The sequence below is a fragment of the Procambarus clarkii genome, unplaced genomic scaffold, assembly GCF_040958095.1.
Source record: "Procambarus clarkii isolate CNS0578487 unplaced genomic scaffold, FALCON_Pclarkii_2.0 HiC_scaffold_122, whole genome shotgun sequence".
Classification (NCBI taxonomy): Eukaryota; Metazoa; Arthropoda; class Malacostraca; order Decapoda; family Cambaridae; genus Procambarus; species Procambarus clarkii.
Window position 1 is genome coordinate 113,443 of NW_027189155.1, and position 72,089 is coordinate 185,531.

General features: G+C 18.0%; 1 protein-coding gene across 1 annotated transcript; it reads left to right on the plus strand.

The window, feature by feature from the left end:
- Positions 1 to 6,857: 6,857 nt before the first annotated feature.
- On the plus strand, positions 6,858 to 53,677 carry LOC138360806 (reticulocyte-binding protein homolog 1-like; the record flags this gene model as incomplete). Its single annotated transcript, XM_069320344.1, has 13 exons — positions 6,858 to 7,768; positions 7,904 to 8,068; positions 8,509 to 9,021; positions 9,520 to 10,368; positions 12,213 to 12,293; positions 12,551 to 12,703; positions 21,882 to 22,235; positions 22,485 to 22,652; positions 25,744 to 25,851; positions 26,797 to 26,982; positions 51,242 to 52,072; positions 52,208 to 52,372; positions 52,812 to 53,677. Coding segments are annotated over 13 exons (5,350 nt in total), but the record flags the coding sequence as incomplete, so codon positions are not given.
- Between the last annotated feature and the right edge of the window lie 18,412 nt (positions 53,678 to 72,089).

Consider the following 72,089-nt stretch of genomic DNA (forward strand, 5'->3'; position numbering starts at 1 on the left):
TAACTATATAATGATTTGATAAACTATAACTATATAATGATTTGATAAACTATAACTATATAATGATTTTCTATATAATAATTTAACTATAACTATATAATCATTTATTAAACTATTTATATATAATAATTTGTTAAACTATCACTATATAATAATTTGTTAAACTATCACTATATAATAATTTGTTAAACTATCACTATATAATAATTTGTTAAACTATTTCTATATAATAATTTGTTAAACTATTTCTATATAATAATTTATTAAACTTACAATAAATAAGACTACTTTAAAGTAGTCTTATTTATTATTTATATTTCATTATCATCATCTGTCCATTTTTTTATTTGTTCTATTTTTTTATTTTTATAATCATTATATTTATTAATAATTTCTATATCATTTTCATTAATATTAAAATTTATATTAAAAAAAGATTTTTTAAAATATTGTTCATATATTGAAATAAAAAAAATTCTGTCTTCAATATTTTTTAAATTATCACAATATAATATTATTTTAGAAATTTTTGTATTAATATTATATTTTTCATTATCAATAATTCTAATTATTTGATTTATTATTTTATCTTCTTCCATTTTTATTTTCCTTTTTATTATTGTTTTTGTTAGTGTTATAATAACTATAATATACTGATTTTAAAATGTCAACTTATTTTTATAAAAAATTTATTATTTTATTTATAAAAAAATTAGTATTTCAATATGCTTGTTACACTTTACTTTTTTATATTATTAACAATATTTATATTTTTAGTTTATCAAATTTTTTATATTATTAGTTTATCAATTTTTATATATTATTAGTTTATTTTATATTCAATACTTTATTATTAATCATTTATATTAAGAATATTGAAAAACTTTTATTTATAAATGAAATAGTTAATAATTTTTATTAAAAAATATTGAAAAACTTTTATTTATAAATGAAATAGTTAGTTATTTTCATTAAAAAATATTGAAAAAACTTTTATTTATAAATGAAATAGTTAGTTATTTTCATTAAAAAATATTGAAAAACTTTTATTTATAAATGAAATAGTTAGTTATTTTTATTAAAAAATATTGAAAAACTTTTATTTATAAATGAAATAGTTAATAATTTTATTAAAAAATATTGAAAAACTTTTATTTATAAATGAAATAGTTAGTTATTTTCATTAAAAAATATTGAAAAAACTTTTATTTATAAATAAAATAGTTAGTTATTTTCATTAAAAAATATTGAAAAACTTTGATTTAAAAATGAAATAGTTAGTTATTTTCATTAAAAATATTGAAAAACTTTGATTTATAAAAGAAATAGTTAGTTATTTTCATTAAAAAATATTGAAAAACTTTGATTTAAAAATGAAATATTTAATAATTTTTATTAAAAAAATTTAATTTTTAATTAAATAGTTAATCATTTTCATTAAAAATATTGAAAAACTTTTATTTATAAATGAAATAGTTAATCATTTTTATTAAAAAATATTGAAAAACTTTGATTTAAAAATAAAATAAATACTATTTATTGATTAAAAAATAGTTAAAATTACATATAAAAAGCATAAAAGTAAATAGTGAAAAACAAAAAATGGGGATGAAAAATGCGCTGGGGTACTTCTATACATATACCTCATATATATATGTGATTTTTTTGATTTTTTACTATGTTATATTAAGTGTTTTACTATGTTATATTAAGTGTTTTACTATGTTATAATAAGTGTTTTACTATGTTATAATTAAGTGTTTTACTATGTTATAATTAAGTGTTTTACTATGTTATAATTAAGTGTTTTACTATGTTATATTAAGTGTTTTACTATGTTATAATTAAGTGTTTTACTGTGTTATAATTAAGTGTTTTACTATGTTATATTAAGTGTTTTACTATGTTATATTAAGTGTTTTACTATGTTATAATTAAGTGTTTTACTATATTATAATTAAGTGTTTTACTATGTTATAATTAAGTGTTTTACTATATTATAATTAAGTGTTTTACTATATTATAATTAAGTGTTTTATTGTGTTATAATTAAGTGTTTTACTATATTATAATTAAGTGTTTTACTATGTTATATTAATTGTTTTACTATATTATAATTAAGTGTTTTACTATATTATAATTAAGTGTTTTACTATATTGATTTTTAAATAATATAGTATATAATAGTTAATATAATAATATAATAAAAAGGTAATTTAATATGATTAAAAAATATAATAAATTAGATAAAAAAGTATATTTATATAATTTAGATTATAAAGAATTTATAAAAAAACATTGTAATGATAATATGTTAATATATTGTGATCCACCTTATCTAAATAGTTTTAAATATATAGATAACAATAATTTTATAAAAATTATGTATAATTTAAAAGAATTATCTAATAATAAAAATAATTTTGTAATTAGTAATTATTATAATGACTTAATTAAAGAATATTACAATAATAGTAATATATTTATTTTTGAAATAAAAATTAAAAATGATACTATAAAAAAAGAATGTATTATTTATTAAATATTATTTAAAAAGTAGTTGACAAAAAAATAATAGTATTATATACTATATATAGTTGTACAAGAAATCCTTTTTAATTATTGTTTTGTTGATTTGTTTGTTTTGTTAGTTTTGTTAGTTGTAAAATAAAAAAAGACATACTATATAGTATGTCTTTTTTATTTATTATATAAATGTTTTATTATATAAAGATATTGTATTTTTTAATAAATTATAATTTAATTCTATTGTTTTATTTTTATTTTCATTTATTGTAAAATAAATATTAGTATAAATACTATTTATATCATCTTTAATTTTATTTCTTTTTTGTACTGTTATAATTTCTTCTTTATTTTCATTAATACAAAAATTATTATTTTTAATTATATTATTGTATAATATAAATTTTTCTATTAAATTGTTTAATTCTTGTATTTTATTATTTATATCATCAATATTAAAATTACCATCTAAAGTTGATTTTCTTTTTTTAATTTTTTTTATATTAAATTTATTTAGATATTTTCTAGTAGTGTTTAAATTTCTATTTATTATTTCTGATATTTCTTTAACAGATTTTTTTTCTACTATATATAAATTGTGTAAAAATTCTTTTGTTATTAAAGTTTTATTCATTTTTTAATTCTTTTATAAAATTATTTAATTCTTCTTCGTTACTGATTATTAAAGAAATTCCTCCATTTTCTTTAATTTCATTTAATAATTGTATTTGTTTAAGTCTTACATCTGATTTTTTATAATTTTCTTTTTTAACTTCTATTGCAAAAAACTTACTTTTGTAACAACCTATAATATCTGGTATTCCAACTTTAGTATACATATTAGCAACAGGAAAAAAATAAAAACAATTAATTTTATTTAATTCTTTTTTTATCATATTTTTAACTTTAACTTCGGGAGTCATTATTATCTCCTTTGTTAAAATTATATTTTATCTTATTTAATATAATATAATCTATTTCAATTTTATTTTTTTTATATAATAAGTCATTTATATATGTATTGTATTTAAATAAACAATCATAATATAATATATTAAGGATATTAAAATTATACATTTTTTTTAAGTATATAATTTCATTATTATTTAATTTTTCATTTATAAAACAATTAAAATCTTTCATATTTATACTTTTATTATTGTTTTGAAATTGTGATATACATTATATATAATTATATTACAAATTTCTTTATTGTTAAAAATATATATTTAAAAACATTATCTATAACTTTTTTTTGATAATCTAACATTTCATCTATATTAATTATATATTCTTTTTCTGAATTTAATTTATTTTCATCATCTTTTATTAATAATGTTTTATTATTGTAATTATAATCATATTCCATTTATATTACCTTTTATAATATACTTTATATAATATATTGTATACATTTTTTTTAAAACGTCAATATAATTTTTATAATATTTGACTATATTTTTATATTTTTATATGATATTATAGTTATTTTTAAAAAGGTATTTTAGTATGAATGAATTAAATAAATACAATGTTTTTTTTGACAGAAAATCAAGTGAATATAAAAGTGTTATTTACGAACTTTGTATAACACAAGATTTATATAAAGTGATGATAAATACAAAAATAGATGAAGATACTTTACAAAAAGTTTTAGAATTACCATTTTTTAAAACTGATTATGACACTTGTTTAAAAGAAGTTAAGGAAAATGGTGTGAATACTTTTTCTGGTAAATTAAATCTTTATAGTACATCTATATTAGATACATTATATATAATTGCAGAAAACAAAGATAATGAGTACGAAGTTAAGCAGCAATTAGATGCAGCAAGACTTTTATTAGAAACATTAAATAATTTAAATAAAAATAAAAAAGAAGAAATTAAATTAAATAATGAAAAACAAGTTATTATAAATTTAAATGAAAAAGTTAAAAAAGTAAAAGATATAAAAGTGATAGAAAATGATAATAAATAATGATTTAATAAATAAATTTAATTCTTTAAAAAATAATAATGAAGATAAAGAAGAAGATAATAACTTATCAAGTAAAATTAATAATTATGAAAAAGAATTAAATAAAATTAAAAATGATATTAATTTAGATGATGAAGAAAAAGATAATTTAATATCAAATTTAAATGATAATAATAATTTAAAATTTTTTAATTTAACATTATATCCTACAATTAAAAAGTTTATAGATAATCATAATGATTATGTCGGAATTATGGGTCCCGTAGGTTCTGGCAAATCATCAGGTATTATTATTAAAATGTTAAAATATGCTTGTTGTATTAGAAAACAAAAAGACGGAGTGAGAAGATCTAGATGGGTTTTTGTAAGAAATACTAAACAACAATTAAAAGATACAACGTTGAATACATTAAAAGATTGGTTAAATAGACTTAATTTAAATAATTTTTATGAATATAAAGAAGCAGAACAAAAGTTATTAATTAAGTTTAATGATGTAGAGATTGAAATATTATTAAGAGCATTAGATAAACCAGAAGATACAAGAAAACTGTTATCTTTAGAATGTACTGGTTTTTATTTAAATGAAGTAGATCAAATAGACCCAGATATTTTTCAAAAGACAACTACAAGAGCAGGACGTTATCCGTCAATTGATGACGGAGGTTGTTATTTTGATGAAGAATTAGCAAAAGATTTTGGTATAGATTTATCAAAATCTAAAAGAACAAAAAGAGGAATAAAATGTAGTATAGTTATGTTTGATACAAATCCACCAGATATCGGCAGTTATTATCATAAAATATTTGAAAATTTAATGATAAAAGAAATCGATGGTTATGATAATATGTTAAACAAAACATTATTATTTTATAAACAACCGGCTGGCGATTCAGTTGATGCAGAAAATATTGAATATTTAGAAGATAATTATTATGATAAAATGAAATATTCATTATCAATAGATGAATATAATAAAAAAGTATTAAATAGATACGGTGAAAGTAAAATTGGACAATTAATATTTAAAGAGTTTAATGAAGATATTGTTAAAAATTTTAAATATAATAAAGAAAAAATTAATTATTGGTATAGACTTTGGTTTAACACCACATTGCGTAATTACTCAAATTGTTAATAAAAAATTAATTGTATTAAATGAGATAAATACAGAATATGGTAATAAAATGTCATTGCATGAGTTTTTAAAAATTAAAGTAGAACCTTTTTTAAAAGTTAATTATAATGCATCTAAAAAAGATATAATTTTTATAGGTGACCCAGCAGGTAAACAAAGATCACAAAGTACTGGAGTTAGTTGTTTTGATATATTGAAAAAATATAATTATAATTATAAATTAGGTTTAACAAATAATTTTGAAAGTAGAATAAACGCAGTTAAATTATTATTATTAAAAAATGAAAAAAATGAATATGATATGTATATAAGCAGTCGTTGTAAAAAACTTCTAGAAGGTATTAAAAGACAATATATATTTATTAAAAATAAAAATAATGATAAAGAAGAGGCACAAAGCAATGATTTTACACATATACAAGATGCTTTACAATATGTTTGTATGTATTTTGAAAAGTATAAAAATAACAATTTTGACATAGAAATAAATAATATATATAATGATTATATAATAGATGACTGGAATAATAATAGTATTGGATATTGAAATGAAAAAAGATTATAGTAAAATTAGCAATATTTTATTACAAAAATTAAATAATTGTAAAACAAATAGAAGTTTACAAGAGCAAGAGTGGTTAAATAATTTAAATCAGTATAATTGTATATATGATGATGAAACAAAAATTGACAAAAATAGATCACATTGGTATCCTGCCAAAACACGCTCTAAAATACATCAATTACTTGCAAGAGTAATTAATTTAATATTTCCAGACAGAACTGATATTTTTCAAATTCTTCCTACAGAAGAACCATCTTTAAATAAAAATTTATTAGTTGAAATAATTAATAAATTAATTTCCGAAAACAATTTTAATGGTGATGATAAAAATTTAAAAGATGCTATATATTTAACAGCATTAAATAAAGCAAAAAATTTAGAAAGTAGAATTAAAGATCATCTACAAGAAATTGATATAATAGATTTATATAGAAATTTATTATTAAATTGCTTCATTTTCGGTACAGCAGTAGCAAAAGGGCCGATTGTTAATGTTAGTAAAAAAAATAAAATATCTATAAAAGATAATCAAATAGAAATAAATGAAGTTGAAGAATATAAACCAGTTTTTGAGTTTATTAATTTGTTTGATTTTTATCCCGACATGTCAGCAAAATCTTTTAATGATTGTGATTTTGTTTTTTTTAGAACTTATTTTAATAGAAAAAACTTATTAGATTTAAGATATAAAAAAGATTATATAAAAGAAAATATTACATCTTTTGTAGAAGAAAATGAAAGCAATTATAAAGAAACAGAAATAGAAAGAAAATTAAGATCATCTACTTTTGAAAGTAATATTAGTAATAAAAATGACAATAAATTTGAAGTATATGAATACCACGGTTATATAAAAAATAAATTATTAAAAGAAATAGGTTATGATATAGAAGAAAGTGAATTAATTGATAGTAGTATGTGTGAAGTTCATTTATTAAATGATACTGTTATTAAATTTATAATAACAAATAGAGTAGAAAAGCCGTGGCATATCCTTAAATATTATAATAGTTTAGATCAATTGTTCGGAAAAGGTATTTGTCATTTTACTAATAAAGATCAGGCAGCACTTAACGCAGCAAGTCGAGCATTAGTTGACAATATGGCTATTAACGCAGGCCCTATTGTTGAAGTAGCGACACATTTGTTAAGTCCTTCTCAAAAAAATTTAAATGAGATTAAACCTTTTATGATAATAAGACGAGATGATGATGATGCATCTACACTTAATGCTCCCGCAATTCGTTCTACTAATATAAATAGTAATATTAATGAGATTTTAGCAGTTAGAAGAGAGATTGATAATATTTACGACCAAGATTCTAATTTATCAAATTTAGGTGTTGGAGATTTCTCAGGAATGAGTGAAGCAGCCAGAACTTCGTCTGGTGTTTCTCAATTATTAACAGCAAATAATCAAATATTAAAAGATATAACAAAACAGATTGATAATTTTACAATACCTTTGATTAATTCTATTATTGAGTTTTACTCTGTTTATAATTCTAAAGATGATGATATTTTCGGTGATTTAAAAGTTATAGCATTAGCAAGTACAAGTATAGTTAATAAACAAATAAGAAGTAATCAATTACAATCATTAATAAATACTTTACCTGGTGATTTTAGAAATCTTATTAAACAAAAAGAATTGTTAAAAGAATTATTATATACTTATGATTTAAACCCGACAGAAATTATTAAAAATGATATTGAGTTAGAACAAGAGAGAAAATATCAAGAGCAAATACAAATGCAAATGCAAAATCAAGAAATTATTAAGCAAGAATTAGAAAAAGAAAAAGTTTTAAGTGAAGTTAATAAAAATAATGCTATTGCTGAAAAAACAAAAGAAGAAAGTGAGATTAATAGTATTGATAAATTATCAAAAGTTGTTTCTAATAATAATAATGATGTACAAACAACTATTGAGCAAGTTTTAAATAATCAAAATTCTATATATTAAAGGTTTTTAAATGGAAGATAATAACGTTATAAGTAAAGAAGATAAACATATTATTAAATTAAAAGAAGATAAAATTGATTTAATTAAAAATATATATAAATCATCAAGTACTAATTATAAAAATGTTTTAAATTTATTAAATATATTAATATATATTGAAAAAGAAAGTTTAGAAAAAGTAAGTGTAGAAAATTTAAAAAGTAAACAATATTTAATAAAATATTTAAGAAATTTAATTACAGATATTGAAAATTGTTAAATTTGACATATTTTAAAAAAATATATATATTAAATATAGTAATATTTTATAATTTATAATATTGTAAAAAAAAGGTGAATGTATGTATGATGATATAGAAAAAATTGTATCTTCTTTTGATAATAAAAAAGAATATATAGAAGAAGTAAAAGATATAGAAGAATTAAAAGATACAGAAGATTTAGAAGATTTAGAAGATTTAGAAGATTTAGAAGATTTAGAAGATTTAGAAGATTTAGAAGATTTAGAAGATTTAGAAGATTTAGAAGAAGTAAAAGAAGTAAAAGATAAAGAAGAAGTAAAAGATAAAGAAGAAGTAAAAGATAAAGAAGAAGTAAAAGAAGTAAAAGATAAAGAAGAAGTAAAAGAAGTAAAAGATAAAGAAGAAGTAAAAGAAGAAGTAAAAAAATTTAATGCAGAAGATTTATTAACTTTAGAAGAAAAAGAAAAGAAAAATAAATTTTTAGAAGAAATAGAATTAATAAGTCCAGAGTTTAAGGATGGTTTAGATGTTTATTTAAAAGAAAAACAATTATCAATGTATAATGACATAGATAATTATATAAATAATTTTGTTTCAAATATAAGTAAAATATTAGAACCAATTTATAATAAATTTCAAAACGAAGAAAAAGAAAATTTTTATAAAACAAAAGAAGTAAATGAAAAAGAATTATTAGATTTTATTAATAATCAAGATAATATAGTAAAAGATGCATTATTAAATAGAATTAATAACAATGATTTAGATAGTGTTATTGAATACTATAAAAATAATAAAATAAAAATACAGATGTAAATAAAAATATAAATGAGATTAAAATTATTGATAATACTAAAAAAAATAATAAAAATTTTAGTGAAAAAATAATACAAATAATACTCAAAGTTATAACAACAAATCTTTTGATGATATATTAAAAGAAATACAAAATTAATTAATTTAAAAAAGGAAAATAAAATGGCAGTTAATACTTCAAGTTCAATACCAGCAGGCATTAAAAATTATTTTGATGCAGCATTTTTAAGTAGAGCGCAAGCAAATTGTGTTATAGATCAATTTGCTACTCAAAAAACATTACCAGATAATTCTTCTAAAACATTCACTTTTAAAAGAATTGAAAAATTACCTATTAACAAAACCCCATTGGTTGAGGGTGTTACACCAGCAGGTTCAACATCTGTTCAAACATCTATTGATGTAGTTTTAGAACAAAAGGGTGATTTCCAATATCACACAGATGTTATGCTAAAAACAGGAGATAAAAATTTAGCAGTTGAAATTGGCGGAGCCATGGGACAACAATGTAGAGAAAGTTTAGAAAGTTCTAGATATGACGTCTTAATTGGTGGTACTAATGTTGTTTATGCAAATAAAGTAGCAAATAGAAGTAGTATTGTATCTGTAATATCTAAAGATGATTTAAATACAGCAGTAAGAACATTAAATTCAGCAAATGCTAAAAAAATAACTGAGTTTGTAAAATCAACTCCTAATTTTGCAACACAACCAGTTAATCACGCTTACGTAGCGATTTTACATCCAGATCAAGAGTTTGATGTAAGAGGTTTAACAGGTTTTATATCAGCAGAAATGTATTCAACACCAACTGATCGTATCAATGGAGAGATTGGTAAATTGGGTGATGTTAGATTTGTTACTTCTAGTTTAGTTCCTAAATTTGCTAATGCAGGTGGTGCAGCAGGTGCTAATATTAGTACAAATGGTACAAATGCAGATATTTATCCTATGTTTATTCTAGGCAAAGAGGCATTTGGTATAGTTAATCATAAATCTCAATCAAGTTATGAAGTTGGGTTTTATGATGCTCAATCTACTGATTCCGACCCGATGGCACAGAGAGCAAGAAGTTACTGGAAAGTATTAGATAAAACAGTTATTTTAAATAATGCATTTATGATTAGAATAGAAAGTGCAGTAAAAAATTGATTTAATTATAAAAAAATAGTGTGTTTTTTGACACACTATTTTTTTTTATATATAATAAAATTATAAAATAAAAAAAAGGAGTTTTATATGTATGATGCTTTATTTAAAGTAAAAAAATTAGATGATAATACATATTTATTATGTGTAGACATTTCTTCTTTTTCTAAAAAAGAAGAAGATAAAGAAGATAAAGAAAAAGATATTAGTATTGTTAGTTATGATGATAAATATAAAGAGTTTTCTTGTTCTAATAAAGAAGAGTTAATTAGTAAAATACAAATTTTATTAAATAAAAAAACAAATACAATGAATAAAAAAGAAGAAAGTTTTGAAGAAATAATTAATAAAATGAATTAATAATAAAAAAGGAATGAATGAATGAAAAGTTTAGAAAAAAATGAAAATGAAAATAAAAATGTAAATAAAGTTAAATATGTACTTATAAATGTAAGTACTCCAGCGGATAACACAATTGTTAGTGACAAAATTGGTTTTGTTGGTTTAAATGGAGTTTTATATAATTTTCAATACAATTATGATTTTGTATTACCATATGATGTTTATGAGCATTTAAAAAATTTAACTTATAATAAAATTGAAAGAAAAGAAATTATTAGAAATAATCAAATAACTGTTTATCAAAAACAAAAACCTACTAAAGTTTATAATATTGAATTAAAAAATAGTTTTGATTTTGATACTGATTTTTTTAAAAAATATGATGCATCAAATCTTTTATTATCAAAAGCAGAAGCAATTTTAATAAATAAAGAAATATCAAAAGAGTATTCAATATTGTTAAATGAAGAGTTTAATGATGAATAATATTATAAGTATATTAATTAGAATTGAAACTAAATTAACTAGTTTAATGAAATATTTAAATATAGATTTAAAAAATGATAGTAAATATACATTATTAAAAGAAGATGACTTTAATTATATATTATTAAGTTATGCTAGTATTAGTGTTAAAGAAATAGAAGAATTAATGTGTTTTTTTAATATAAAATCATATAGTGTTAAAGTTTTTATAAAAAATAATTATCAATATACTATTAAAAAATAAAAATAAAAATGGAAATTATAAATGTTAGTTAGTGAAATATTAGAAATTGTAAGAGATATTATAAGTGATAAACAATATTCTTCTAATGAATATGAAGATGATACTTTAATTAAAAATGATTTATTATTATATTATCTTAATTTAAGTATAAATGATATTTGTAAAAGTTTATCATTAAAACAAACACATAAAAATATAAATTATAATATAAATATTTTAAGTAATCAATATTTATATAATTTAAATAATAGTATATATAATATTGAAGATGTTATATTGTATGATATTGAAGAAAATAAAAATACTTTTTTAGATAGAAAATATTATAATGATGAAAAATATAATATAATAAATATTGATAATACATTATCAAAACCTGTTTTTTATTGTTTAGATTATGAAACTGATAAAATTTTAATTTTTCCTAAACCAAATAAAGATTATACTTTAAAATTAAGATGCAATATTGTTAATAATGTAAGTTTAAATGAAGAATACCCACTTGATTTTGATTTATCCGAATTATCTATACAGTATATATTATATAGAGTTTTTTTACATAAAGATATAGATGTAAGAGATGAGTCAACATCTAAATATCATTATAATAATTATAGTAATTTATTATTAAAAAATAGAGCAAGATATAATAATAATAATTACAATAATATGATTTTAAACAGTAATTATAATTAATAAAGAATAAAAAATGGCATATAGAAATAATGAATACAATTTAAAATTAGATAATTTTGCAGGTATTAATAATAAAAATAAAACAAAATCTTTAAAAGATAATGAATTAGTTAATTCTGTAAATTTAGATATAGATAGCACTGGTAAAGTTTCAACAAGATCTGGTTATACTAAATTACTAAATTTTAATGATGCTCATAGTTTATTTAGTGATAATGATTTTATTTATATGATTAATAATGATGATTTAATAAAAATTGATAAAAATTTAAATAAAACAATTATAGATATTGATTATAAAAACTTAAATACAAAATTTTTAAAATATAATAAAATTTAATTATAACTAATAAAAACTTTATTAGAAAATATATTAACAATAAAGTTTATCAATTTCCAGCGCCTATTGTTAATGAATACAATCATACATTACTAGAAGGTAATCTAAAAAAAGGAATATATAAGATTGCTATTTGTTATGTAGAAGAAGATACTAATATAGAATATTCAACACTAGATAGTTATATTGTAGAAATAGAAGAAGATAATAAAAGTATTAATTTATATAATTTACCTTTCACTAATATAGATACTTTAAAATATTATAGATTATATATTAGTGAAAGAAATAGTGAAGTATTATATCATTATGATGATTTTTTAATAGAAAACACAAATAATATTATTATAAATGAAAAATTAAAATATACAACTTTAAAAAATCAATTTTTAACAAATATAAAAAACGGTGAAGATATAACTATATTAAATAGTGTTATATATACTAGTTTAAATAACTATTTATATTTTACTGATTACTATAGTTTTTTAACTAAAAATACAAACTATATATTGTTTGAAGATAATATATTAAATATAGCATCAACTATAAATAGTATTATTATATTTACTGAAAATAGTATATATTACTTAAATGATAAATTAGAAAAAATTATAAATTGTAAATGTGTAAAAAATACATTAACTTATGATGATAATAATGATATATATATATACAGCGATCGAGGACAAATAAAAATAGAGTATTTAAGTAATAAAATAAATTTATTAACTGAAAATAATTTTATACCAGATTTACAAGAAGTTGGAAGTGCTATATATATGAAAAACGACGGTATTAAAAAAATTATAAATAGTTTTAATACTAATACAAAAAATAATAATTTCACAGTTAATGATTATACAGATGCTGAAATTATAAGAAGAAGTTAAAAAAATAAATATTTAAAAAAGGAAAAAAATAAATGAAACAAATAATGACAGGTAATTTTTATTATCAAATTTTAGATAAAGATTTAAAAGTTAAAGAAGAGTTTGAAGTTAAAAATCTAGTTTTACAGGAAGGACATAATGATTTCGCAAATGTGTACTTTGGTTCAACTAGTAAAAGAAATAATTTTTATATATTTTTATATCAAAATAATTATACTCCTGTTTATTCTGATACTTTAACATCTTTATTGACAAATGCATCTGAATTTGTTAATTATGATGAAACTACAAGACAATTATATAATAATACAATTTCATCTTCTGCTTTAGTTAGTAATGATGCTAATAAAGCAATTTTTACATTTAACACATCTGGTACAATTTACGGTTCTGTAATTTGTACATCAAGTACAAAAAATTCAAGTGCTGGTATTGCTGTTGCTGCTGCAAAATTTTCAAGTAGTAAAACTGTTAATGCGGGAGAAGCATTAACAGTTAAATATGAAATACAATTTAGTAATTAATTATGAATAAGAATTATATAATAAAATATATAATAAAAAATAATACTAATAATATATGTAGTAGTTATATACCTTTTGCTAAAAAAAAATGTTTTGATATACAACAAGAATTAAATAATGATATTAAAGCAGATGATATTAAAGTTTATAATTTATTAGATGTTTTAATAACTATTAAAACATCTGGTATTTATCAAACAGTTTATATTGATAGTAAAAACTCTTGTTATGATTTTTCTAACGGTTTAACTACTACTAATTTATTAACAAAAATAAATAATACTTATAAATTTAATAGTTTTTATCCATCGGCTTATCAACAAGAATTAAATAATAATTTATTAAATAGTTTTCAATATTATGATAATTTATCTTTTAATGAAGATGAAGATGCTATAAGTAAAAATTTACAATATAGTGAATATAACTCTAATTATACTGTTAGATATAGTCAACAATACTATATTTATTCATCACAGTTTACAGGTGAAATGAGTAAAGTAGTTCAAATATTATTAGGTTCTAAAAAGTTAATACATTATAGTAGTAATTTTTATAAAACACATACAATTTTAACTACAAAAGATAATAGAAAATGGATTTGTCAAGTAGGAAATGATGGTGTTTATATAAAATTATTAGATATTTGTGATACTAAAAACACTATATCTTTCAATGAATTAGGTTATACACCAACGGGTAAACAATTTGTTATTGATGAAAAAACAACTCAATTATTAAGTGCTGATGATATGAAAGAATTTTATTTAAATTCATATTTCTTATATCAAAATAGTTCGTGGGCTAGTAATAAAAGTGGTAAAATATTAACAAATAATTGTTATAAATATGAAGATAATTATAAAAAATTTTACAGATATGAAATACAATTTAATGAAGTTAAAAATAATAATGATGATTATTATTATATAAACAGTTGTAACTTAACGAAAAAAGATGAGGGTTTCATATGGTATGATATTTTTGAAAGTTCAACACCAACTCAAATTAAAATACCACAAAAATCTTTTGGTAATCAATTAATTACATTTGATGCAAAAAAAATAGGTATACAAAATTTTGATGATAGAATATTAGATGCTCCTATATTTTCTTATTTTGATGAAGATGATGAATTAGTAAATCTAAAATATTATAGAAAAAAATATAATCAAAAAATTTATAAAAACACATTAAATAATATAGAAGTTAATTATAATAATAATAATTTATTATTATATAAAGATACTTATGGAGACTATGTTAACTTCGGAGAAATTAAAGTTTATAGAGATGATGCTGTTTATTATGATATAGGTTTTTATTGTAAAAATCTAAATTATAGAACAACAGTGCCTTCGGGTTATTATTCTTATACAAAAGTATTTTCTAATAATCAAAAAGTTAATGATAGTAAATCAATTATTGAAAAAGGTTTAAATGAAGATAATTCTATATTATTAACAATTAATGATAGACCAACATATGGGAAAGATATATATGGACCTTTAGAAACTTATCAAGAAATTGGAATTGATAATAATGAAATAAATTATGAGCATATTATAATAAATAATAATAATAGAAGTTCATTTGTTATTTATAGATATAATAAAATAAATGATAAAGTAATTACAAATAAAATATATGAGAAATTTAATTTAACGTTTAAAAATTTATATTTAATAAATTATAATACAAATAGTAATAATAATAATTTAACATTTGATTTTATTTTTAATAATTCAACAAATTTAGATACTATTTATAATAGTGCTAATAATCAAAACACATTTATTAAAACATTAATAGTTAATGATAAAGATACATATATAAGAGATAGTGTATATTTAAATAATTTAGAAAGTTTAATATTAAGTACTCAATATAATAGTCAAAATAATGTTAATGAGAGTTTTAATGAAAATATTATTTTTCAATGTCATAATAAAAATGAAATTATAAATTTATCAACAAGTTTAAATTATACTGATTTTAATAAAAATACACCCGACTTTAATCAAGTTTATCAATTTTTTAATTTTCAACAAGATGCTTTTAGTTATAAATATTGTATAAATGAAGATTTAAATAAGTTGTCATTTTTGACAAATATTAATGAATTTAATAATATTAATAATAACAATAGTATAAATTTTGTAGGAATACCATTTTATACTAAATAAATAAATAAATAAAAGGTTTAAATATATATGACAGTTAAAGTTTATTATTCAACTGATGCATCAGCCCCAACACTTAATGGAACAGCAGGAAGTTTAATTAATTTGCTAGATGCAGTATTAGTTAACGGGTATGGTAGTAAAACATCATTGGGATGGACTAAAAAATATTCTGGAACTAATAAAGCAGTTTATCAAGTTCATTCAAGTGCATCATTGTCATCTTCTGTATTAAGAGTTCAAGATGACGGTAACAGTTGGCTAACTACAACAGCAAGTAGTGCTACTTTTAGAAATGCTATAATAAATATAGCAGAAAATGCAACAGATGTAGATACATTAATAAATCAAATTACATCATCTTTTAATGTTAATAAAGTTTTTTATGTAAGAAAATCATTAACATTAGATACAACAGCAAGATCATGGTTAGTAGTTGGTGATGAAAGAGCATTTTATTTAATAACTTTTAACACTGGTGATACAACGGGAGCGGTGTTTACAACATTCGTTGGTGATATTATTACTACTAATACAAATGATAAATACTGTTTTACTATTTTAGGAAATACAACAGAATTATCAACAACAGCAACATCTTTATCTACAAATATTTTTGAATTAAAAACATCTTTATCAACAGATAATTTTACAAACTCTTTGAGAAGTTTCGATGGTTTAAATAAAAGTGTGCAACTTGGTAAAATGACTTATAATCCAATCCAAACACGTATTGGAGTTGGAGGTTTTACTTATCCTAATACGACAGATAATAGTTTAATTATTCAAAAAGTAATTTTGATACAATCTAGTTTTATTCGAGGTTCATTACCAGGTCTTATGAATATTGCGCATAATTTACCGGGATCTAATTTAGACACTTTTGATAGTTCTGATAGTAATACTTATATTATTATAAGTAATAGTGCAGGTTCTTTTACTCATCAATTTGCTTTAAACTTAACAAATTGGAGAACTAATTTATTATGACTATAAGATATTTAACACATACATCTAATATATCATTAAATGGAACAGCGGGAAGTTTAATAAATTTATTAGATAATACAATAGTTTTAAATTCAGGATGGACTAAAGTTTTTTCAGGAACTAATAAAGCAATTTATAAAAATGCATCAAATAAACTCATAAGAGTTCAAGATGATGGAAATACATTATTAACAACAACAGCATCGGCAGGAACTACTAAAGATGCTGTATTAATTGCTTGTGAAAGTGCAACAGATGTAGATACTATGACAAATATTTATCCTACGTCTACTCAATTATCTACCGCTTTACAATTTAAAAAAAGTAATACAGCAGATAGTGTTAGTAGACCATATTGCATTGTTTATAATGAGAAATTTTTTTATTTATTTAATGATCCATTAAACACTAATTTCAATAACATTTTCGAACCAATTTTTTTCGGTGATGTTATAAGTTATAAAACTAATGATATTTATAATACAGTAATTCACGCAGTAGAAAGTGTAAATAGTAATAGTAGTACAAGTAATACATTTAATACACAGATAAGTTCTTTACCTGCAAGTCAAACTTGTACTTATAAACAAAGAGATATAGCAACTACAACTATATCAAAAAAAGTTGGTAAAATAAATGGTTTAATAGTTAATACTTTTAACTATTTAAATTTCGATGGTATTATTAAATTAAATAAAATAAATATTATAGAAGATAGCGTTTTCTATGGTTATTTTCCGAACATTTATACTACAGATGAGCAAAATTTAATGTATAATAATAAATTTGATTTTGTAAACATTAATAATGTAGATTATATTTATATATTAACAAATAATAATAAAGTTTATTATATAAAATTGATAGAAGAATAAAAAAATGGCTCAAATAACATATATAGCAAGAGATTATACAAAATTAAATTTAAGTCAAATTGTCAATGTAGATAATTTAGTTTTAGATTTTAATAATAAAAGAAAATTAATAAGAACTAATTTAACATCAAATCAAAGTTATGTGTCGGGTGTTATTACAGCAAATAATTTATATGTAAATAGAAAAATTATTGCTTATAATAAAGAAGATAATAGTATTATAAATTATACATATTCAAATATCAACGATGGAACTTATATTTTAGATTTAAAAAATTATAAAAAAGAAGTTTTAGTTATTGTTTTAGATTTTAATTTTAAAACAACTTTGAAAAATAATATAACATCATCACAAACAGATATAAAAATTAATAATATACCATTTTTTGACAAAAATGAAAATATAGTATGTAATTTAAAAAATAGTATTTTAAAAATAAATAATGAAAATATGTTAATTACAAATCAAGTTATAGATTATGTAAATAATGAAACTAATTTAACTGTAGTAAGAGCATATAATAATACAATAGCAAATAATCATTTAATTAATAATGAAGTTAATTTATTAAATTATAATTCTTACATATTTGATAAAATAATACCATCATAATAAATAAATAAAGATAAATAAAAATGGCAATAAATGTAAATTTTTCAAACTATTATACACCTCCAGATTTTAATAATTTAAATGTAGAATTAAACTATTTATTAATTTTATTAAATGATGTTACAAAAAATAATGATAGTAATTATAATATTATTACAAAAATATCTAATATAATAGATAATACAAAGAATTTAGATAATTATGAAAGTTCATATATTATAATTTTAAAAGATATTATAAAAGCAATAACTACAAATAATATATATCAAAATTATTTTATTAACACTAATGATTTTATAAAAACATTAGATAATTCATTAACATCAAGAAATATATTAATTACTATTAATGATAATATAAATAGTAATGATATATTTACAAGTTTTTTAAATCATAATGTTATAGTTAAAGAGTTTTTAAAAAGTCAATTAATATTAAACTTAAATAAAATTATTATGAGTGTTATGTTGTTAATATTGACAGTAATTCAACTTTTAGATATGATAATTATAACTTTAATAGTTATACTTATTTTAATAATAATTATTATGCTTTAAAAAATGATGGATTATATTTATTAAATAATAGTAATAAAGATAATAATGAAAATATAAAAAGTTATTTAAAAACAAAATATTATGATTTTAATACTATACAAAGTAAACAATTAGATTATTGTTTTTTAATTATAAAAAATAATGGACAAGTTAATTTAAAAGTTATAGATGAAAGAAATAAACAATATTTATATAAAATTAACAGTATTAACACAGATGAAAAAACAAGACTAAAATTTGGTAATAATTTACGTTCTAATAGTTTTTCTTTTGAATTAACAAGTGAAGAAGATTTTACATTAGATAATTGTACTTTTATACCTTTGATATTAAATAAGAAAACATAAATAATAAAAAAAAAGGATTAAAAAAATGGCAAGTACAGATACTGTTATAAATAGTATAATAGAACAAAATAGACAATTTGCTACTGATTTTGTAAAAGATGCTCAAAATAATTCAAATGATGCTTTAAATTATGCTGATATAAATAGTCCCGTTTACAATGTTAGTAGTGTTAATTACAAAAACTTAAATATTAACAAACCAGTTCTAAATGTTGATAGTTTTGAAAGTGATTTTTATAATTTTTTAAACCCATTAAAGGAAGATTTTAAAGATAAATTTGATGAGTTTTTAAATAAATATTTTAGTGATATTTTATCTTTCAAAGATGATGAAGAATATTTAAAAGATATTATTAAAAATGGTTATAAAATAAATAATAATGATAATATTATAAATAAAGCAAAAGATAAAACTTATAAAGAATATATTAATTTAAATGAAGATATTATTAAAAGTTTTGATAATAAAGGTTTTAAATTGCCATCTGGTTTATTAATAGAGCAATTATCTAGAAATAAAGAACATATAATAATAATATTTCAAATATAATAAGAGATGTTATGATTAAAGAAATTGATATTAATGTTGATTTAATTAAATTTAGTATAACAAATATTTTAAATCAAAAAAATAACGCTATAAATAATACATTAAATTATATAAAAAGTTATATTTTATTAAATGATAATACACAACAATTTATTGAAAGTAAAACTAATAATTATGTAAAATTAAATAATGTTTTAAATGATTATTATAAAAATATTTTAATTGATTTAGATAATCAAATAAAAATAGATTTAGCAAATATGAATAAAAATTTAAACATAAAAACAAGTGAAAATGAATATTATATAAAAGCAGCGCAAATGAAAACAAACGCCGCTTTAAGTGTTGCCGAAGTTTTGAGAGGTATAGGACAAAGTGCTATATCAGCAAATAATGCAGTTTTACAGTTAGCAGATAGTACTACAAGAACAAGTTAAAGTTAAAAAGGAATAAAAATGAATGACAAGTATTATTATGATAGAGTTAATGTAACTCAAAGAAATAAAGAAATAAATGACAATACTCCAAAAAATTTTATAGATGTTGCATTAAATTTAAATAATTCTTATAAAAATATAAGAGATGCAAATAATTATACTAATAATTTACAAAATGATGCAGACAAAAATTTTGATTTTGTAAATAATACTTTAAAAAATTTAAACAGTACAAATAATCAAAATAATAATAATGATAATAGTTTAAATAATAATATTGAAAATGTTTTAAAAAATAGTTTAAATAGTTTATTAAATTATAATAATAAAACATACACAAATAATAATGATTATGATTTAAATAAAGTAAAAGATGTAAATTTATTTAAAGATAAAGATGTACAAGATCAAGCATTTATTAATTTTAATTTAAGAAATGCTTATAGTAATTTATTAAATAAATTAAACAATAATGCCTACGATGGTAATTTATCAATAGCAAAAAATTTAGAAAATAAAGCAATTAGAAATCAAACATTATCTCAAATAAATGAATTAAAACCTATTTTAAATCAATCACAAAATTTTATTAATGATATTAATTTAAAACAAACATTAATGAATAGTAATGAAAATAAGTTAAATAATTTATTAAAACAACAGAATATAGATGAAAATGTTATTAATAATAATATAAAAAAGATAATTTATTTCAAAATAATTTAATAAATAATATAGATAATATAAGTAAAATAAGTAATTTATTAGATACTAATAAACAAAAAGAATTAATAAATAATTATAAATTAAATGATTATCAATTAACTAGTGAAGATTATCAAAATGTTAAAGATAGATTATTAAGTAATAATCAAAAAATTGAAAAATATAATAAAACTTTTAATAATTTAACAGCAAGAGAGCAGAATGATGAAATAAGTAATATTTTAAAAGATGTTCAAAAAGAAAAAACATTAAATTTAAATCAAAATGATTTTCTTAATTTTATGTTAAAAACTGGTAATATAAATGCTTTACAACCATTTTTATTTAATAAAAAAGACAATACAGATTATACTTTTAAAAATGTAGACGAAACTGGTAATGAAACAGAAATTAAAACAAAAACTTAAATGACATATTAAATTATAAAAAATTAATAAGTAGTAATAATAATAATGAATAAATAATATTTTTATATTTTTTGACTTTAAAAATCTTTTTATATAATCTAATAATATATAAAAAGATTTATTTTTTTTAGGAAATAATTAATGAGTTACAATTTTAATAAATATTATTTAAACAGCAATAATACAGAAGATATTATAAATAATAAAATAAATGATAATATAAAATATAAAGAAAATAATTTTGAAAATCCTGATGAAAAATCTTTTTTTTCAAGAAATTTGGGTGCAGGTATTGACAATCTTCAAGGACAATTATTGTCAGCAGCATCAATTGGTGCTGACATTGTTAATGCAGAAGATTTAAAAAATAATTTACAAGAAAGAGCAGATTTAAATTTTGAAGAAGCGTCTTTAAATAGTAAAGATTTATCATTAGATAATGTTGACAGTCCTACATCTTTTTTAAAGTATGCAGCAGCAAATGTAATAAATCAAGTTCCAAATTTAGCATTAACAATAGGAACAGGTGCAGGTGCAACTCTTACTAATAATCTAGTAAAAAATTTAGCAACTAATTATTTAAAAAAAGATATAAAAGATACAGCAACTAATATGCTTTCAAATAAATTATTAACATCTTTAAGTAAGTATAGTGTTAATAACTTTTCAAATAATAAAGCAATAACTAGTGCTTTATTATTACAAAATTCAGCATTAGAGTCTGGTACAATATATAATGAAGCATTAAAAAATAATGTTGAAAATCCTGTAATCAACTCAATTACAGGTGGATTAATTGCTGGTAGTTTAGAAACAGTAAGTGATAAATTACTTTTAAATAATTTAATAAATAAAAATACACTTAATACATTAAAAAATAATAATTTTAAAGATGTTTCAAAAAATATAGCAAAAAATGCAGCAGCAGAAGGTTCTACAGAAAGTGCTCAATCTTTTGTAGAACGTGCTTTTTCAAATAGAGATTTAACTAATGAAGAAGCATTAAAAGATTACATAGAAAGCGCAGCAGCGGGAGCAACTGTCGGAGGTGCTGTCGGAGGTGCTTCTAATGTAATATCAAATAAATTAAATAATAATAAAATAATAAATACTTTAACTAATAAAGATAATTTTAATATAGATTTAAAATCTAGCAATAAAGATAAAATAAATAATTTAGCAGAACAAATAGATTACAATTATTATAATGAAAATAAAAATGATATAAATAAAATAAAAGATTTAGTTTTTAATTACTATAATGATTTTAATAATGTAAATGAAATAATAAATAATAATGATAATAATTTTAATTATAATAAAATTGATAATGAAGAAATAAATAATTTAATTAAAGATAATGATTTAAACTTAAATAATCAAGAATTAGATAAAATAATAAATAATAAAGTTAATAATATTGCTTTTCAAATTAATAAAGATGAATTTATAAACTCATTAAAATCTAATAAATATGTAGATGTTAGTAATAAAATTATAAAAGATTATTTAAACACTAATAATAATGTTGATACTAATACTAATAATGTTGTTGATACTAATAATGATGTTGTTGATACTAATACTAATAATGTTGTTGATACTAATAATAATGTTGTTGATACTAATAATAATGTTGTTGATACTAATAATAATATTGTTGATACTAATAATAATATTGTTGATACTAATAATAATGTTGTTGATACTAATAATAATAACATTATTGATACTAATAATAATAACATTATTGATACTAATAATAATAACATTATTGATACTAATAATAATAACATTATTGATACTAATAATAATAATAATAACATTATTGATACTAATAATATTAATAATAGTGATATTGATAATTTAATAAATAATGTAGAAATTAAAAAAGTATTTTTAAAAGATTTAAATAATAAAAATATTGATTTAAAAACAATAAAAGAAATTAACAATAATAAAGAATATAATTTAGCATATCAATTAAATAAAGATTTATTTTTAGAAAATTTAAAAAATGATAAAAATAATATATCAAATATTTCTAAAAATATAATAAAAGATTATTTAATTACTAAAAATAATACTAACAATAATATTAACAATAATGTTAAAAATAATATAAATGAATTAAAATTAAAAAATATTGTTAAAAATTATAATAAATCTATTAATTTAAATAATATAGAAGTTAAAAAATTAAATAATAATGAAAATGCTTATTATGATAGAGTTAATAATAAAATAGTTTTAAATTCATCATTAGAAAGTAAAAATAAAGATGAAATAGAAAAAATATTAAAACACGAATTAGTACATGCTTCTTTATTTAAAGTTATTAAAGATAGTAATGATTTAACTAATTATAAAAAAGAATTAAATAAATTATATAAAATTAATAAAAATTTAAAAAATAATGTAGATAATAATTATGATAACAATTTATCTTTTGAAGAAAATATTGAAGAACAAATAGCAATATTTGCAGAAAATAACACTTATAATCAATTAACTAATTTTGATAAATTTTTAAATTTTGTTAAATCTTTATTAAGTAAAATATTTAATAGAGATTTTAATGATGTTGAGTTAATTGATTATATATCAAAAAGAGAAAAACAAGCAATTGATATGTTATCAATAGATAATGCTATTGTTAAAAGTAATTTAGATTTATTAAAAACTTATAATCTAAATGAGTATATGTATTCAAAAGATAAAGAATTAACAAAAGAAGAAAGAGAAGAGTTAATAAATAAAAGAAATTTTGAATTATTTGTTGATAATGATACATTAAAAAACGTAAAAAACTGGTCAGATGTTAATAATTTATTTACTAATTTAAAAGATAAAAGTTTAGAAATGTTTAATAATGTTTTTACAAACTTTAAAAAAATAAATTTATTACTTAATTCTCAAAGAGAATTGCTTTTAAATATGATTTAGAAGATGTAAGAGATGTTTTAAATAATGCTACTTTTTTAAATAATGCTTTAAATAATGACACTACTGATAAATATCTAAATGATTTTAAAAATAATATTTTTAGAAGTGATGACTTTAATAAAAGTGACATAGATAATTTAAATAAATTATTAATGTATTTTCAATATCATACAAATAATTTAAGTGGTTCAATAGCAACAAAAGAAGATATTGAAGAATTTTTTAAAAATAAAAATTTAAACAATAAAGATAAAATAATAGAAAATTATTATAAAGTTATTGATTTAGTTAATAATAATAATAAAAAATCATCAATTATAAAATTTATAAACATTATTAACATAATTAATAAAGATAATAATGTTAATAATAATATTAAAGAAAAATTAAATAATATAAAATTAGATTATTTAGTTGATTTAAATAATGATAATTTTATAAATGAAATAACTAAATTAAATATAAATGAAGAATATAATACTTTAATAAAAGATGAATTAAATTTATTAAATGAAAATATTAAAAAAGGTTATTTTGAGAAGAAATTTACAGGTGAATACATTGTAAAATTAAAAATAAAAGTTAAAGATATAGATAATAATATTACAGAAAGTACTATTGCTGTAAAAAATTATAATACTGAAAGTGAAAGAATTAATGATGAAAAAAATATAAATAAAATAATAGAAGAAATACAAAAAGAAAATAATATAGAAATAATTAAAGAATATGATAAAAAAGTAAATTTTAATTTTAATGAAAGTACTGAAAAAATCATAAATAGATTAAATTTGAAAGGTGTTGATTTAACAGCAGAGCAACAAAAAACAATATATGCTTTAAATAATTTAACAGCAAATAATTTAAAAAGAATTTTCGATGGATTCGGTTATGATACAAACACAATAAATAATATTATTGAAAAAAATAATGAGATAAATAGTGATTTATCTAATGCTTTCTATAAAAAAGAAATGAATGATTTATATAAAAATAAAACAAACATACAAAAACAAATGATTGCAGAAATGTATAACTTACATTTTAATAAAGAGAAAAAACAACACTAAGTAAACTAAGGGGTTTTGCATCATTTATGTTTTTAGGCTTTAATGTGTCAAGTGCAGTATTACAGTTTTTTCAAATGTTACAAGCATTACCAGTTTATCATTCTCAATTTGATAATAATATATTTTCATCATTAGCAAATATGTCTAAAAATTCATTAACAGCAGCAAAATTTGCTTATAATGAAAATTATAAATCTAATGACGAAGAATTAAATAAATTTTTAAAAGAGTTTAAAAAAACTGGTAAGTTAGATGCAAATGAAAATAAAAGTTATTTTGACATTGTTAATGCAGATAAATATAATAAACAAACTTTTTATGCTAAATTTAAAAATTCAGCATTCACTATGTTTAGTATAGTAGAAAAAACAAATAGATATTTAAATGCTATAAACTCATATTATTTATATAATAGTAAAGATCAAAATATACAAAATAAAATTAAAAATTATAAAAAAGTACAAGATTTTTATCTAGAAAAGAAGAAGATTATAAAAAGTTGATTTTAAAGATTTAACTGATTTTGTTATAAAGTCAATAGATGAAGTAAATGGTGATTATAGCAATTCAAATAATCCTAAAATTTTTGTTGGTGATTTAAGTCAAACTTTATTTATGTATAAAAAGTTTTTAATATTTCAATATGAAATGTTTAAACATTTTGATAATAAAACAAAAATAACTTATTTAGCATATTTAACTTTGTTAACAGGTTTCACTAGTATTCCTTTATCCGATGATTTATTAGAAATTTTAGACTATTTATTAAAAAAATTTGGTTTAAGTAATAATTTCTTTAAAGTTAAAGTTGAAAATGAAATTAAAAAAATAAGTCCAGTGATATATGATATATATGAAAATGGTATATTGCCAACGTCTGTATCAAGTAGATTAAAAATGGGCAATGTTATAAATCTTAAAACTCATCTTTAAATAAAGATAATACAACAGAAAGTTTATTATTAAAAAATTTAGGTCCAGTTCCTCAAATTTTTATATCAAGTGCTAAATCTGTTGATGCTTTATCAAATCTTAATTTAATAAGTGCATTAAAATTACAACCATTTTCTGTTGTTAAAAATAGTGTTAATAGTTATCAAATGTTTGTTAATAATTATAGTTTAGACAATTATAATAATTCAATAAATAGTAAAAATGATAATGTAGATCCATTTTTAAAACTTGCAGGTTTTACAAGTAGTGAAGATTTGACAAATTTTAATAAAAAAGATAAGATAAATAGAATAAAATATGTTAATGACAGTTTTAAAAAAGAGAAAATACAAGAATATATAGAAGCAAGACGTGATAAAGATTTTAATAAAATAAAACAAATAAGAGAAGAAATTAATGAATATAATTTAGTAAACTCAGGTACATATTATAAAGTTAATTTATCAAATGATGATTTATATAATAAATTTAAAACTGCTCAAAAAGACTCGATAACAAGAACTATAAATAAAAGCAATTTAAATAAATTAGAAGATATTTAATAAAATGATAAAAGAAAAAGAAAAAGAAGAAATGGAAATTATATTTATAAAAGTAAGTAGTGTATTTTTTACTATTGTGTTTTTTTACACAAAATAATAATACAATTTTTTGACATTTTTGTGATGTTATTTATCACAACATTTGGAAGTATAGCAAAATATATGCTAAATGTCAAAAATAAAAAAGAAAAAAATAATTTTTTTAACTTTATTACACATATAGTTGTTAGTGCTTTCGCTGGTTTATTAACTTATTATATGTGTAAATACTATAACGTCAACACTGATATGACTAGTATGCTCGCTGGGATCTCTGGTTATAGTTCAATAGAAGTTATAAATTTAATAACAAATAAAATAAAATTATTATCAAAAATAAATTTTAAAGATAATATAATAATAATTAAAAGGAGTTTAAAATGAGTGTAAATGATATAATAAAAGATGAAAAATTACTACATCCGAAAATTTTTGAAAAATTACAATTATTAAAAAAAGAATTAGATAAATTAAATATACAATATAATATTTCTGAAACTTATAGAAGTCCAGAAAGACAAGATTTTTTAAAAAAAACTGGTAAATCAAATGCATCACAATTTTCATCTTATCATCAACTTTGTTTAGCATTTGATATTTATCCATTAACACAAGATAGAAAAAAATTGATGAAAGTCAATATAATAAAATTGGAGAAATAGGTGTTAAATTAGGTTTAGAATGGGGTGGAAATTGGAAAAGTATAGTTGACAACCTCATTTTCAACTTAATTATATAATATTGAGCAATTTAAAAATGGTACAGCAGCAAAAGAAGATAAATTTTTTGTTAAATTATATAATGATTATTTAAAGAGTAAATAAAATGAATAAAATTATAAAAGACTTATTTACACAAAGAGATAATGAAACTTTTGATATTATAAGATTATGTTTTTTCATTAGTTTTATTAGTTTAATTGCTATTAATTTTTATAATATATATCAAAAAAATACTATAAATATTATAGATGTATCAAACTCATTTTCTTTATTGCTTGCGAGTGCGAGCGCAAGCATAGGTGTTAGAAGTAAGTTAGAAGATGAAAAAAATAAGGAAAATAAAGAATAAAATGAATATATTATTATCAAATTATAAAAACATTATTATATCAATATTGATTTTTTTATTATTTAGTTTTTATATTACATTAAAAATAGAAATGAATATATAGAAAAAATAGAAAAAGAAAATATTATATTAAATAATAAACTAGAAGAAGAATATAAAAGCAGTAAAAAATTAAAAGAACAAATATTAATAAATGATAAATTACTAGATGATAAAATTAAAAATGATAAATATATAGTTAAATATAAATTATATATCAAATAGTAAAAATATAACAGAAGAATATAATAATAGTAAAAAATTAATAGAAGATTTTTTAAAGAGTAATGAAATGAATAAGTATATATTTTTATTTTTAACTTTATTATTATGTTTCTTGTGCAACTAAAACTGAAACATTATATATATATAAAAAATGTAATGAGTTTCCTAAAAAATATGAGTTTCAATATAAAAAATTAAATAAAGATGAAAAATTAGATGTAATTATCAATAATATCAAATTGATTTAAAAAATAGTGAAATATTTATTGATAATTATATAATTTAAACAATTGTTAATTTATTAAATTAACTTTATAATATTTATTTTTATCACTTATTTTAATTAATTCAGAGTTATTTTTAATATAATCTAATGAAATAATAATATTTAGCATATTTAATTTATTAATCATATCAATAAATATTTTATTTAATTTAATTATATTTAAATTATTAGTGTCTTCTTCTGTTTTTAAATCATAATCATTTATCTTTACAATTAATACAAATTGTAATTCATTTTTTATATGTTTATTTAAAGCATAATAATTAATATTACAATATTTTTCATCTTTTGTTGATTTTAAATCAAAATTTAAGTTTAAATTTTGATTATTATCTAATGATTTAATATTATAATCATTTAATTTTTTATTTAAATTTAAATTTAAATTTGGTTCTTCTATATTAAACTTATATTTACTATTTAGTTTTAATAAATATAAATTTAATAATTGTTCACTAAATATTTGTAAATAATCAATTAATATTTGATTTTTCTTGTGTTATTTAATTGTTTATCATAATTAAGATTTATTTTTAAAAAATTTATAAATCTATAATTAGATTATTTTTTAAAAATTTATAATCTAATGTAATAATTCTTTAATACCTATTTCTTCTTCTTTAATATTATTAATATAATTTACTAATTCACTTAAATCTTTAAACATAATACACTCCTTTTAAAATTTACACATTTTAAATATAGTATATTTTAAAAAAAAGTCAATAGTAAAAGTGTTTATTAATTAAAAAAACACTATTTTTTTTAATTAATAGTGTTTTTTTTATTATTATATTTAATTAATCTTTAAAAAGATTATCTAAATCTTCACAATCATAATTATTTTCATTATTTAATACTTCATAATTATTTTCATTATTTTTATTTCATTTTTATTATTTAATATCTCATCTTCATTAATTTTAAAACTATTTTTAAAATTAAAAAACTCGTGTACTGTTTTATGTATATTATTAAAAAATACTTTATTTACTATATTTCTTTTTGTAGTTTTAACTTCTTTTGTTTTTTTATCAACTTCTATTTTATCATCAGTTAATAAAAATATAGTTTTTAAAGCATATTGTTTATTATAAATAATTCTATCATTAATTTTATAATATATATTTAACATTTTATTTAAATTAAATGTTTTCTCACTTGTTTTAAAATATTTACTTAAATCACTTATTTTATAATTATAAAAATATAAAATTTTTACATTATCTATTTCTTTATTTTCTATAAAATTATTATAAACATTATTAAAAAAATCAACATTTACATTCTTTTTATTAATATTATCATAGTCATAAACATTAGATAAATCAATTATATTATTATCTTCATTATTATCAATATAAATTAATTGAAAACCAATTTTTTTACAAAATAAATCTTCTTCAATTTCTTTTACATTTTCTTTTATTTTTTCTATGAAATCATTATAACTTATAACACTCTTCCAATTTTGTAAATATAAAAACTTATTTTGATAATCTGTAAATGTTATAATCTCATCATTAAATATTTTACTAGTATCATCACTTAATAAGTGTATTCTTTCACACTCATTATTATCTTTATTATATTTTTCTGCAACAAAATAATTAATATTATTTAATTGTTCTTTCATATATTTATCAACTCTATGTGAATAAAATTGATTACTATTTTTAACATATTTCTCTTGTCTATTAAAAGCATCTTTTGAAATTGTTAATTTAATAACTTCTTTATTACAATCTTCACATAATATTTTATTATCTATAATATCTACAAATTTAAACAATTTATCATTTGTATAAGTTTTTTTATTATTTTTTTTAATAAAATTTGTATTTACTTTAAATCCCATGTTTTTTCTCCTAAAGTTTTTGCTAATACTATTTAATTATAGTATATATATATTAAAAAGTCAATAAAAAAAACACTATTTTTTTATTAATAGTGTTTTTTTTATTATTAAATATTAATTAAAATCAACATTTTCTTTTAATTGTCTTTTTATTAAATTATTATCTTCAAAATTTATAGAGATACAATCTAATCTTTTATTTATTTTAGAAGTTAAATCAACTGTTGTTTTAATTTCTTTTAAATCATAATCATAATCTAACTTACTTAATTTACTTATAAAATTAGATACATTTATTTTATAAATATCTTTTAAAAGTTTATTTAAGTGTGATTTTGATATTGTTAATCTTTTTGTATCTTTATTATATTTTAATAATATTTGTTTATTAAAATTTAAATGTATATTATCTTCTTCACTATAATGTTCAACTTTATTTTTAAATTATATGTAATAAGTATATTACTATCATTACTTAAAACATTACTTAATATATTTTCAATATTTTCTGTTATACTTACTGATTTAATCTCATCAATTTTATCTTTTATTAATGTGTTTATATAATTATTTAATAATTGTTCATTAAAATTAACTAAATTTATTTTTCTAATATTTCTCTAACTATCATTACACTTGATAATGTATTGCAAGTATGTCTAAATTTATTATCTTTAAATTTTGTCATATAATTTAAAAATAAATTATTATATTTATCTAAAAAATATTCTTTATTTAATATAAAATACTGTAAAAATTCATCATAAAAACCATAATTTTTATTTATATTTTGATTTATATAAGCAAAATTTTTAACATCTTCTGTATTAAATTTAACATTATTAAAATCAATTTCTAATATTCTTAATAATTGCGCTTCAATATTTTGAGAATATTTGAATAAATTTATAGCACTAGTATTACTACTAAAAACAAAAGTATTTTTAAAAGTATTTACATTTTTTAGAGAACTATCAACATTTAAACGTTGTTTAGTTCTACCATTTTCCATCTCGTACACAAAATCTTCTAAAAAGTTTTCATCTTTTTGTATTTTAGATGAAAGTTCATCACAATATAAAGCAATACTATTTAAAATACCCAATTTTGCATCGATACTATTTTTAGTATCGCTTTTTGTTACTTCTAAAAAGTTTGTATCACCGAAAAAATTTCCTGCTAATCTACTAACAGTTGTTTTTCCAGTCCCACTATCTGTAGAAAACAAACAGATAGTTTGACTTAAATTAGTTAAATTATTAAAAATACTACTTAACATTGTTAAATATGAAAATTGATGCTGTAAAAATCTTTCATTATTTATAAAAGATAAACATTTTTTATAAACTTCAATATTTCCAGTTGTTTTTGTTTTTACAAACATATCTAAATCATTATCTCTAAAATTAGATATGTAAACTTTATTATTTATTGTTTTATTATAATAATAATTTTTATTTGCTATTGTAAAAAATTTATCACCATTTATTTCATTCCAACCTAATTTTGTTGGTCTTAATGTTTTTATATTTTTTTTTATTATCTTTTATATTGTTTAAATAATTTTGTATAAACACTTCAAATAGTCCTTTTTTTTCAATTGTAAAAAATATACCGTTTTTATTCAAAAATGATTGTAATTTTTTACAATCTGATATTATAGAAGTTTCAACTTCTATAATATCTTTATTGTTTAATTTAATAACTAAATAATTATTTTTAACATCATTAGAAATTATTTCTATAACTTCTATAACATCACATATTTTTTCATTTATAGAATATTGAATATTATTTGCATATTTTATAACTTCTTTTGTTACAGAATTATTAACTACATTATAACCGATTTTTTTTAATGTATTAACATAATTAAAATCTATAACATTATTATTTTCATTTTTTTCAATTTTATTAAACTCTTGAGTTTCTTCAATATCGTTTAAAAAATCATCACTAGTATAATTAATTTTATTCATAATTTATATCCTTTCTTGTTAGTTTGTTGTTGTTTTGTTTTGTTATAATAACTATAATATACTGATTTTAAAATGTCAACAACTATTTTAAAAATATTTTAATTATTTTTTAACAAACTTAACAATTGATTTTGATTATATTCTCTTTTCTCTAATTTTTTAAAAACATTAAAATCAAAATCATTATAATATAAATTATGTATAATACATTTATTTTTTTGTGAATTACGATATATACGCGCTATTGATTGCTGATATAATTCATTAGAAAAAACAGCATTAAAATATATATATGATTTGCTCTTGTTAATGTTATAGAATGAGCACAAGTAGAAATATTTGCTATTAAGATTTTAATTTTATCACTATTTTGAAATTTATCAAATATTACACTTCTTTCATCATAATTAACACTACCATAAATTTTTGCGCAATCATATTTATCTTTTAAAAAGTTATATATATTATTTATTTGTTCTACAAATTGACAAAATATTATAACTTTATCATTAACTTGATTTTCTATTATTTCTTCTAAAACTTCATATTTACTATCAACATTAAAATTAATAATATTATCATTAACATCTTTACAAGTACCACCAAGTATTTGGAACAAATTAATATAATTTACTGCACTATTACTACTATCAATAATAACTTCTTTATTATCATTTAATAATAAATATTCTTTTTTTAATTGTTTAAATTGTTCTTCTAATTTTTTATCTATATCACAATGATAATATTTATAAACAATTCCAGGCATATCAATACAATCTTTTATTTTATAAACAATAGATGGTTTTAACAATTGACTTACTGTTTTATAAGCATCTTTTTTTTCTATATAAATATAGTCATTAATTTTATTTTCAATTAATAATCTAAAATTATTAAAATTTGTATATTTATTACTATATAATAATCTTAAAAGTCCATAACTTTCACGCGCATAATTAGGTGTAGGTGTTCCTGTCATTACATAAACATATTGACTTTTATTACATAGTTTTATCATACTTTTACTTCTTTTTGACATTGCATTTTTAAAAACTGTTGCTTCATCTATAATAATACAATCAAAATTTATACTATTTAATTCTTCAAATAAATTACTTATACTATTATAATTTATAATATATACATCTAAATCTTCTTTTAATAATTTTAATCTTTTATTTTTATTTTTATCGTGTATAACTTTATATTTTATATTTAAATTATTATTTTCAATACTATTATACCAAGTAGTTTTTAAAGATGATAATGTTGACACAATTAAAACTTTTTTACAATTATTTGATAATAAATGATACATAAAAACAGATATAGCACACTCTGTTTTACCTGTACCTGCTTCGTTAAATATAAAGCATTTTTTATTTTTTAACATAAATTTAATTGTTTCTTTTTGATGATTAAATAAATTATATTTTAATTCAAATTGATTATTATTTAATGTTTTTATTATAGTTCCCATTTTTTATTCTTTATCTATAAAATTTTAAATCTTTTAATAATTCAAAAATATTATTATCATTTTCTAAAATTTTTAAATCTATATTTTTAAAATCTAAAAAACATATAAAACATTTCTCTAATGTTTTAGAGTTTATTAAATGACAAATTTTATAAATTATTATATTTTCATTTTTTCATTATAAAAATAGTGAAAATTATTATAATAATTTATAAAATTTATATCTTTATCTCTTATTGATAAAACTTTATCTTTCATAATTATTTTATCATCTTCATACTCGCTATAACTATCAACTATACTTAATTCATTAAATAAATTTATTAAAATATAATATTTATAATCATTTAATGAATTATAATTAATACAGGTTTTTAAGTTCATAAAAAAACACTCTTTAAATTTAACATACATACAACTATAAGTATATTAAATTTAAAGAGTTTGTCAATCTATTTTATTAAAGTTTTCTTTTATTTTTTACATTATTTACATTATTTACATTATTTAAACTTATATTTTTCATATCACTAATCAACATTAATATTCTTTTTTCATTATTTATATTTTCTTCTATTCTTTTTTTTGTTTGTTGTTTAATTTGATGATATATATTTAATTGCTCTAAAATATTTTTATAATCTTCTGTTTCAATTTTATTATTATTTTCTAAATATAATTTATATTGTTTTAAATCATTAAAATGTTTGTTAACATTATTCAAATATTCTATATTTTTATTTTTTTGTATTTCATTTTTTTTTAAAAATTCATCAAATTCACTCATTATAATTCTCCATTTTTTATTTTTATTTTATAATTTTCTGTTTTTAAACTATTCCATTTAAAATTTTTTTTAGTATTATCTTTTAAAAATAATACTGTGATATTATCATTATCAACTGAATATTTATAATCTTTATTATTTAATTCTAATAATAAACTCTTTCTTTTTTTATTAGAATTATTTATTTTTAATGATAAATCTTTATTTTTATACTTATTTATACTTTTATAAACAGTTTGTTCAGAAACATTATATTTTAAAGATAAATCTTTAATACTTTCATTATTTAATATATAATCTTCATATATACATAAATTTTTAAATATTTGAATATTTTTTATTCCATAAATTTCTTCTAAATTTTTTATTGAAAAAATATTTTTAATCAATTCATTTTTTGTTAATTCTATCATAGTTTATTTCCTTTTTATTTATTTTTTAATTTAATATATTTTCTTAATATAATATCATTAAAAAATAATGATATATTTTTATTATTTAAATTATATTTTAATATAAAATCATTATATATTTCAAAATTTTCATCAATATTATAATTATTTACATTTTCTAAATCTTTTGTAAAATCTTCTTTTAATTTACTTATAATATAATCAATATCATCTTTGTTTAAATTATATTTATTTAATAATTTAAAAAGATATTTATTAAACAAATTTACTTTATTAATTTTTAAAATTTCTAAAATATTTTCAACATTCATATTCTAACTCTCTTTTTAATAATTTTATATATTCATCTATATTCATTTCAACATCATCTATAATTATTGTAGTATTACCATCATTTTTTAATTTTATTGCATTATTTAACATTTTATTTAAAAACTCATGTAAATTTTCCATTTTAAACTCCTTTTTAATTACTGTTATAATAACTATAATATACTATTTTTAAAATGTCAACTATTTTTTTATAATTTTTTGTATATTTTATCTTTTTTTAATATATTGTTTTTTAATATACTTTCTTCAATAAATGAATTAATAACATCATTAACATTGTTAATTTTAATATTATCACTATTATAAATATTATTAAAGTTAAAATTAACAAAATTATTAAAGTTATTTATAAAATAATTTAAATCATTTATATATAAATTATTAATTTTAACATTATTTATAATGTAATTAGTGTTAATTAAATATAAATTTAAAAAATTATTAATATTATTTATTAAAATTGTATTTTTATTATTACTAATATGTAAATTAGAACAATTTATATTATTATTTATTTTTCTATATAATTAAAATTACAATATACATTATTACCTATTATTTCTGGACAATATTCTAAATTATTTAATTTATTATTACTACAAAAAAAATTATATTTTATTAATTCTGGACTATATTTTAAACTAGTTAAATTATTATTACAACAAGAAAAATTACCATTCACTACTTTAGGACAACCTTTTAAACTTGTTAATTCATTGTAATCACAATAAAAATTACCATCTATAATACCAAATTGTATTGGTAATTCTTTTATATTTTTTTATTAATATTAACATCTTCATATACATTAATTATATTATTTATAATTATGTATTTTTTAATATTTAATTCTTTTAATATATTTTTCATATTTAATATTTAATTTAATGGACAGTAAAAAGGGTCACTTTCTATATAATTTAAATCACATTTTAAATCTCTTAAAACTTCAGGACAATAATCTAAACTTGTTAATTTATTACTACTACAATTAAAATCTCTTTTTATTAATTTAGGAGTATATTCTAAACTTGTTAATTCATTATTACTACAATCAAAACTACCATCAATTACTTTTGGAGAATATTTTAAACTTGTTAATTTATTATTAGAACAATCAAATGTATATCTTATTTCTTTAGGACAACCTTCTAAACTAATTAAACTATTATTACTACAATTAAAATAACCATTAATAAATCTAAATTGAATTGGTATATATTTTAATTTTTTATTAGAAATATCTACATTACCATCTACATCTACTGTTAGATTATCATTTATTCTATAATTTTTTATTTTTAATAATTCTAAAAATTTATATATATCTTTTTTATTATTTAACATTTTATTCATAAAAAACTCCTTTTTTTGTTTTTTGTTATTGTTATATAATATAATATACTACTTTTAAAATGTCAAGCAATATTTTAAAAATATTTAAAATAAAAAACACTACTTTTAAAGTAGTGTTATGTTTTTTGTTAATTTATTTTGTTATCATAATAAAAATTACCATATTTTAATAATGGAATATATTTTAAATCAATTAATTAATTGATTATTACTACAATAAAAATCACCACCAACTACTTTTGGACTACCTTTTAAACTTGTTAAATTACTAGAATAACAATAATAATAACCATTAATTTTATTAAATTGTATTGGTATTTCTTTTAAATTTTTATTTATTAAACTTACATTACCATTAATTTTATTAAATTGTATTGGTATTTCTTTTAAATTTTTATTTATTAAACTTACATCACCATTAATTTTATTAAATTGTATTGGTATTTCTTTTAAATTTTTATTTATTAAACTTACATCACCATTAATTTTATTAAATTGTATTGGTATTTCTTTTAAATTTTTATTTATTAAACTTACATCACCATTAATTTTATTAAATTGTATTGGTATTTCTTTTAAATTTTTATTTATTAAACTTACATTACCATTAACATCTACTGTTAAATCTTCATTAATAACATAATTTTTAATATTCTTTTCATTTAACCAATTTTCAATATCTTCTTTTGTATTATACATATAAAACTCCTTTGTTTTGTTTTGTTAGTGTTATATATAATATAATATACTATTTTTAAAATGTCAACTAATATTTTAAAAATATTTACAATAAAAAAAACACTGCTTTTTTATTAGTAGTGTTTTAGTCTTAAAATTCAATTTAATTAAAATCAATTACAAACGGCTTTGAATTAAATTTATTATAATTAATTGAGATTTTTTTAAATTTTATATGCTTATTGTTTTCTATGAATGTATTAACATTATTTATATAATTTTCTACTGTATGGCTATCTTTGTTTTTTATATAAAATTTTACATACTTATCAGTTTTACTTAAAACTATTCTGCAAAAATCTGTTTCTACATTTTCTATATCATAAATAATTTCATCAGCATCTATGTTATTAATATCAATATTATCATCATGTAATTTATATAAAAATAATGATTTTCTGCCTGCATGTTGTTCTATGCTATGAAATAAGATATTGTGATATTCACTAAATAATGAATCTTTATAGTATTCATTTTTATATGCATTTCTAAAGAAAACATCTTTCTTGAAAATATTTTCTTTTTCATTTTCATATATTATTTTATAATTCTCTTCTCTATCACAGTTAGAGAATACATATTTTATATTAATATTATGCTTTATATTTTTTAATTTTTTGTAGAATTTTGTCTCAACATACACAACATCATTAGAATTAACTTTAATACTCTTAATATTAGTTAATTTTAATAAAAAATGTGACAAATTAAAATTCATAACATTATCTATTTCTATATTTTCTATAGTATCAATATTTATGTTTTCATTTGTGATACAGTAAATATAAGAATTTATCTTCTCTAATGTTAAATCTTTATTTTTTCTTAATGATAACAACTTCTTTGTTTTTGTGAATTTATATCCAGTTTTCATTTTAATTTCCTTTTTTTGTTAGTGTTATAATAACAATAATATACTATTTTTAAAATGTCAATAAATATTTTAAAATAAATATTATAATTTATTTTTTTTAATTTACAACTATTAATAAAATAATAACACTACTTAATATATAAATAAGTAGTGTTATTATTTTAAATTAAAATTTTAAAGTTTTCTTTTTCCTGATTTTTCATTATTTAATTTAATAAATTCTTTTAATAATTCATTTTCTTTTTTACTTTTATAATAATTTACTTTTTCTAGAAATTCTTCTAAATCTCCATTTTCATTAAAATCACTATATATTTCTTTTACATTTTTTATATAGAAATTAAAATTTACTAACTCTTCTTCATTTATTTTATTTTTTCTATATGAATCAATTCACCATTTATTTCTTTAGGGAAATATTTAAAATCTGTTAATTTATTATAACTGCAATCAAAACAACCTTTTATTACTTCTGGACAATCTTCTAAATCTGTTAATTCATTATTATGACAATAAAAATTACCATTTATTACTTCTGGACAATTTTCTAAATCTGTTAATTCATTATTATGACAATAAAAATTACCATTTGTTTCCTTTGGACAACCTTCTAAACTGGTTAATTCATTATTATGACAATAAAAATCACCATTTATTACTTCTGGACAACCTTCTAAACTTGTTAATTTTATTATTACAATAAAAATATCCATTTATTATTTCTGGACAACCTTCTAAACTTGTTAATTGATTACTATTACAAATAAAATCACCATCTACTATCTCTGGACAACCTTTTAAACTTGTTAATTTATTATCACTACAATAAAAATCACCTTTTACTACTTCTGGACAACCTTCTAAACTTGTTAATTCATTCTTATAACAATAAAAACTTCCACTTACTTCTTTAGGACAACATTTTAAATTAACTAAATTATTAGAACTGCAATTAAAACTGCCATTTATTATACCAAATTTAATCGGTATTTTTATTAAATTCTTATGTGAAATGTTAACATCCTCATTAACATCTACTGTAAAATCTTCATTTATCATATAATTTTCAATTCCTATTTTTATTAACCAATTTTCTATTTCTTTTTTTGTATTATACATATAAAACTCCTTTGTTTTGTTTTGTTAGTGTTATATATAATATAATATACTATTTTTAAAATGTAAAGCAATATTTTTAAAATATTTACAATAAAAAATTATCTTTTTAATAATTTATTTTCTTTTTCTATATTTTTATAGTAATTTATTTTTTCTAAAAACTCTTCTTTGTTTACATCACTGTTAAAATCACTATGTATTTCTTTTTTACTTTTATAAAATGTTACTTTTTCTAAAAATTGTTCTCTACTAAATTTAAAATCACTATAAATTTTTTTTATTTTTATCATATTGCAATTAAAATTAAATAATTGTTCTTCTTTTATTATATTATCAGTACAGTCAAAATAACCATTTACTTCACTTGGACAACCTTCCAAACTTGTTAATTTATTTTTATAACAATTAAAATTACCATTAACTATTTTTGGAGAACCTTTTAAACTAGTTAAGTAATTATCACTGCAATTAAAATAACCATTTACATCACTCGGAGAACCTTTTAAGTTAGTTAATTTATTTTTATAACAACTAAAATCACCATTTACTATTTTTGGAGAACCTTCTAAACTTGTTAATTGATTATCAGTACAAGAAAAATCACCATTTACTTCTTTTGGAGAACCTTTTAAGTTAGTTAATTTATTATTGTAACATCTAAAATCACAATTTACTTCATTTGGAGAACCTTCTAAACTTGTTAATTGGTTATCAGTACAATCAAAATTACCATTTACTATTTTTGGAGAACCTTTTAAGTTAGTTAATTTATTATTGTAACATCTAAAATTACCATTCACTATTTTTGTAGAACCATCTAAACTTGTTAATTGATTATTATAACAAGAAAAATTACCATTTACTTCTTTTGGAGAACCTTTTAAGTTAGTTAATTTATTATTGTAACATCTAAAGTCACCATGCACTCTTTCTGGAGAACCCTCTAAACTTGTTAATTTATTATCAGTACAAGAAAAATCACCATTTACTTCTTTTGGAGAATAATCTAAACTGGTTAATTTATTATTGTAACATCTAAAGTCACCATGCACTCTTTCTGGAGAACCATCTAAACTTGTTAATTGATTATCAGTACAAGAAAAATCACCATTTACTTCTTTTGGAGAACCTTTTAAGTTAGTTAATTTATTATTATTGCAATAAAAATTACCATTTATTCTGCCAAATTGTATTGGTATTTCATCTAAATTTCTATTTGAAATATATACATTGCCTTTTACATCAACTGTTAAATCTTTATTAATAGTGTAATTCTTAATACCCATTTCATTTAACCAGTTTTTAATAATTTCAACTTTCTTACTTTTAAATATTTTTAAGCCTGAAATTTTTTCATAAATTTTATTGTACATATCATTACTCCTTTTTTTTGTTTTTTTGTTATTGTTTATATAATATAATATACTACTTTTAAAATGTCAATAATTATTTTAAATAAAAAAAACACTACTTTTAAAGTAGTGTTATATATTTTAATTAAAAATTATCTTTTTAATAATTTATTTAACATTTTAAATAATTTATTTTCTTTTTTTATATTTTTATAATAATTTACTTTTTCTAAAAATTCCTCTTTATCACCTTTTTTATTAAAATCACTATATATTTTTTAACATTTTCTATTTCACAATTAAAATTTACTAACTCTTCTTCTTTTATATTATTAAAATATATTGCTATAAAAATATTATATTTTTCTTTAATTTCTTTAATTTCTTTAGGGAAATATTTAAAATCTGTTAGTTTATTATTAATACAAAAAAAATCACCATTTATCACTTCTGGACAACATTCTAAACTAGTTAAATCATTATCACTACAATAAAAACTACTATTTATTACTTCTGGACAACCTTTTAAACTTGTTAAGTGATTATTACCACAATCAAAATTACCATTTACTATATCAGGGCAACCTTTTAAACTTGTTAATTCATTGTTACTACAAGAAAAATTACCATTTATAACTTCTGTACATCCTTCTAAACTTGTTAATTTATTACTATGACAATTAAAATTACCATTTATTATTTCTGGACATCCTTCTAAACTTGTTAATTCATTTTGACTACAATTAAAATAACCATTTACCACTTTTGGACAACCTTTTAAACTGGTTAATTTATTTCTATAACAGTCAAAATTACCTTTTATTTCTTTAGTACAATTTTCTAAATTTTTTAAGTAATTATTACTACAATCAAAATTACCAGTAATTATTTTTGGAAAACTTTTTAAACTAGTTAATTTATTTCTATAACAGTAAAAATTTCCATTAATTATTTCAGGACAACCTTCTAAACTTGTTAATTTATTATTAGAACAATTAAAGTCACCATTAATAACACCAAATTTAATTGGAAAACCTTTTAAATCTATTTTATAAAAACAAACATTACCTTGCACATCTACTGTTAAATTTTCATTAATAACATAATTTTTAATATTCATTTCATTCAACCAATTCTCTATTTCTTTTTTTGTATTATACATATACTACTCCTTTTTTTGTTTGTTAGTGTTATATATAATATAATATACTATTTTTAAAATGTCAATAAATATTTTTATATAATACATTGTTTTTACTATAAAATTTAATCATATAGTAGTACTTTTTATTATATGATACAATCACAATACTTTTATAAAATACATCATTTTTACTATAAAATTTAATCATATAGTAGTACTTTTACTATAATAATACAATTATAATACTTTTATAAAATATATTGTTTTAACTATAAAATTTAATCATATAGTAGTACTTTTACTATAATAATACAATTACAATACTTTTATAAAATATATTGTTTTTACTATGAAATTTAATTATATAGTAGTACTTTTTATTAAGGTATACAATTACAATACTTTTATATAATACATCATTTTTACTATGAAATTTAATTATATAGTAGTACTTTTTATTATAAAATATAACTACAATACTTTTATAAAATATATCATTTTTACTATGAAATTTAATTATATAGTAGTACTTTTTATTAAAGTATTATATAAATATATAAAAATTGTCAAACATCAATTTATTTGATTTTTTACTTTATTTTTTATAATATAATACTTTAAAAATAGTATAGTCTTAATTTTTTTTAATTACAGTTAAGTTATACTACTTTTAAAATATCGCTGATTGATTTTTTATTTTCATAAAATATATTGATTTTAAACTATTGTATTATATATTTTTTTAATAAGTAAATAGTAATATATATATATAATATAGTAAAAATATATATATAATAAAAAAATATAAAAAAAATTTAATTTTTAACGTCTTGAAGTGTCTTGAAAATGTCTTGAAATGTCTTATTTTTTCATTGAAATGTCTTAAAAGTATATTGAAATGTCTTTTAATGTCTTAATTTTTTTTTAATTTTTTAACATTTTTTTATAAATGTCTTATTTTTCTTAAAATGTCTTATATTTTTTTAATTTTTTTTAAGACATATAAAGACATTTTAAGACATTAAAAATTAAATTTTAAAATTAAAATTATATAAAAAAGATGTATAAGTCAAATTATTTTAATTGTAAATCAATGTAATAATATTTAATATTTCATTATAAAAATAATAATAAATGTCAAACATTAATTTATTTGATTTTTTACTTTATTTTTTATAATACAATGCTTTAAAAATAGTATAGTCTTAATTTTTTTTAATTACAGTTAAGTTATACTACTTTTAAAATATCGCTGATTACTTTTTTTATTTTCATAAAATATATTGATTTTAAACTATTGTATTATATATTTTTTTTAATAAGTAAATAGTATTATATATATATAATATAGTAAAAATATATATATAATAATAAAAAATATAAAAAAAATTTAATTTTTAACGTCTTGAAGTGTCTTGAAAATGTCTTGAAATGTCTTATTTTTTCATTGAAATGTCTTAAAAGTATATTGAAATGTCTTTTGATGTCTTATATTTTTTCAATTTTTTTTAATATTTTTTTGTAAATGTCTTGTTTTTTCTTGAAATGTCTTATATTTTTTCAATTTTTTTTAAGACATATAAAGACATTTTAAGACGTTAAAAATTAAATTTATAAAATTAAAATTATATAAAAAAGATGTATAAGTCAAATTATTTTAATATGATAATTTAACTATAACTATATAATAAATAATTTAACTATAACTATATAATGATTTGATAAACTATTTCTATATAATCATTTTATTAAATATTTTACATTAAAATTTAACTATTTTTTATATAATGATTTGATGAACTATAACTATATAATGATTTGATGAACTATAACTATATAATGATTTGATGAACTATAACTATATAATGATTTGATAAACTATAACTATATAATGATTTGATAAACTATTTCTATATAATCATTTGATAAACTATTTCTATATAATCATTTGATAAACTATTTCTATATAATGATTTGATAAACTATTTCTATATAATAATTTGATAAACTATTTCTATATAATAATTTGATAAACTATAACTATATAATCATTTATTAAACTATTTATATATAATTATTTGTTAAACTATAACTATATAATGATTTGATAAACTATAACTATATAATGATTTGATAAACTATAACTATATAATGATTTGATAAACTATAACTATATAATGATTTTCTATATAATAATTTAACTATAACTATATAATCATTTATTAAACTATTTATATATAATAATTTGTTAAACTATCACTATATAATAATTTGTTAAACTATCACTATATAATAATTTGTTAAACTATCACTATATAATAATTTGTTAAACTATTTCTATATAATAATTTGTTAAACTATTTCTATATAATAATTTATTAAACTTACAATAAATAAGACTACTTTAAAGTAGTCTTATTTATTATTTATATTTCATTATCATCATCTGTCCATTTTTTTATTTGTTCTATTTTTTTATTTTTATAATCATTATATTTATTAATAATTTCTATATCATTTTCATTAATATTAAAATTTATATTAAAAAAAGATTTTTTAAAATATTGTTCATATATTGAAATAAAAAAAATTCTGTCTTCAATATTTTTTAAATTATCACAATATAATATTATTTTAGAAATTTTTGTATTAATATTATATTTTTCATTATCAATAATTCTAATTATTTGATTTATTATTTTATCTTCTTCCATTTTTATTTTCCTTTTTATTATTGTTTTTGTTAGTGTTATAATAACTATAATATACTGATTTTAAAATGTCAACTTATTTTTATAAAAAATTTATTATTTTATTTATAAAAAAATTAGTATTTCAATATGCTTGTTACACTTTACTTTTTTAATTATTAACAATATTTATATTTTTAGTTTATCAAATTTTTTATATTATTAGTTTATCAATTTTTATATATTATTAGTTTATTTTATATTCAATACTTTATTATTAATCATTTATATTAAGAATATTGAAAAACTTTTATTTATAAATGAAATAGTTAATAATTTTTATTAAAAAATATTGAAAAACTTTTATTTATAAATGAAATAGTTAGTTATTTTCATTAAAAAATATTGAAAAAACTTTTATTTATAAATGAAATAGTTAGTTATTTTCATTAAAAAATATTGAAAAACTTTTATTTATAAATGAAATAGTTAGTTATTTTTATTAAAAAATATTGAAAAACTTTTATTTATAAATGAAATAGTTAATAATTTTATTAAAAAATATTGAAAAACTTTTATTTATAAATGAAATAGTTAGTTATTTTCATTAAAAAATATTGAAAAAACTTTTATTTATAAATAAAATAGTTAGTTATTTTCATTAAAAAATATTGAAAAACTTTGATTTAAAAATGAAATAGTTAGTTATTTTCATTAAAAATATTGAAAAACTTTGATTTATAAAAGAAATAGTTAGTTATTTTCATTAAAAAATATTGAAAAACTTTGATTTAAAAATGAAATATTTAATAATTTTTATTAAAAAAATTTAATTTTTAATTAAATAGTTAATCATTTTCATTAAAAATATTGAAAAACTTTTATTTATAAATGAAATAGTTAATCATTTTTATTAAAAAATATTGAAAAACTTTGATTTAAAAATAAAATAAATACTATTTATTGATTAAAAAATAGTTAAAATTACATATAAAAAGCATAAAAGTAAATAGTGAAAAACAAAAAATGGGGATGAAAAATGCGCTGGGGTACTTCTATACATATACCTCATATATATATGTGATTTTTTTGATTTTTTACTATGTTATATTAAGTGTTTTACTATGTTATATTAAGTGTTTTACTATGTTATAATAAGTGTTTTACTATGTTATAATTAAGTGTTTTACTATGTTATAATTAAGTGTTTTACTATGTTATAATTAAGTGTTTTACTATGTTATATTAAGTGTTTTACTATGTTATAATTAAGTGTTTTACTGTGTTATAATTAAGTGTTTTACTATGTTATATTAAGTGTTTTACTATGTTATATTAAGTGTTTTACTATGTTATAATTAAGTGTTTTACTATATTATAATTAAGTGTTTTACTATGTTATAATTAAGTGTTTTACTATATTATAATTAAGTGTTTTACTATATTATAATTAAGTGTTTTATTGTGTTATAATTAAGTGTTTTACTATATTATAATTAAGTGTTTTACTATGTTATATTAATTGTTTTACTATATTATAATTAAGTGTTTTACTATATTATAATTAAGTGTTTTACTATATTGATTTTTAAATAATATAGTATATAATAGTTAATATAATAATATAATAAAAAGGTAATTTAATATGATTAAAAAATATAATAAATTAGATAAAAAAGTATATTTATATAATTTAGATTATAAAGAATTTATAAAAAAACATTGTAATGATAATATGTTAATATATTGTGATCCACCTTATCTAAATAGTTTTAAATATATAGATAACAATAATTTTATAAAAATTATGTATAATTTAAAAGAATTATCTAATAATAAAAATAATTTTGTAATTAGTAATTATTATAATGACTTAATTAAAGAATATTACAATAATAGTAATATATTTATTTTTGAAATAAAAATTAAAAATGATACTATAAAAAAAGAATGTATTATTTATTAAATATTATTTAAAAAGTAGTTGACAAAAAAATAATAGTATTATATACTATATATAGTTGTACAAGAAATCCTTTTTAATTATTGTTTTGTTGATTTGTTTGTTTTGTTAGTTTTGTTAGTTGTAAAATAAAAAAAGACATACTATATAGTATGTCTTTTTTATTTATTATATAAATGTTTTATTATATAAAGATATTGTATTTTTTAATAAATTATAATTTAATTCTATTGTTTTATTTTTATTTTCATTTATTGTAAAATAAATATTAGTATAAATACTATTTATATCATCTTTAATTTTTTTTTTTTTGTACTGTTATAATTTCTTCTTTATTTTCATTAATACAAAAATTATTATTTTTAATTATATTATTGTATAATATAAATTTTTCTATTAAATTGTTTAATTCTTGTATTTTATTATTTATATCATCAATATTAAAATTACCATCTAAAGTTGATTTTCTTTTTTTAATTTTTTTTATATTAAATTTATTTAGATATTTTCTAGTAGTGTTTAAATTTCTATTTATTATTTCTGATATTTCTTTAACAGATTTTTTTTCTACTATATATAAATTGTGTAAAAATTCTTTTGTTATTAAAGTTTTATTCATTTTTTAATTCTTTTATAAAATTATTTAATTCTTCTTCGTTACTGATTATTAAAGAAATTCCTCCATTTTCTTTAATTTCATTTAATAATTGTATTTGTTTAAGTCTTACATCTGATTTTTTATAATTTTCTTTTTTAACTTCTATTGCAAAAAACTTACTTTTGTAACAACCTATAATATCTGGTATTCCAACTTTAGTATACATATTAGCAACAGGAAAAAATAAAAACAATTAATTTTATTTAATTCTTTTTTTATCATATTTTTAACTTTAACTTCGGGAGTCATTATTATCTCCTTTGTTAAAATTATATTTTATCTTATTTAATATAATATAATCTATTTCAATTTTATTTTTTTTATATAATAAGTCATTTATATATGTATTGTATTTAAATAAACAATCATAATATAATATATTAAGGATATTAAAATTATACATTTTTTTTAAGTATATAATTTCATTATTATTTAATTTTTCATTTATAAAACAATTAAAATCTTTCATATTTATACTTTTATTATTGTTTTGAAATTGTGATATACATTATATATAATTATATTACAAATTTCTTTATTGTTAAAAATAATATATTTAAAAACATTATCTATAACTTTTTTTTGATAATCTAACATTTCATCTATATTAATTATATATTCTTTTTCTGAATTTAATTTATTTTCATCATCTTTTATTAATAATGTTTTATTATTGTAATTATAATCATATTCCATTTATATTACCTTTTATAATATACTTTATATAATATATTGTATACATTTTTTTAAAACGTCAATATAATTTTTATAATATTTGACTATATTTTTATATTTTTATATGATATTATAGTTATTTTTAAAAAGGTATTTTAGTATGAATGAATTAAATAAATACAATGTTTTTTTTGACAGAAAATCAAGTGAATAAAAAGTGTTATTTACGAACTTTGTATAACACAAGATTTATATAAAGTGATGATAAATACAAAAATAGATGAAGATACTTTACAAAAAGTTTTAGAATTACCATTTTTTAAAACTGATTATGACACTTGTTTAAAAGAAGTTAAGGAAAATGGTGTGAATACTTTTTCTGGTAAATTAAATCTTTATAGTACATCTATATTAGATACATTATATATAATTGCAGAAAACAAAGATAATGAGTACGAAGTTAAGCAGCAATTAGATGCAGCAAGACTTTTATTAGAAACATTAAATAATTTAAATAAAAATAAAAAAGAAGAAATTAAATTAAATAATGAAAAACAAGTTATTATAAATTTAAATGAAAAAGTTAAAAAAGTAAAAGATATAAAAGTGATAGAAAATGATAATAAATAATGATTTAATAAATAAATTTAATTCTTTAAAAAATAATAATGAAGATAAGAAGAAGATAATAACTTATCAAGTAAAATTAATAATTATGAAAAAGAATTAAATAAAATTAAAAATGATATTAATTTAGATGATGAAGAAAAAGATAATTTAATATCAAATTTAAATGATAATAATAATTTAAAATTTTTTAATTTAACATTATATCCTACAATTAAAAAGTTTATAGATAATCATAATGATTATGTCGGAATTATGGGTCCCGTAGGTTCTGGCAAATCATCAGGTATTATTATTAAAATGTTAAAATATGCTTGTTGTATTAGAAAACAAAAAGACGGAGTGAGAAGATCTAGATGGGTTTTTGTAAGAAATACTAAACAACAATTAAAAGATACAACGTTGAATACATTAAAAGATTGGTTAAATAGACTTAATTTAAATAATTTTTATGAATATAAAGAAGCAGAACAAAAGTTATTAATTAAGTTTAATGATGTAGAGATTGAAATATTATTAAGAGCATTAGATAAACCAGAAGATACAAGAAAACTGTTATCTTTAGAATGTACTGGTTTTTATTTAAATGAAGTAGATCAAATAGACCCAGATATTTTTCAAAAGACAACTACAAGAGCAGGACGTTATCCGTCAATTGATGACGGAGGTTGTTATTTTGATGAAGAATTAGCAAAAGATTTTGGTATAGATTTATCAAAATCTAAAAGAACAAAAAGAGGAATAAAATGTAGTATAGTTATGTTTGATACAAATCCACCAGATATCGGCAGTTATTATCATAAAATATTTGAAAATTTAATGATAAAAGAAATCGATGGTTATGATAATATGTTAAACAAAACATTATTATTTTATAAACAACCGGCTGGCGATTCAGTTGATGCAGAAAATATTGAATATTTAGAAGATAATTATTATGATAAAATGAAATATTCATTATCAATAGATGAATATAATAAAAAAGTATTAAATAGATACGGTGAAAGTAAAATTGGACAATTAATATTTAAAGAGTTTAATGAAGATATTGTTAAAAATTTTAAATATAATAAAGATAAAAAATTAATTATTGGTATAGACTTTGGTTTAACACCACATTGCGTAATTACTCAAATTGTTAATAAAAATTAATTGTATTAAATGAGATAAATACAGAATATGGTAATAAAATGTCATTGCATGAGTTTTTAAAAATTAAAGTAGAACCTTTTTTAAAAGTTAATTATAATGCATCTAAAAAAGATATAATTTTTATAGGTGACCCAGCAGGTAAACAAAGATCACAAAGTACTGGAGTTAGTTGTTTTGATATATTGAAAAAATATAATTATAATTATAAATTAGGTTTAACAAATAATTTTGAAAGTAGAATAAACGCAGTTAAATTATTATTATTAAAAAATGAAAAAAATGAATATGATATGTATATAAGCAGTCGTTGTAAAAAACTTCTAGAAGGTATTAAAAGACAATATATATTTATTAAAAATAAAAATAATGATAAAGAAGAGGCACAAAGCAATGATTTTACACATATACAAGATGCTTTACAATATGTTTGTATGTATTTTGAAAAGTATAAAAATAACAATTTTGACATAGAAATAAATAATATATATAATGATTATATAATAGATGACTGGAATAATAATAGTATTGGATATTGAAATGAAAAAAGATTATAGTAAAATTAGCAATATTTTATTACAAAAATTAAATAATTGTAAAACAAATAGAAGTTTACAAGAGCAAGAGTGGTTAAATAATTTAAATCAGTATAATTGTATATATGATGAAACAAAAATTGACAAAAATAGATCACATTGGTATCCTGCCAAAACACGCTCTAAAATACATCAATTACTTGCAAGAGTAATTAATTTAATATTTCCAGACAGAACTGATATTTTTCAAATTCTTCCTACAGAAGAACCATCTTTAAATAAAAATTTATTAGTTGAAATAATTAATAAATTAATTTCCGAAAACAATTTTAATGGTGATGATAAAAATTTAAAAGATGCTATATATTTAACAGCATTAAATAAAGCAAAAAATTTAGAAAGTAGAATTAAAGATCATCTACAAGAAATTGATATAATAGATTTATATAGAAATTTATTATTAAATTGCTTCATTTTCGGTACAGCAGTAGCAAAAGGGCCGATTGTTAATGTTAGTAAAAAAAATAAAATATCTATAAAAGATAATCAAATAAATAAATGAAGTTGAAGAATATAAACCAGTTTTTGAGTTTATTAATTTGTTTGATTTTTATCCCGACATGTCAGCAAAATCTTTTAATGATTGTGATTTTGTTTTTTTTAGAACTTATTTTAATAGAAAAAACTTATTAGATTTAAGATAAAAAAAGATTATATAAAAGAAAATATTACATCTTTTGTAGAAGAAAATGAAAGCAATTATAAAGAAACAGAAATAGAAAGAAAATTAAGATCATCTACTTTTGAAAGTAATATTAGTAATAAAAATGACAATAAATTTGAAGTATATGAATACCACGGTTATATAAAAAATAAATTATTAAAAGAAATAGGTTATGATATAGAAGAAAGTGAATTAATTGATAGTAGTATGTGTGAAGTTCATTTATTAAATGATACTGTTATTAAATTTATAATAACAAATAGAGTAGAAAAGCCGTGGCATATCCTTAAATATTATAATAGTTTAGATCAATTGTTCGGAAAAGGTATTTGTCATTTTACTAATAAAGATCAGGCAGCACTTAACGCAGCAAGTCGAGCATTAGTTGACAATATGGCTATTAACGCAGGCCCTATTGTTGAAGTAGCGACACATTTGTTAAGTCCTTCTCAAAAAAATTTAAATGAGATTAAACCTTTTATGATAATAAGACGAGATGATGATGATGCATCTACACTTAATGCTCCCGCAATTCGTTCTACTAATATAAATAGTAATATTAATGAGATTTTAGCAGTTAGAAGAGAGATTGATAATATTTACGACCAAGATTCTAATTTATCAAATTTAGGTGTTGGAGATTTCTCAGGAATGAGTGAAGCAGCCAGAACTTCGTCTGGTGTTTCTCAATTATTAACAGCAAATAATCAAATATTAAAAGATATAACAAAACAGATTGATAATTTTACAATACCTTTGATTAATTCTATTATTGAGTTTTACTCTGTTTATAATTCTAAAGATGATGATATTTTCGGTGATTTAAAAGTTATAGCATTAGCAAGTACAAGTATAGTTAATAAACAAATAAGAAGTAATCAATTACAATCATTAATAAATACTTTACCTGGTGATTTTAGAAATCTTATTAAACAAAAAGAATTGTTAAAAGAATTATTATATACTTATGATTTAAACCCGACAGAAATTATTAAAAATGATATTGAGTTAGAACAAGAGAGAAAATATCAAGAGCAAATACAAATGCAAATGCAAAATCAAGAAATTATTAAGCAAGAATTAGAAAAAGAAAAAGTTTTAAGTGAAGTTAATAAAAATAATGCTATTGCTGAAAAAACAAAAGAAGAAAGTGAGATTAATAGTATTGATAAATTATCAAAAGTTGTTTCTAATAATAATAATGATGTACAAACAACTATTGAGCAAGTTTTAAATAATCAAAATTCTATATATTAAAGGTTTTTAAATGGAAGATAATAACGTTATAAGTAAAGAAGATAAACATATTATTAAATTAAAAGAAGATAAAATTGATTTAATTAAAAATATATATAAATCATCAAGTACTAATTAAAAAATGTTTTAAATTTATTAAATATATTAATATATATTGAAAAAGAAAGTTTAGAAAAAGTAAGTGTAGAAAATTTAAAAAGTAAACAATATTTAATAAAATATTTAAGAAATTTAATTACAGATATTGAAAATTGTTAAATTTGACATATTTTAAAAAAATATATATATTAAATATAGTAATATTTTATAATTTATAATATTGTAAAAAAAAGGTGAATGTATGTATGATGATATAGAAAAAATTGTATCTTCTTTTGATAATAAAAAAGAATATATAGAAGAAGTAAAAGATATAGAAGAATTAAAAGATACAGAAGATTTAGAAGATTTAGAAGATTTAGAAGATTTAGAAGATTTAGAAGATTTAGAAGATTTAGAAGATTTAGAAGATTTAGAAGATTTAGAAGAAGTAAAAGAAGTAAAAGATAAAGAAGAAGTAAAAGATAAAGAAGAAGTAAAAGATAAAGAAGAAGTAAAAGAAGTAAAAGATAAAGAAGAAGTAAAAGAAGTAAAAGATAAAGAAGAAGTAAAAGAAGAAGTAAAAAAATTTAATGCAGAAGATTTATTAACTTTAGAAGAAAAAGAAAAGAAAAATAAATTTTTAGAAGAAATAGAATTAATAAGTCCAGAGTTTAAGGATGGTTTAGATGTTTATTTAAAAGAAAAACAATTATCAATGTATAATGACATAGATAATTATATAAATAATTTTGTTTCAAATATAAGTAAAATATTAGAACCAATTTATAATAAATTTCAAAACGAAGAAAAAGAAAATTTTTATAAAACAAAAGAAGTAAATGAAAAAGAATTATTAGATTTTATTAATAATCAAGATAATATAGTAAAAGATGCATTATTAAATAGAATTAATAACAATGATTTAGATAGTGTTATTGAATACTATAAAAATAATAAAAATAAAAATACAGATGTAAATAAAAATATAAATGAGATTAAAATTATTGATAATACTAAAAAAAATAATAAAAATTTTAGTGAAAAAATAAATACAAATAATACTCAAAGTTATAACAACAAATCTTTTGATGATATATTAAAAGAAATACAAAATTAATTAATTTAAAAAAGGAAAATAAAATGGCAGTTAATACTTCAAGTTCAATACCAGCAGGCATTAAAAATTATTTTGATGCAGCATTTTTAAGTAGAGCGCAAGCAAATTGTGTTATAGATCAATTTGCTACTCAAAAAACATTACCAGATAATTCTTCTAAAACATTCACTTTTAAAAGAATTGAAAAATTACCTATTAACAAAACCCCATTGGTTGAGGGTGTTACACCAGCAGGTTCAACATCTGTTCAAACATCTATTGATGTAGTTTTAGAACAAAAGGGTGATTTCCAATATCACACAGATGTTATGCTAAAAACAGGAGATAAAAATTTAGCAGTTGAAATTGGCGGAGCCATGGGACAACAATGTAGAGAAAGTTTAGAAAGTTCTAGATATGACGTCTTAATTGGTGGTACTAATGTTGTTTATGCAAATAAAGTAGCAAATAGAAGTAGTATTGTATCTGTAATATCTAAAGATGATTTAAATACAGCAGTAAGAACATTAAATTCAGCAAATGCTAAAAAAATAACTGAGTTTGTAAAATCAACTCCTAATTTTGCAACACAACCAGTTAATCACGCTTACGTAGCGATTTTACATCCAGATCAAGAGTTTGATGTAAGAGGTTTAACAGGTTTTATATCAGCAGAAATGTATTCAACACCAACTGATCGTATCAATGGAGAGATTGGTAAATTGGGTGATGTTAGATTTGTTACTTCTAGTTTAGTTCCTAAATTTGCTAATGCAGGTGGTGCAGCAGGTGCTAATATTAGTACAAATGGTACAAATGCAGATATTTATCCTATGTTTATTCTAGGCAAAGAGGCATTTGGTATAGTTAATCATAAATCTCAATCAAGTTATGAAGTTGGGTTTTATGATGCTCAATCTACTGATTCCGACCCGATGGCACAGAGAGCAAGAAGTTACTGGAAAGTATTAGATAAAACAGTTATTTTAAATAATGCATTTATGATTAGAATAGAAAGTGCAGTAAAAAATTGATTTAATTATAAAAAAATAGTGTGTTTTTTGACACACTATTTTTTTTTATATATAATAAAATTATAAAATAAAAAAAAGGAGTTTTATATGTATGATGCTTTATTTAAAGTAAAAAAATTAGATGATAATACATATTTATTATGTGTAGACATTTCTTCTTTTTCTAAAAAAGAAGAAGATAAAGAAGATAAAGAAAAAGATATTAGTATTGTTAGTTATGATGATAAATATAAAGAGTTTTCTTGTTCTAATAAAGAAGAGTTAATTAGTAAAATACAAATTTTATTAAATAAAAAAACAAATACAATGAATAAAAAAGAAGAAAGTTTTGAAGAAATAATTAATAAAATGAATTAATAATAAAAAAGGAATGAATGAATGAAAAGTTTAGAAAAAAATGAAAATGAAAATAAAAATGTAAATAAAGTTAAATATGTACTTATAAATGTAAGTACTCCAGCGGATAACACAATTGTTAGTGACAAAATTGGTTTTGTTGGTTTAAATGGAGTTTTATATAATTTTCAATACAATTATGATTTTGTATTACCATATGATGTTTATGAGCATTTAAAAAATTTAACTTATAATAAAATTGAAAGAAAAGAAATTATTAGAAATAATCAAATAACTGTTTATCAAAAACAAAAACCTACTAAAGTTTATAATATTGAATTAAAAAATAGTTTTGATTTTGATACTGATTTTTTTAAAAAATATGATGCATCAAATCTTTTATTATCAAAAGCAGAAGCAATTTTAATAAATAAAGAAATATCAAAAGAGTATTCAATATTGTTAAATGAAGAGTTTAATGATGAATAATATTATAAGTATATTAATTAGAATTGAAACTAAATTAACTAGTTTAATGAAATATTTAAATATAGATTTAAAAAATGATAGTAAATATACATTATTAAAAGAAGATGACTTTAATTATATATTATTAAGTTATGCTAGTATTAGTGTTAAAGAAATAGAAGAATTAATGTGTTTTTTTAATATAAAATCATATAGTGTTAAAGTTTTTATAAAAAATAATTATCAATATACTATTAAAAAATAAAAATAAAAATGGAAATTATAAATGTTAGTTAGTGAAATATTAGAAATTGTAAGAGATATTATAAGTGATAAACAATATTCTTCTAATGAATATGAAGATGATACTTTAATTAAAAATGATTTATTATTATATTATCTTAATTTAAGTATAAATGATATTTGTAAAAGTTTATCATTAAAACAAACACATAAAAATATAAATTATAATATAAATATTTTAAGTAATCAATATTTATATAATTTAAATAATAGTATATATAATATTGAAGATGTTATATTGTATGATATTGAAGAAAATAAAAATACTTTTTTAGATAGAAAATATTATAATGATGAAAAATATAATATAATAAATATTGATAATACATTATCAAAACCTGTTTTTTATTGTTTAGATTATGAAACTGATAAAATTTTAATTTTTCCTAAACCAAATAAAGATTATACTTTAAAATTAAGATGCAATATTGTTAATAATGTAAGTTTAAATGAAGAATACCCACTTGATTTTGATTTATCCGAATTATCTATACAGTATATATTATATAGAGTTTTTTTACATAAAGATATAGATGTAAGAGATGAGTCAACATCTAAATATCATTATAATAATTATAGTAATTTATTATTAAAAAATAGAGCAAGATATAATAATAATAATTACAATAATATGATTTTAAACAGTAATTATAATTAATAAAGAATAAAAAATGGCATATAGAAATAATGAATACAATTTAAAATTAGATAATTTTGCAGGTATTAATAATAAAAATAAAACAAAATCTTTAAAAGATAATGAATTAGTTAATTCTGTAAATTTAGATATAGATAGCACTGGTAAAGTTTCAACAAGATCTGGTTATACTAAATTACTAAATTTTAATGATGCTCATAGTTTATTTAGTGATAATGATTTTATTTATATGATTAATAATGATGATTTAATAAAAATTGATAAAAATTTAAATAAAACAATTATAGATATTGATTATAAAAACTTAAATACAAAATTTTTAAAATATAATAATAATTTAATTATAACTAATAAAAACTTTATTAGAAAATATATTAACAATAAAGTTTATCAATTTCCAGCGCCTATTGTTAATGAATACAATCATACATTACTAGAAGGTAATCTAAAAAAAGGAATATATAAGATTGCTATTTGTTATGTAGAAGAAGATACTAATATAGAATATTCAACACTAGATAGTTATATTGTAGAAATAGAAGAAGATAATAAAAGTATTAATTTATATAATTTACCTTTCACTAATATAGATACTTTAAAATATTATAGATTATATATTAGTGAAAGAAATAGTGAAGTATTATATCATTATGATGATTTTTTAATAGAAAACACAAATAATATTATTATAAATGAAAAATTAAAATATACAACTTTAAAAAATCAATTTTTAACAAATATAAAAAACGGTGAAGATATAACTATATTAAATAGTGTTATATATACTAGTTTAAATAACTATTTATATTTTACTGATTACTATAGTTTTTTAACTAAAAATACAAACTATATATTGTTTGAAGATAATATATTAAATATAGCATCAACTATAAATAGTATTATTATATTTACTGAAAATAGTATATATTACTTAAATGATAAATTAGAAAAAATTATAAATTGTAAATGTGTAAAAAATACATTAACTTATGATGATAATAATGATATATATATATACAGCGATCGAGGACAAATAAAAATAGAGTATTTAAGTAATAAAATAAATTTATTAACTGAAAATAATTTTATACCAGATTTACAAGAAGTTGGAAGTGCTATATATATGAAAAACGACGGTATTAAAAAAATTATAAATAGTTTTAATACTAATACAAAAAATAATAATTTCACAGTTAATGATTATACAGATGCTGAAATTATAAGAAGAAGTTAAAAAAATAAATATTTAAAAAAGGAAAAAAATAAATGAAACAAATAATGACAGGTAATTTTTATTATCAAATTTTAGATAAAGATTTAAAAGTTAAAGAAGAGTTTGAAGTTAAAAATCTAGTTTTACAGGAAGGACATAATGATTTCGCAAATGTGTACTTTGGTTCAACTAGTAAAAGAAATAATTTTTATATATTTTTATATCAAAATAATTATACTCCTGTTTATTCTGATACTTTAACATCTTTATTGACAAATGCATCTGAATTTGTTAATTATGATGAAACTACAAGACAATTATATAATAATACAATTTCATCTTCTGCTTTAGTTAGTAATGATGCTAATAAAGCAATTTTTACATTTAACACATCTGGTACAATTTACGGTTCTGTAATTTGTACATCAAGTACAAAAAATTCAAGTGCTGGTATTGCTGTTGCTGCTGCAAAATTTTCAAGTAGTAAAACTGTTAATGCGGGAGAAGCATTAACAGTTAAATATGAAATACAATTTAGTAATTAATTATGAATAAGAATTATATAATAAAATATATAATAAAAAATAATACTAATAATATATGTAGTAGTTATATACCTTTTGCTAAAAAAAAATGTTTTGATATACAACAAGAATTAAATAATGATATTAAAGCAGATGATATTAAAGTTTATAATTTATTAGATGTTTTAATAACTATTAAAACATCTGGTATTTATCAAACAGTTTATATTGATAGTAAAAACTCTTGTTATGATTTTTCTAACGGTTTAACTACTACTAATTTATTAACAAAAATAAATAATACTTATAAATTTAATAGTTTTTATCCATCGGCTTATCAACAAGAATTAAATAATAATTTATTAAATAGTTTTCAATATTATGATAATTTATCTTTTAATGAAGATGAAGATGCTATAAGTAAAAATTTACAATATAGTGAATATAACTCTAATTATACTGTTAGATATAGTCAACAATACTATATTTATTCATCACAGTTTACAGGTGAAATGAGTAAAGTAGTTCAAATATTATTAGGTTCTAAAAAGTTAATACATTATAGTAGTAATTTTTATAAAACACATACAATTTTAACTACAAAAGATAATAGAAAATGGATTTGTCAAGTAGGAAATGATGGTGTTTATATAAAATTATTAGATATTTGTGATACTAAAAACACTATATCTTTCAATGAATTAGGTTATACACCAACGGGTAAACAATTTGTTATTGATGAAAAAACAACTCAATTATTAAGTGCTGATGATATGAAAGAATTTTATTTAAATTCATATTTCTTATATCAAAATAGTTCGTGGGCTAGTAATAAAAGTGGTAAAATATTAACAAATAATTGTTATAAATATGAAGATAATTATAAAAAATTTTACAGATATGAAATACAATTTAATGAAGTTAAAAATAATAATGATGATTATTATTATATAAACAGTTGTAACTTAACGAAAAAAGATGAGGGTTTCATATGGTATGATATTTTTGAAAGTTCAACACCAACTCAAATTAAAATACCACAAAAATCTTTTGGTAATCAATTAATTACATTTGATGCAAAAAAAATAGGTATACAAAATTTTGATGATAGAATATTAGATGCTCCTATATTTTCTTATTTTGATGAAGATGATGAATTAGTAAATCTAAAATATTATAGAAAAAAATATAATCAAAAAATTTATAAAAACACATTAAATAATATAGAAGTTAATTATAATAATAATAATTTATTATTATATAAAGATACTTATGGAGACTATGTTAACTTCGGAGAAATTAAAGTTTATAGAGATGATGCTGTTTATTATGATATAGGTTTTTATTGTAAAAATCTAAATTATAGAACAACAGTGCCTTCGGGTTATTATTCTTATACAAAAGTATTTTCTAATAATCAAAAAGTTAATGATAGTAAATCAATTATTGAAAAAGGTTTAAATGAAGATAATTCTATATTATTAACAATTAATGATAGACCAACATATGGGAAAGATATATATGGACCTTTAGAAACTTATCAAGAAATTGGAATTGATAATAATGAAATAAATTATGAGCATATTATAATAAATAATAATAATAGAAGTTCATTTGTTATTTATAGATATAATAAAATAAATGATAAAGTAATTACAAATAAAATATATGAGAAATTTAATTTAACGTTTAAAAATTTATATTTAATAAATTATAATACAAATAGTAATAATAATAATTTAACATTTGATTTTATTTTTAATAATTCAACAAATTTAGATACTATTTATAATAGTGCTAATAATCAAAACACATTTATTAAAACATTAATAGTTAATGATAAAGATACATATATAAGAGATAGTGTATATTTAAATAATTTAGAAAGTTTAATATTAAGTACTCAATATAATAGTCAAAATAATGTTAATGAGAGTTTTAATGAAAATATTATTTTTCAATGTCATAATAAAAATGAAATTATAAATTTATCAACAAGTTTAAATTATACTGATTTTAATAAAAATACACCCGACTTTAATCAAGTTTATCAATTTTTTAATTTTCAACAAGATGCTTTTAGTTATAAATATTGTATAAATGAAGATTTAAATAAGTTGTCATTTTTGACAAATATTAATGAATTTAATAATATTAATAATAACAATAGTATAAATTTTGTAGGAATACCATTTTATACTAAATAAATAAATAAATAAAAGGTTTAAATATATATGACAGTTAAAGTTTATTATTCAACTGATGCATCAGCCCCAACACTTAATGGAACAGCAGGAAGTTTAATTAATTTGCTAGATGCAGTATTAGTTAACGGGTATGGTAGTAAAACATCATTGGGATGGACTAAAAAATATTCTGGAACTAATAAAGCAGTTTATCAAGTTCATTCAAGTGCATCATTGTCATCTTCTGTATTAAGAGTTCAAGATGACGGTAACAGTTGGCTAACTACAACAGCAAGTAGTGCTACTTTTAGAAATGCTATAATAAATATAGCAGAAAATGCAACAGATGTAGATACATTAATAAATCAAATTACATCATCTTTTAATGTTAATAAAGTTTTTTATGTAAGAAAATCATTAACATTAGATACAACAGCAAGATCATGGTTAGTAGTTGGTGATGAAAGAGCATTTTATTTAATAACTTTTAACACTGGTGATACAACGGGAGCGGTGTTTACAACATTCGTTGGTGATATTATTACTACTAATACAAATGATAAATACTGTTTTACTATTTTAGGAAATACAACAGAATTATCAACAACAGCAACATCTTTATCTACAAATATTTTTGAATTAAAAACATCTTTATCAACAGATAATTTTACAAACTCTTTGAGAAGTTTCGATGGTTTAAATAAAAGTGTGCAACTTGGTAAAATGACTTATAATCCAATCCAAACACGTATTGGAGTTGGAGGTTTTACTTATCCTAATACGACAGATAATAGTTTAATTATTCAAAAAGTAATTTTGATACAATCTAGTTTTATTCGAGGTTCATTACCAGGTCTTATGAATATTGCGCATAATTTACCGGGATCTAATTTAGACACTTTTGATAGTTCTGATAGTAATACTTATATTATTATAAGTAATAGTGCAGGTTCTTTTACTCATCAATTTGCTTTAAACTTAACAAATTGGAGAACTAATTTATTATGACTATAAGATATTTAACACATACATCTAATATATCATTAAATGGAACAGCGGGAAGTTTAATAAATTTATTAGATAATACAATAGTTTTAAATTCAGGATGGACTAAAGTTTTTTCAGGAACTAATAAAGCAATTTATAAAAATGCATCAAATAAACTCATAAGAGTTCAAGATGATGGAAATACATTATTAACAACAACAGCATCGGCAGGAACTACTAAAGATGCTGTATTAATTGCTTGTGAAAGTGCAACAGATGTAGATACTATGACAAATATTTATCCTACGTCTACTCAATTATCTACCGCTTTACAATTTAAAAAAAGTAATACAGCAGATAGTGTTAGTAGACCATATTGCATTGTTTATAATGAGAAATTTTTTTATTTATTTAATGATCCATTAAACACTAATTTCAATAACATTTTCGAACCAATTTTTTTCGGTGATGTTATAAGTTATAAAACTAATGATATTTATAATACAGTAATTCACGCAGTAGAAAGTGTAAATAGTAATAGTAGTACAAGTAATACATTTAATACACAGATAAGTTCTTTACCTGCAAGTCAAACTTGTACTTATAAACAAAGAGATATAGCAACTACAACTATATCAAAAAAAGTTGGTAAAATAAATGGTTTAATAGTTAATACTTTTAACTATTTAAATTTCGATGGTATTATTAAATTAAATAAAATAAATATTATAGAAGATAGCGTTTTCTATGGTTATTTTCCGAACATTTATACTACAGATGAGCAAAATTTAATGTATAATATTAATAAATTTGATTTTGTAAACATTAATAATGTAGATTATATTTATATATTAACAAATAATAATAAAGTTTATTATATAAAATTGATAGAAGAATAAAAAAATGGCTCAAATAACATATATAGCAAGAGATTATACAAAATTAAATTTAAGTCAAATTGTCAATGTAGATAATTTAGTTTTAGATTTTAATAATAAAAGAAAATTAATAAGAACTAATTTAACATCAAATCAAAGTTATGTGTCGGGTGTTATTACAGCAAATAATTTATATGTAAATAGAAAAATTATTGCTTATAATAAAGAAGATAATAGTATTATAAATTATACATATTCAAATATCAACGATGGAACTTATATTTTAGATTTAAAAAATTATAAAAAAGAAGTTTTAGTTATTGTTTTAGATTTTAATTTTAAAACAACTTTGAAAAATAATATAACATCATCACAAACAGATATAAAAATTAATAATATACCATTTTTTGACAAAAATGAAAATATAGTATGTAATTTAAAAAATAGTATTTTAAAAATAAATAATGAAAATATGTTAATTACAAATCAAGTTATAGATTATGTAAATAATGAAACTAATTTAACTGTAGTAAGAGCATATAATAATACAATAGCAAATAATCATTTAATTAATAATGAAGTTAATTTATTAAATTATAATTCTTACATATTTGATAAAATAATACCATCATAATAAATAAATAAAGATAAATAAAAATGGCAATAAATGTAAATTTTTCAAACTATTATACACCTCCAGATTTTAATAATTTAAATGTAGAATTAAACTATTTATTAATTTTATTAAATGATGTTACAAAAAATAATGATAGTAATTATAATATTATTACAAAAATATCTAATATAATAGATAATACAAAGAATTTAGATAATTATGAAAGTTCATATATTATAATTTTAAAAGATATTATAAAAGCAATAACTACAAATAATATATATCAAAATTATTTTATTAACACTAATGATTTTATAAAAACATTAGATAATTCATTAACATCAAGAAATATATTAATTACTATTAATGATAATATAAATAGTAATGATATATTTACAAGTTTTTTAAATCATAATGTTATAGTTAAAGAGTTTTTAAAAAGTCAATTAATATTAAACTTAAATAATAATTATTATGAGTGTTATGTTGTTAATATTGACAGTAATTCAACTTTTAGATATGATAATTATAACTTTAATAGTTATACTTATTTTAATAATAATTATTATGCTTTAAAAAATGATGGATTATATTTATTAAATAATAGTAATAAAGATAATAATGAAAATATAAAAAGTTATTTAAAAACAAAATATTATGATTTTAATACTATACAAAGTAAACAATTAGATTATTGTTTTTTAATTATAAAAAATAATGGACAAGTTAATTTAAAAGTTATAGATGAAAGAAATAAACAATATTTATATAAAATTAACAGTATTAACACAGATGAAAAAACAAGACTAAAATTTGGTAATAATTTACGTTCTAATAGTTTTTCTTTTGAATTAACAAGTGAAGAAGATTTTACATTAGATAATTGTACTTTTATACCTTTGATATTAAATAAGAAAACATAAATATAATAAAAAAAAAGGATTAAAAAAATGGCAAGTACAGATACTGTTATAAATAGTATAATAGAACAAAATAGACAATTTGCTACTGATTTTGTAAAAGATGCTCAAAATAATTCAAATGATGCTTTAAATTATGCTGATATAAATAGTCCCGTTTACAATGTTAGTAGTGTTAATTACAAAAACTTAAATATTAACAAACCAGTTCTAAATGTTGATAGTTTTGAAAGTGATTTTTATAATTTTTTAAACCCATTAAAGGAAGATTTTAAAGATAAATTTGATGAGTTTTTAAATAAATATTTTAGTGATATTTTATCTTTCAAAGATGATGAAGAATATTTAAAAGATATTATTAAAAATGGTTATAAAATAAATAATAATGATAATATTATAAATAAAGCAAAAGATAAAACTTATAAAGAATATATTAATTTAAATGAAGATATTATTAAAAGTTTTGATAATAAAGGTTTTAAATTGCCATCTGGTTTATTAATAGAGCAATTATCTAGAAATAAAGAACAATATAATAATAATATTTCAAATATAATAAAGAGATGTTATGATTAAAGAAATTGATATTAATGTTGATTTAATTAAATTTAGTATAACAAATATTTTAAATCAAAAAAATAACGCTATAAATAATACATTAAATTATATAAAAAGTTATATTTTATTAAATGATAATACACAACAATTTATTGAAAGTAAAACTAATAATTATGTAAAATTAAATAATGTTTTAAATGATTATTATAAAAATATTTTAATTGATTTAGATAATCAAATAAAAATAGATTTAGCAAATATGAATAAAAATTTAAACATAAAAACAAGTGAAAATGAATATTATATAAAAGCAGCGCAAATGAAAACAAACGCCGCTTTAAGTGTTGCCGAAGTTTTGAGAGGTATAGGACAAAGTGCTATATCAGCAAATAATGCAGTTTTACAGTTAGCAGATAGTACTACAAGAACAAGTTAAAGTTAAAAAGGAATAAAAATGAATGACAAGTATTATTATGATAGAGTTAATGTAACTCAAAGAAATAAAGAAATAAATGACAATACTCCAAAAAATTTTATAGATGTTGCATTAAATTTAAATAATTCTTATAAAAATATAAGAGATGCAAATAATTATACTAATAATTTACAAAATGATGCAGACAAAAATTTTGATTTTGTAAATAATACTTTAAAAAATTTAAACAGTACAAATAATCAAAATAATAATAATGATAATAGTTTAAATAATAATATTGAAAATGTTTTAAAAAATAGTTTAAATAGTTTATTAAATTATAATAATAAAACATACACAAATAATAATGATTATGATTTAAATAAAGTAAAAGATGTAAATTTATTTAAAGATAAAGATGTACAAGATCAAGCATTTATTAATTTTAATTTAAGAAATGCTTATAGTAATTTATTAAATAAATTAAACAATAATGCCTACGATGGTAATTTATCAATAGCAAAAAATTTAGAAAATAAAGCAATTAGAAATCAAACATTATCTCAAATAAATGAATTAAAACCTATTTTAAATCAATCACAAAATTTTATTAATGATATTAATTTAAAACAAACATTAATGAATAGTAATGAAAATAAGTTAAATAATTTATTAAAACAACAGAATATAGATGAAAATGTTATTAATAATAATATAAAAAGAGATAATTTATTTCAAAATAATTTAATAAATAATATAGATAATATAAGTAAAATAAGTAATTTATTAGATACTAATAAACAAAAAGAATTAATAAATAATTATAAATTAAATGATTATCAATTAACTAGTGAAGATTATCAAAATGTTAAAGATAGATTATTAAGTAATAATCAAAAAATTGAAAAATATAATAAAACTTTTAATAATTTAACAGCAAGAGAGCAGAATGATGAAATAAGTAATATTTTAAAAGATGTTCAAAAAGAAAAAACATTAAATTTAAATCAAAATGATTTTCTTAATTTTATGTTAAAAACTGGTAATATAAATGCTTTACAACCATTTTTATTTAATAAAAAAGACAATACAGATTATACTTTTAAAAATGTAGACGAAACTGGTAATGAAACAGAAATTAAAACAAAAAACTTAAATGACATATTAAATTATAAAAAATTAATAAGTAGTAATAATAATAATGAATAAATAATATTTTTATATTTTTTGACTTTAAAAATCTTTTTATATATAATCTAATAATATATAAAAAGATTTATTTTTTTTAGGAAATAATTAATGAGTTACAATTTTAATAAATATTATTTAAACAGCAATAATACAGAAGATATTATAAATAATAAAATAAATGATAATATAAAATATAAAGAAAATAATTTTGAAAATCCTGATGAAAAATCTTTTTTTTCAAGAAATTTGGGTGCAGGTATTGACAATCTTCAAGGACAATTATTGTCAGCAGCATCAATTGGTGCTGACATTGTTAATGCAGAAGATTTAAAAAATAATTTACAAGAAAGAGCAGATTTAAATTTTGAAGAAGCGTCTTTAAATAGTAAAGATTTATCATTAGATAATGTTGACAGTCCTACATCTTTTTTAAAGTATGCAGCAGCAAATGTAATAAATCAAGTTCCAAATTTAGCATTAACAATAGGAACAGGTGCAGGTGCAACTCTTACTAATAATCTAGTAAAAAATTTAGCAACTAATTATTTAAAAAAAGATATAAAAGATACAGCAACTAATATGCTTTCAAATAAATTATTAACATCTTTAAGTAAGTATAGTGTTAATAACTTTTCAAATAATAAAGCAATAACTAGTGCTTTATTATTACAAAATTCAGCATTAGAGTCTGGTACAATATATAATGAAGCATTAAAAAATAATGTTGAAAATCCTGTAATCAACTCAATTACAGGTGGATTAATTGCTGGTAGTTTAGAAACAGTAAGTGATAAATTACTTTTAAATAATTTAATAAATAAAAATACACTTAATACATTAAAAAATAATAATTTTAAAGATGTTTCAAAAAATATAGCAAAAAATGCAGCAGCAGAAGGTTCTACAGAAAGTGCTCAATCTTTTGTAGAACGTGCTTTTTCAAATAGAGATTTAACTAATGAAGAAGCATTAAAAGATTACATAGAAAGCGCAGCAGCGGGAGCAACTGTCGGAGGTGCTGTCGGAGGTGCTTCTAATGTAATATCAAATAAATTAAATAATAATAAAATAATAAATACTTTAACTAATAAAGATAATTTTAATATAGATTTAAAATCTAGCAATAAAGATAAAATAAATAATTTAGCAGAACAAATAGATTACAATTATTATAATGAAAATAAAAATGATATAAATAAAATAAAAGATTTAGTTTTTAATTACTATAATGATTTTAATAATGTAAATGAAATAATAAATAATAATGATAATAATTTTAATTATAATAAAATTGATAATGAAGAAATAAATAATTTAATTAAAGATAATGATTTAAACTTAAATAATCAAGAATTAGATAAAATAATAAATAATAAAGTTAATAATATTGCTTTTCAAATTAATAAAGATGAATTTATAAACTCATTAAAATCTAATAAATATGTAGATGTTAGTAATAAAATTATAAAAGATTATTTAAACACTAATAATAATGTTGATACTAATACTAATAATGTTGTTGATACTAATAATGATGTTGTTGATACTAATACTAATAATGTTGTTGATACTAATAATAATGTTGTTGATACTAATAATAATGTTGTTGATACTAATAATAATATTGTTGATACTAATAATAATATTGTTGATACTAATAATAATGTTGTTGATACTAATAATAATAACATTATTGATACTAATAATAATAACATTATTGATACTAATAATAATAACATTATTGATACTAATAATAATAACATTATTGATACTAATAATAATAATAATAACATTATTGATACTAATAATATTAATAATAGTGATATTGATAATTTAATAAATAATGTAGAAATTAAAAAAGTATTTTTAAAAGATTTAAATAATAAAAATATTGATTTAAAAACAATAAAAGAAATTAACAATAATAAAGAATATAATTTAGCATATCAATTAAATAAAGATTTATTTTTAGAAAATTTAAAAAATGATAAAAATAATATATCAAATATTTCTAAAAATATAATAAAAGATTATTTAATTACTAAAAATAATACTAACAATAATATTAACAATAATGTTAAAAATAATATAAATGAATTAAAATTAAAAAATATTGTTAAAAATTATAATAAATCTATTAATTTAAATAATATAGAAGTTAAAAAATTAAATAATAATGAAAATGCTTATTATGATAGAGTTAATAATAAAATAGTTTTAAATTCATCATTAGAAAGTAAAAATAAAGATGAAATAGAAAAAATATTAAAACACGAATTAGTACATGCTTCTTTATTTAAAGTTATTAAAGATAGTAATGATTTAACTAATTATAAAAAAGAATTAAATAAATTATATAAAATTAATAAAAATTTAAAAAATAATGTAGATAATAATTATGATAACAATTTATCTTTTGAAGAAAATATTGAAGAACAAATAGCAATATTTGCAGAAAATAACACTTATAATCAATTAACTAATTTTGATAAATTTTTAAATTTTGTTAAATCTTTATTAAGTAAAATATTTAATAGAGATTTTAATGATGTTGAGTTAATTGATTATATATCAAAAAGAGAAAAACAAGCAATTGATATGTTATCAATAGATAATGCTATTGTTAAAAGTAATTTAGATTTATTAAAAACTTATAATCTAAATGAGTATATGTATTCAAAAGATAAAGAATTAACAAAAGAAGAAAGAGAAGAGTTAATAAATAAAAGAAATTTTGAATTATTTGTTGATAATGATACATTAAAAAACGTAAAAAACTGGTCAGATGTTAATAATTTATTTACTAATTTAAAAGATAAAAGTTTAGAAATGTTTAATAATGTTTTTACAAACTTTAAAAAAATAAATTTATTACTTAATTCTCAAAGAGAAATTGCTTTTAAATATGATTTAGAAGATGTAAGAGATGTTTTAAATAATGCTACTTTTTTAAATAATGCTTTAAATAATGACACTACTGATAAATATCTAAATGATTTTAAAAATAATATTTTTAGAAGTGATGACTTTAATAAAAGTGACATAGATAATTTAAATAAATTATTAATGTATTTTCAATATCATACAAATAATTTAAGTGGTTCAATAGCAACAAAAGAAGATATTGAAGAATTTTTTAAAAATAAAAATTTAAACAATAAAGATAAAATAATAGAAAATTATTATAAAGTTATTGATTTAGTTAATAATAATAATAAAAAATCATCAATTATAAAATTTATAAACATTATTAACATAATTAATAAAGATAATAATGTTAATAATAATATTAAAGAAAAATTAAATAATATAAAATTAGATTATTTAGTTGATTTAAATAATGATAATTTTATAAATGAAATAACTAAATTAAATATAAATGAAGAATATAATACTTTAATAAAAGATGAATTAAATTTATTAAATGAAAATATTAAAAAAGGTTATTTTGAGAAGAAATTTACAGGTGAATACATTGTAAAATTAAAAATAAAAGTTAAAGATATAGATAATAATATTACAGAAAGTACTATTGCTGTAAAAAATTATAATACTGAAAGTGAAAGAATTAATGATGAAAAAAATATAAATAAAATAATAGAAGAAATACAAAAAGAAAATAATATAGAAATAATTAAAGAATATGATAAAAAAGTAAATTTTAATTTTAATGAAAGTACTGAAAAAATCATAAATAGATTAAATTTGAAAGGTGTTGATTTAACAGCAGAGCAACAAAAAACAATATATGCTTTAAATAATTTAACAGCAAATAATTTAAAAAGAATTTTCGATGGATTCGGTTATGATACAAACACAATAAATAATATTATTGAAAAAAATAATGAGATAAATAGTGATTTATCTAATGCTTTCTATAAAAAAGAAATGAATGATTTATATAAAAATAAAACAAACATACAAAAACAAATGATTGCAGAAATGTATAACTTACATTTTAATAAAGAAGAAAAAACAACACTAAGTAAACTAAGGGGTTTTGCATCATTTATGTTTTTAGGCTTTAATGTGTCAAGTGCAGTATTACAGTTTTTTCAAATGTTACAAGCATTACCAGTTTATCATTCTCAATTTGATAATAATATATTTTCATCATTAGCAAATATGTCTAAAAATTCATTAACAGCAGCAAAATTTGCTTATAATGAAAATTATAAATCTAATGACGAAGAATTAAATAAATTTTTAAAAGAGTTTAAAAAAACTGGTAAGTTAGATGCAAATGAAAATAAAAGTTATTTTGACATTGTTAATGCAGATAAATATAATAAACAAACTTTTTATGCTAAATTTAAAAATTCAGCATTCACTATGTTTAGTATAGTAGAAAAAACAAATAGATATTTAAATGCTATAAACTCATATTATTTATATAATAGTAAAGATCAAAATATACAAAATAAAATTAAAAATTAAAAAAAGTACAAGATTTTTATCTAGAAAAGAAGAAGATTATAAAAAAGTTGATTTTAAAGATTTAACTGATTTTGTTATAAAGTCAATAGATGAAGTAAATGGTGATTATAGCAATTCAAATAATCCTAAAATTTTTGTTGGTGATTTAAGTCAAACTTTATTTATGTATAAAAAGTTTTTAATATTTCAATATGAAATGTTTAAACATTTTGATAATAAAACAAAAATAACTTATTTAGCATATTTAACTTTGTTAACAGGTTTCACTAGTATTCCTTTATCCGATGATTTATTAGAAATTTTAGACTATTTATTAAAAAAATTTGGTTTAAGTAATAATTTCTTTAAAGTTAAAGTTGAAAATGAAATTAAAAAAATAAGTCCAGTGATATATGATATATATGAAAATGGTATATTGCCAACGTCTGTATCAAGTAGATTAAAAATGGGCAATGTTATAAATCTTAACAACTCATCTTTAAATAAAGATAATACAACAGAAAGTTTATTATTAAAAAATTTAGGTCCAGTTCCTCAAATTTTTATATCAAGTGCTAAATCTGTTGATGCTTTATCAAATCTTAATTTAATAAGTGCATTAAAATTACAACCATTTTCTGTTGTTAAAAATAGTGTTAATAGTTATCAAATGTTTGTTAATAATTATAGTTTAGACAATTATAATAATTCAATAAATAGTAAAAATGATAATGTAGATCCATTTTTAAAACTTGCAGGTTTTACAAGTAGTGAAGATTTGACAAATTTTAATAAAAAAGATAAGATAAATAGAATAAAATATGTTAATGACAGTTTTAAAAAAGAGAAAATACAAGAATATATAGAAGCAAGACGTGATAAAGATTTTAATAAAATAAAACAAATAAGAGAAGAAATTAATGAATATAATTTAGTAAACTCAGGTACATATTATAAAGTTAATTTATCAAATGATGATTTATATAATAAATTTAAAACTGCTCAAAAAGACTCGATAACAAGAACTATAAATAAAAGCAATTTAAATAAATTAGAAGATATTTAATAAAATGATAAAAGAAAAAGAAAAAGAAGAAATGGAAATTATATTTATAAAAGTAAGTAGTGTATTTTTTACTATTGTGTTTTTTTACACAAAATAATAATACAATTTTTTGACATTTTTGTGATGTTATTTATCACAACATTTGGAAGTATAGCAAAATATATGCTAAATGTCAAAAATAAAAAAGAAAAAAATAATTTTTTTAACTTTATTACACATATAGTTGTTAGTGCTTTCGCTGGTTTATTAACTTATTATATGTGTAAATACTATAACGTCAACACTGATATGACTAGTATGCTCGCTGGGATCTCTGGTTATAGTTCAATAGAAGTTATAAATTTAATAACAAATAAAATAAAATTATCAAAAATAAATTTTAAAGATAATAATAATAATAATTAAAAGGAGTTTAAAATGAGTGTAAATGATATAATAAAAGATGAAAAATTACTACATCCGAAAATTTTTGAAAAATTACAATTATTAAAAAAAGAATTAGATAAATTAAATATACAATATAATATTTCTGAAACTTATAGAAGTCCAGAAAGACAAGATTTTTTAAAAAAAACTGGTAAATCAAATGCATCACAATTTTCATCTTATCATCAACTTTGTTTAGCATTTGATATTTATCCATTAACACAAGATAGAAAAAAAA